We start from the raw sequence: 72,089 nt of genomic DNA, 5'->3' as shown, positions 1-72,089 counted from the left end.
TTGAGCATTATTGTAAAATATGGAACGATCACCGATAAGAAAGTTAATGAGTAACGGTGTATTATGTGTGAGAAAAAACCGAAAGCATGTTAAGGTTGACTAGAATTCTATGTTTTAAATATGATATCAAGTAAATTAGTGCAAACCTCTAATTATGTGGGAATAGGGTATAACTCGGGACCTTAACTGAGCCGGACTTGTGGTTTGTTTAGTGGTTGTGTTGTGAAAACAATTGTGATTTTAAGTGTTGCTTGGGGACAAGCAAAGGTTAAGTGTGGGGATGTGACGAGCGACCCGTAGGGAAGCAACTAAGTGAATTAAAAGATATAAATATACTTGCGGGATTAAGTTAATTCCGTGGAATTAGTTGACTACGGTTGCTCGTGTGTTTGCAGGTTTGAGGAGCTAGAGAACAATGTTACGAGAACATGGGCGAAAACGGCGAAGAAAACGAAGTTGAAACGAGAAAGATATGAAGAAAACAAGAAGCGGAAGCGAGCTCCACAGTGGCCCATGGTCCAGACCGTGGACCACGGTCCAACTGGAACAAAGACTCCAGAGTCCACCGTACCGTGGAGGCTGAAGTGCATCGTGGAGTGGACCGTGGCCCACGGTCCGGGGCGTAGGCCCACTTGCATGTCTTCTTATTCGGCCGTTTTTGGTGTCTTTTAAACTACCTTTTCACTTAGGATGGCTTAGAGGCGATTTTGGAAGACATGAGTGATATTTTGGGTGTTTGTACTCCTTTGTTTATGTTTGGGATTGATGTAAACAAGATACTTGATGCAACAATGATCTCTCGAGCCATGAGTGGCTAGTTCTATGGTATTCCTCTTGGGATGTAAGGTTAATCGCAAAACACTTTTGTTTATTGTTCTTGAACTTGGATTGATTATCTAAATGTTATGTTAGTATAGTCATGATGTTTGTGTGATTGTTTGTAGCTTGTCTTTATCGCTTATATCTAGTTTTGAACCATGCGTTCTTGGTGTCGTTGAAAACTGAGATTTAGTGGAAGGAATTAGGGATAATCGTATTGATTGATTGTTGAGTAACAACCTCGCATTCTAGGAATCTGAGTACTTAGTTCTTGATTAATCACAAACAATTGCATGTACACAAAACCGAGATATTATAGTTTATCCATTGAATGTTAACAAGAGTGTTGAGCAATAACCCGAACCCCGAGAGGAATGCCTGTTTAATTATTCGTTTACAACTTTCGTTTAGTTTATTTTAGTTCATAAATCAAATCAAAACCAACTTGGAAATTACTTTGTGTCATTTACATTTCTACTAGTTTAATCGTTAAGCTACTTATTAACACATTTTCCACAAACTCCTCGTGTTCGATACCCACTTACCGCTATCTATTTAGTTGTATTTGGTTTATTTTTGAGTGAGTCTTCGACCTCACGTCACCGCCACCGTCACCACCACCACCGCCACCGCCACTGCCACTGACCATCACCGCCGCCACCACTGTCCCTGCCTGACCACCACCACCGTCGCCGCCACCCTACCATCGCCATCACTACCAATGCTACCACCATTTGACCACTGCCACCCCACCACCATCGTCGCCACTGTCACCACCATATCTGTCACCTAAGCTAGCACCACCACCGTCGCCATTGCAGGTTTTTTTTTTTGGTAAAAAAAATATATTTTGAGGTACGAATGTTTTTATTATTTCTAATTTATTTATACAAATTTTTTTATACCAAACAACAACATAAAGTAATAATTCATTTCATTCACATATGTTAACCAAAAAAACAAAGAAATGGTAATGATCCATTTCATTCCCTTGTCCATTCCATTCCTTCTCCCATTCCATTCCCCCTTTATTCCATTAGCTCCAACCAAACTCCTTCCATTTTTAGGATTTTCATTCTTTTGGGTATGAGTATTTTTTTTTTCATTCCTTCAAGAAATGAAAAAGTCAAAAGAGTCAACAATGGTTATTACTATATAATTATTATATTTTCTATTATATTGTAATTACAATTACAACTATAATTATAATTATATTATGATTATTATTATTTTTCAATTATAATTATTATATTATTATTATATAATTATTATTATTATTTCGTATATTTTAATATAACTATTATTACATTTGAACTATTACTACACTATTAATATTATTATATTAAATTTGATGAGTTAACATTTCACAACGCACATACATGATTCAACATTGTTACCATTATTTTAATTAGGTTTAACAATCTCGTGCAGCGCGAGGGTCCTAAAAAGTTATTATGAATATTCATATTATTATTTATTTTTATTATTATTATTATTACTAATAAAATATTAATAATAATAAAAATAAAGTGATTAATCATTCCATTCCTACCTGGTAACCAAACATGACAATGGAATGGTAATGATTCATTTCATTCCTTTGTTTACCATGTCCATTCCATTCCTCCATCTATTCAATTATCCCATACCAAACATACCCTTAAAAGTGGGCCCTCCACTCTTGACAAGGTGGAAAAGAAATAATTGAATGGAAATTTGAATGCTTCTACCAATACAAATTGAAAAAATAAATAACAAAGAACAATAATTAATAAATAACAACTGAATGCATATTTCAACTTCCACAAAAATATTAAAGATGTTATAAACTCTATAAATTAACACACGCTACATACATTAAATGCTTTATTTTTATGTTTAATGTATGTTTTATTTTTATGTTTAATAATGCATATTATTTCTTAAATGCTTTATTTTTAAATTTATATTTTTTAAATGTTTTTTAAAGTTATATTTGTTAAATGTTTGATGTATCATTTAAAAATATATGAAACATAAAAACTGAATTTGTATAAAAGTAATTTAATCAAATATAAATTAATTATAGAGGTAGGTGATGATATGACGGTTTGTGAAAGTTTGTTGTTGTGGAATAATATGAAGGCTTTTAAGAGAAGTTAGAAATTTGATGTGACGCTGATATAAAAATTTGTGAATGTTTGTTGTTGTGGATGCTCTAAGGACAAGGCTTTAACTTTATGTTTAACGAGTCAAGTTGTTCCAGTTTATTAGGTTGTGTGTATTTAACTTATATTATAACGATTTTCGGTTATAACTTTTTAAATAAACTAAAATCTTGTTTATTACTAACTAGATTTTATCCTACTACGGGGGTTGTTTTGCATTATTCGTTTATAATATTTATATAGTTTTTAGATTTTAATTTTATTTATTGTAAATAAGTTAATAATATACTTAGGGTTTGATGATGAAAGGGTTTCATAAATAAATGAGATATTATAACCCGGTTTTTAAAATCTATCAGGGTTTGATGATACCCATGATCCGTTTATTATTTTATTATAAAATTGTTTCTTAATTATAAATAATGTCTTTTAAGAAATAGGATATTATTTTTTAGTATATCCCTATTTTATAAGATTTTCATATCAAATATTTGGCGAGACTAATTTTTAATATAATGAGATGTATAACCCGTTTAAGGGATATCTAGGTTTGGTGAGATCCATACCCGTGAATTCGAGTCAAATGCATGACAAGCCTCCATTTACAAATAAAGCAATCTAGTGGATTGAGAGAAAGTAGAGAGCAACCAGAAAGCTTTTAAAGATTTCGTTTATATATATTTAAGATATCTTTTTTTTTGTTAAAAAATCATATATTAATTTTTAGTATATCCCTATTTTATAGGATTTTCATATTAAATATTTGGTGAGATTAATTTGTAATACAATGAGATGTTCTAACCCGTTTAATGACTATCTGGGTTTGGTGAGACACATACCCGTAAATTCGGATCAAATATATGAGAGACCATCATTTACAAATAAAGCAATCTGGTGGCTTGAAAGAAAATAGAGAGGATTCATTTATATATATTACTAGGTTTTATCCCCCGTATTACGGGGGTTGTTTTACATTTTTTGTTTTTTAATATTTATTTTTTGGATTTTAATTTTTTTTTATTGTAAGAAAGGGTTTGATGATAAAAGGGTTTCACAAATAAATGATATGTTATAACCCGTTTAAAAGATATCTAGATGTGGTGACTCATGACCCGCTTAATTGTTTTACTATAAAATTATTTCTTAATTATAAATAATATATTTTTTTAAAAAAAATCAGATATTAATTTTTAGTATCCCTATTTTATAGGATTTTCATATCAAATATTTGGTAAGATTAATTTTATATTTAATGAGATGTTATAACCCATTTAAGAGCTATTTGTATTTGGGGAGACCCATACCCGCGAATTCTAGTCAAATGACTTTAGATTTATGGTGCAGACAGAGAGCTTTTAAATATTTCGTTTATATATATATATATATATATATACTTATCTACCTATTCTAATAAAAGAAAATAATTGTGACACATGTAATCACTATGTTTCATCTAACAATTTTTTCCCACCAAAACTTCTTTACTTTTATATCTTATAAATTAAGATATTTAATTTTAACTAATATATATTTTCTATATATAAGTTAATCATAATAGGTTATTATTTAAGTTCAAATTCAGTTATAATTAAAAGTCAACCTAAGTTTCTATATCATCTCCAAATTTAAGTCGTTTTTATTTTATATAAAATCAAATTTATTTAACTAATATAATTTATTTCAATAAACAAAAAGATTAGTTTGTTAATAGCATATACGATAATCATATTGCAATAGTAAAAAAAATGAAAACATTATATTGAAAAATATTTGATTTAAATAGTTTCATTTTAGGTTTTCATAGTGTTACTTGGAATTTAACAATATTTGTTTGATTTTATTTTCATTCTTTGACTTTGAACATGTTTTGACAAGTTTGCTTATTATTTGATTCATATGATTATTAGAGGTTTTCTGTATTTTGTTGAATTGATTCTTACTTAATTCTCATCTTGAATGTGTTTTTATCTTTAATTGAATGGTTTTATTGTTGTGTTTATGCTGTGAAGTTGGGTTATGTTTTATTCTGAATGGGTAGAATAGGTTAAGCTACATTTTTAACTAAAAGGAAACAAGTCGAAAATAATCTAAAATATGTATTTAAGTGTACAAGTACCTTTTAATGTTTTCTATGAAAAAAGGATATTACTTTGTAGTGTTATAGGTTGTGATCCTATTTAGCACATTATTTACGGGCATTATGGTATTTTCAAAATTTATTTGATAGGTTCCACTAATTTTGATTTCAATGACATAGTTGGTATTTAGTTTTAAAATTTCAGTAATAAGAAATATATATGTAATATATTTTCTTCACATACATTATGTACTTATTGATTAACTTTATTTATAGAGTTAAGTGCCATTTTAGTACATGTGTTTTGTTCAATTACGCAACTTTAGTACCATTTTTAAATTTTGTGCATATGGCTACTTCAATTTTCTAAAACTTGTCATTTTAATACTTTTTTCTAAACCCATTTGTTTTTTTTGTTAAGTCAAAGGGTAATTTGGTAACTTCATTATTAGTTTCATTAATTTTTTTTATTTCTTATAAAGTACTTCCCACTTTTATATCATGTAAATTCCTAAATCCCCAAATCTTAAATCCAAACCCCCAAAATCCCTAAATCTATCGATCACAACCCTTTCTCCTCTATTGATTTATTTCTTGGCCATATGATGCATTTACGGTTTTCATTTCAAAACAAAATTTCAATTATAATTGCATATATGCGGAGTTGATAAAGCTTAGGAGATTTTGCCTCAAACACTAGGTTAGGAGTTTGTATGAACACATGCTATGATTTAGGGGGGGGAAGGAGTTAAAATGAAAAAAAAAAAAAAAGTTACCAAATTACCCTTGACTTAACGAAAAAAATAAACGGGGTTAGAAAAAAGTATTAAAATGGCAAGTTTTTAAAAAGTGAAGTAGCCATATGCATAAAATTCAAAAACGGTACTAAAGTTACGTAATTGAACAAAACACAGATACTAAAATGGCACTTAACTCTTATTTATAATTTTATTATTTGAATAATCACGTGTAATGGACATGGTCTAAAGCTAGTTATAGATATGGATAGATAGATACTTGATATTTCATTAATTCCAATTTCCAAATATTAGTAAAATGTTATAAAAATAGTGCAACTTTTTTGGTAGTTTGTGATCCGTTAAAAAAGCAGTTTCCATACAAATTCTCGGAGTAAACCAATTCCGTTAAGCTTAAAAGGTGTGCATTATTATTATTATTATTATTTTGTGTAATATTACATACTGAGATCGTTAAAACAACTTTCAGTTCTTTTGCTTTCGATCAGAAATGGGACGTAAATTCTTCGTTGGCGGCAACTGGAAATGCGTAAGTATCCGCACACTCACGATTTTGTTAATTTTTTTAATAATCGTCCAAATTTGTTTGGTTGATTTAATTCAAAACTGTAGATATTGATTATCTGGGATTTAGTGATTATAGAATACGCAATAATCATTGTGCAAATGGGCCTAGCCGCTCGAGATCGGCTCGCTAAGAGCTTGAATCGAGCTCGAGCCGAAAATAAGCTTGTTTATTAAATGAGCCTAACGAGCTTGAGCCTGCTCGCAAGCCTATTATTTATATAATTTTATTTAATATATAAAAGATATATTTTTGTAATAATAATTTTTATATATAACTTATGATAAAAATAAGTAAATAAATATATACAAACTAGGGTGGGATCCGTTACAAATAACTAGAGTAATAATGTTATAAAAATAAAATAATGTAATTATAATTACTCTGGCTCTAAAGTTATAGTGTAATAATAATTACTCTAGCGTTAACATAATTACTCTAGTTATTTATACACTTCTCACGATAAAAGTCATTTGTATTTGATCCAAACCCTAAAAACTATAATTAAAATATATTGTTATTTACAAAAAATGAGTATAAATATAAGTAAAATAATTGATAAATAAAAAGCTGAGTCGAGCTCCAGCTTGAGCTTGAAAAACTACTCACAAGCAACTCGCGCTCAGCTCGGCTGCCTAATCATCAGTCCATTTTTCACTAATATGCTCTTCATTAGTAAGAAATAGAAACCGGATTCCCGTTCTTGATTTAGATTATTTGAATTTTTGTTGCAGAATGGAACCATAGATGAGGTTAAGAAGATTGTGTCAACACTTAATGGTGGTCAAGTGCCATCTGCAGATGTTGTAGGTTGGTCAAATGAGTCAATTTTTTTGCATCATGATCACTATGAATTTGTAAACAATTTAGTATATAGATATTGATCTTATTATTCCAAATAATTCCTCAAATTTTGCAGAGATTGTGGTGAGTCCACCGTATGTGTTCATGCCCTGTGTTAAAAGTGAACTGAAGCCACATTTTCAAGTTGCAGCCCAAAATTGTTGGGTTAAGAAAGGAGGTGCATTCACTGGTGAAATCAGGTATAAAGGAATCTTTATTTATTTTTTATTTAATAATTTTAAATTTTATATAATGATTATGTAATAATTGATATTGTTTTGTAATTGCAGTGCAGAAATGCTTGTCAACTTGGGTATCCCATGGGTCATTATTGGTCACTCTGAAAGGAGAGCTTTGTTAAACGAAACCAATGAAGTAATTTGTTTATTATATGATTGTTTCGTGTCTGTTTGTTAGTGAAGATGTTATTTATGTTTTTATTAATTTGGTAAATGGATCTTTAGTTTGTAGGAGACAAAGTTGCATACGCGCTTTCCCAAGGTTTGAAGGTTATTGCTTGTGTTGGGGAGACTCTTGAGGAACGCGAAGCGGGAACAACAATGAAAGTTGTTGCTGCACAAACTAAAGCAATTGCAGGTATATTGTTGTTTTAACAATCTTTGATTTGTATGATGTTAGCAAGTTTTATAAGAGTGGCCCGTTGTATAGTTTCAGTAAACCTGGATTGACCCGCTACATATTTTGAGTTGAACCAAATGAACCTATATGTAATCTTTGTTTTTTGAAAATCACGAAAATATCCCATTTGACCAAAGATATTAACAGAATAAACAAGAGTTTTTGAAATTACAAAAATAGCCGTTTGACTATTTTTATTTTTAGTTTCCAGTAATTTCCACCAATCACATGGCACATATCCCCAACACTAAAGGATTAATAGTATTTCTTTAAAATTAAAAGATGACGCGGAGGAAAAGTGACACAGAAGATTTTAAAATTAAAGGATTAATAGTAGTTTCTACCCTCATTTAAAATCTTCTGTCACTTTTCAATCTCATGCGTCATCTTTTAATTTTAAAGAAATACTAATTTTTAAATTCGTAGGGCCTTTGGTGCAGCAGATCACGCCATGCATAGATCTGTTGTGCCTAGGGGTGTAAATGAGCCAAACCTGAGCATAACTTGGCTCAAGGTCGGCTCGTTTTAAGTTACCAGATCTCGCGTTTATATTTATTTATTAATATACATACATTATTATTATTTATTATTATATACAGTTTTTAATTATATAACTCTAATGTATAACATAATATACATTATTGATTTATTTTTTATAATTTTCTGTATAATAAATATCATCATTTGAATATATACTTCATGTATTAAATAAAAATTGTATAAATAATAGGCTCATTTAGGCGAGCCAACTCGAACTCGCCAAGTGAAGCTTGGACTCTGGTTCGTTTATTAAACAAGCTTACTTTAAGGCTCGTCTAGTTCTCGGGTGAACCTTGTTTAAGCTTGTCACCCGTACTAATATATAAGATCCAAAATCTGAATTTTGTAAATATATTATTGCAGACAAGATCCCAAGCTGGGATAATGTAGTCCTAGCATACGAGCCCGTTTGGGCTATTGGAACCGGGAAGGTTGCGACTCCAGCTCAGGCTCAAGAAGTAAGCCGAATATAAGTTTTTACTTATTAGTGTATAATATCATGTGTGAACATATTTTCAAGAAAATAATTGTGAATAATAGGTACATGCAGAGTTAAGGAAATGGCTTGAAACAAACATCAAGGCTGATGTGGCAGCTTCAACCAGGATTATCTATGGAGGTTTGTCAATGTGTTATTAATCTTATATATTAATTTTCTATTTTATAAATTTAAAATTAAAATATAATGCGTTTGTTTGTAGGATCTGTGAGTGGTTCCAACTGCAAGGAATTAGGAGGGCAAAAAGATGTTGATGGTTTCTTAGTTGGTGGTGCTTCTCTTAAGGTAAATGAATTATTATATCATTATTGTAATATTTTTCTTAGTTTATTGTTTTTTTTTTTTAATTTAAAAGGTTGTTTATTTTGTTTATGTAGCCTGAATTCATTGATATCATCAATGCTGCTGAGGTGAAGAAATGAGTTTTATATCATTTATGATGTCAAATTTTGGGGCTTTTGATGTTAATTAGACAATATGTTTTGTCTTAATTAATAAGATTAAGAATAAGTTCCTTTTTGCGTACATGATTTGTTGCTATTGAATGTTTGGCCCGTGTGCGGGTTTTTCCTGACTACCTGGTTTTTGAGATTTAGTTCGAATGTATGATCCGAGGCTTGTGATTTTAGTAAGTGTGCTTGGACTGTACAAATGAATTTCTAGTTTATTAAAAAAAGGTTTCTATAATAAAGATATTAATCCTCATGGTATCTCCAAAAGGGAATCACACGTTTATATTAACGTTTGTGTGACCATATAGTAAATCATTTAGCACCCAAAAAAATTTCATATAAGATTGATTAAGAAGTCATTGTTTATGGCGTTATTCACTTTTAAAATTGGCGAGTGGTGTAGAGCTGCACAAAACTGGATTTCTAAAAAACCTTATTAGTTTGAAAAATGCGTGAATCGAACCATAACGAGATAGAAATAAGTTTATAAGTGAAAAAAAAATCCAAATCAGTACAAACAAGATCAGATCAATTTGACACCAATTTTACAAAACCGGTTTGGTAACTTGCGGGATTTTAAACTTAGTTTTTTGTTTTATTAATTATTTCCTTGGTTAAATATAATTTTTGTTTTATTAATTATTTCCTTGGTTAAATATAATTTTTGTTTTATTAATTATTTATAACATGAACTGAATAACTAAAAAAGAAGTTTAGCAAATATAAAGTATAAAGTAAACGTAATAAAGTTGCAATACATCATAATCGAATATATGCATCCTCATCTTTATTCGTACTTTAGTCGTTGTCAACGTCGTCTTCTAGTACTTATTCGTAAATCGTAAGAGAGCACTTGCACGGTAAGTGAGACAGACATCTCCACTATTTTTCCCTGGTGTATTTTCGTTCGACCATCATAATTTCACCTTCCAAATACAACAAACAACGTTGTATCCATTCCTCCCGTCCGTTTCACTTACACCAGTCTCAAATTGCGTTTGGTTCGTGAATCGAATTTCATGTTTAATCCAGACTGAAGGTGCACAAACCGGTTTCAAACCTTAAACCGGTTCGGTCAACTAAATTTAAAACCAGTGCCAAAGCTGGTTTCTTGAATGGTTTACTATCGGGTTTTGACCGATTCTTGGCCGGTTTCGGTTTGGTCAACCGGTTTCCATCACTATAATTACAAACCGGTTCCGAACCAATAGTTTCAATCGGTTTCAAGCTGGTCTGGTTTCAATTTGTTTTTCAGATCAGTTCGATTAACTAGTTCTTTTGCCCTACTCTACTTTAGACAAGAGAATAGGTTCAATAACAACATCTTAAAAACAAGTCAACAACTAAAAAACATTCATCACATGTAAGAAACCAAAAACATTTACCAAAGTCAATGAAGGAAATTATAACATTTTATAATATTCGTGTTAAAAAACGTGGCGTTGATATTGAATGTTGAGGTGCCCGATCCATTCCCCATAAACAAAAGCTGATCGAATCTCCAAATTAAGAATCATAATCTTCATCTGCGCTAATTGGAACGTACCGCGAATCGCTTCCTCATTTCGATTTCAACCCGAATATCCCTTTATTTATTGTGGATGGACAATTTGCAACCCACTTGTCACGAATCATTAGTTGTTTTTCACTCGTTTGCGTTTCATCCCTGTAAATACCAACATGGTGTAACCTTTCTAATGCAGAGTTGTTTTGGGGTTTGTTACAAATTGGATCTGTTACGGCTCAGGTAATCTTTCTATCTTAATTTAATTGATTCTCATATTCTGTGTTTCTGTACTTGCTTAATTTCAGAAACTTATTATAATCCTGTTTGTCCTGATTAGCAAAAGTTTTTATGCCTCTCTTGCTAAATATTGGATGCCACGTGTGACTTTCATTGAAGTCTATATTTCGGTTTCTCTTCTTAAACAATAATAGGGTCTTTTTTTAGTTTGGTAAATAATATGGTTATACCATAAATCATATTCTTAAAACTTTTATAAAACGTTTTTGAGAAATATACGATATGATATTTAAAATAAATATTTTTAAGAAACATTTATTTAACATGTGTACTACCCAGGTTTTAACCTAGTCGTGAAGTTAAATCGAATTCTGTCGATTTTTTGTTTAATTTAATAACTTTTAGCCCTAGAATTAGTTTGTAATTTGTAAGTTTCAAAATCGTTTTCTTTTATATTAATCAGAATTTTTAATTTTTAAAAGAATTTCCGTGTATTTAATGTGTGATTTGACTTAGGCAAACAGTGTTATTCCAGAAAGTCAAAGTTTGACTTTTGGAAGTCAAATATTATAGAAATTTCTGTCAACTTTTAAAGACTAGTTTCTCTAGGAATGTTATGTTGTTTATTTGTGCCTGTTAAGAACTATTCATCAAGTCCGAACTTGAAAAGTTGAAAATCAATTTTGTCCCTAAAAGTCAAAGTTTGACCTTTTCTCATTTGTACATATAAATCATTAAAGTTGTATTACATAATTCATGTCATTTCTGAGGTTAGGAAACATTTATGTTGTCTTCCCGGTTTTAGATAATCTCAGCTCGTCAAATAACGGGATTTTTCCATTATATGCAGGATATTGATAATTCTTGTTTGTTTTTATTAATCAAGTTTCATAAGGTTATTACAACACCCAAAAAGACATAAAATATGGGCTTCATGGGGAATGTAAGTATCCTGCTTCACTTTCAATCTTTGTTTGATTATTTTGCGTGTTTATTTGTTCTTGTTTATCATAATGTCTCTTTTGTTTTTTATCATAGGATCATGACGATGGTTTGTGAAGAAACACTAAGTGACCCCGGGCAGATTACGGATAATCTGGGGGTTAAATAAATGTTTCCCACGAGGGTTAGGTCCGGCAAGATGGTTGTTCTTCTGCTGTCCTGCAAAACAGACACTGTGAGCTCGTCACTGAGAAGGGGGGTTTCCTCCTTGTGACCACCCTCCGGCGTGAGAATCAGACTAGATTGCTCTGAATATAAGTGTATATTGAGAGAAATAGCTAGATGATATATGATGGTATAAGATAAGATGATAATACCATTCCAAGGTGTTGGAGTATTTATAGCCGAAGGTAGGTTTCCAAGCAGGTACAGCCAGCTGTATAATATTCCTTTTCCACCAACTGTGGGCTACGTGCGTGCCATGCTGGTTGGTGGGTAGGCAGCGGCTGATAGTGACATGGCCGGCTGTGTACTATTCCTTTTCCACTAACTACAGGCTATGTACGTGCCACTATGAGGGTTGGTGGGTAGGCAGCGGCTGATAGTGACATTTTGTACTAGAGCATGCTCCTCCTCGTACTGTTGTCGGTGAGCTGTCACCCTGTGATTGGTTCATGGGCTGCTTTGGTCAGATCTTGTCTATTTTGTCCATACCTTGGCAGGTATAGTACAAAAGACCTTCCAGAAGCGTACGGACTGGCTCATTTGGGCGGGAGTATTCCCGCCTTGCTCATTCCTTCAGGTGACATTACTGAATTATTGAGAGTTAGTGCCTTGTGCGTGTAGCCTTGCTATTAGTGCGGGTAGCCTTCCCTGATGGCTTGTATCCGCAACTGCGGGAACAGGCGGGGTACTTCACCATTGGGAGGCTTTTCCTGCGGGAACAGCTGGCGTACTGCGCGTAAGGTCTTCATCTCTGAGCATGGTGGGTCATGCGGAACCAGTTGGTCCTTGCGCAGACTTCCCTCTTCAAGGTGAGTGTTGCGGGTCCAACTGGGCTCTGCTGGGACTTACCTCTTCAAGTCCCCCCAGTCCAATGTTCTTCTCATGAATTGTTAATAAGTGAGGTGAACTTTTGGACTTAAGCAAGGGGTTTTGAAAAGGGTTTTTAGTTTTAAGGTTTTCCGTGGGGATTCTTCCCGCGGTTTTCCTAATGTCACGCAGAAATTCCCGACTTTTCTGCTTGATCTTTGGGTATGATGCGGGTAGGTGTGTAACCTCCTCGCAAGTCAGGAGCTTTGAGTTTCACTTGTGTAGATTCTCCACGAGGTTTTGGTAGTTTTAGACATAGTAATCAATTATGTTAAACAATCAATTCCATCTTGGAGCCTCAGACAATCTAGTCCTCAACGTTCCCGCTATGCGGGGATGTTATTTCCCTTTCCGCAAGCATGGCCTAGAAGATCCTTCTTGGTTTCACTTCCCTGCAAGTGCTAAGTATGTGAAGGGTTTCGCCTTGACACTGTACCCGCACTCGTCTTATAGTTTCTTTACTCCCAAGGTATTCTTGGCTTCAATTCCCTGCAGGTGCTAGGTATGTGAAGGGTTTCGCCTTGACACTGTACCCGCACTTGTCTTACGGTTTCTTGGGTACCAAGGTAAGGGGGTATATTCCCTCTTATTTTTGAATCTTTTTGAATCTTTTTGAAATTCGAAGAGTTGGTGAAAGGATAAGAACAGTCCAAACTGTTGAAGGGACGTTAGTGTCGTCCGACGGTTTCTTCTGACAGTTTCAGGACGTGCAGGAAGTTATGGCGACGTGACAGTATATGGTCATTCCAGACGCTTTTTCAGGCGCGTGGGCGCGAGTTTTCGGGCGCGTGGGTGCGAAGTTTACAGCCCGCGTCCTGTCAACAGCTGTTGCCAGCTTGCTTTTTCCACGTGTCACAGTTTCATTGCACCTGCGCTTTTCTCTCTCCTCCGCATTAAATTCATCGCATTCATTGCGATGAGTATATAAAGGGGGAGAGGGTGCATCTTAATCCACACTTTCACTTCTCTCTTCTTCTTGTAAACGATTTCCGGCGAATACTCTAACTTTTCCGTCGAGCATTCTCCTGAAATCGTTCTTTACATCCAAAACATGTCTTCTACTCATGATCCTGAGGTTGTTGCCGAAGAGTCCGACGTGTACACAGAGAACCCGACGTCCGCGTCCGACAAAGACGACAAGAGTACTGCTGGCGAGTGCCAGTGTGCTCTCTCTGTCGATCTTTATCAGTACATCGTCAGGAAGTTCATGCTCGAGCCTTTCGAGCCTGAGTTTCCTGAGCCTCACCAGACGGTGTACGATGCCCCCAAGGGCAAGATAGGGGTGTATGCTGCCTTCTTCGTCTATGGGAATCTCAGGTTCCCATTGACGAAGTTTGTGTACCGTGTTTTGGAGAGACACGGTGTACACTTAACGGAGGTGCACCCGATGGCGATCGCGAAGGTTCGCCACTTCGAATGGGTGTGCCACATTCTGGGTGTTGAGCCCCACGTCGACCGCCTGATGACCTTCTACTCCTGGAGGTGCATCCAGGGCTGGTATACCTTGGTCAATCGGATCAAGGGTTTGAAGATCTGCGCTACCGAGCGCAGTTTTCGTTCCTGGAAGCGGGAGTTCTTCTACATCTCTGCCTGTGTCGTCCCCATAGCGATGACATTTAAGAACGGGAGAGCACTCCCGAACCTTCACGCCTCCAACTATCAGGAGGCGGAATGGTTTTCCAAGATCTCCCGGATCCAGACTCCGGTTTACCGCTTTGCGGAGTCTGGGATGGTGATGCTTGGGATGAGCCGGGTGTGGAAAGATGCTGGGGTAGAGGCGCCACAAATTCCCATCGTCCTCGAATACGGTTTGAACTCTATCCCTTACGGTATGCTTCATATTATTTGCTAATTTAGGGTTTTTCTCCTAACTGTTTCTTTCTTTTTATTTTCAGAGGGAAACAACTTGCAGTCTCTTCTGCAGCCGCGGGAGAGCGGTGGTCCCGCTCGGTTGGGTACTCGTGATCTTGACGAGAACGAGTTGCCCATCCTGGAGCAGACGGCGGATCGGTTTGTGGAGGTCTACCCGCCGGGCCACGAGATCCTGAGCGCCAGGCGGCCAGGTAAGGGACTTTTTAACCCTCGCCCTCTCAATGCTCAAACCTCTGCTGGAATTCCTCTAATTTTGTCATCTTCTGATGAGGAATCCGCAGATGGTCCTTTCTTCGCGAGGAAGAAGAAAGCTGCTGGCGGGAAGGGCAAGGCGAAGGTTGCCTCCACGGCCGATCAGGGGAACCGGTCTGACTCAGAGACCGAGAGCGAAGAGGCGGCGGGGAACCCTGGTGGTGGTGAGACCACTGTTCCGGAGGTTGTGACAGCTGTCACCTCCGAGCAGCCCAGGACAACGACGGTGACCGGCGTGAAGAGACCGGCTCCATCGGGTTCGTCCCCGCCTGTCCGAACCTTCAAGCTCAAGAGAACTCGTAAGTATAAATTTCATTTACTTCAACTGCATATCTTTCCGCCATTATATTTAAATATGTTGTCTTCATGCAGGCGTGGATGCGACCGCATTCCAGAGTGGAGCGGGGAGGAGTAGCTCTGGACCCATGACGGTAGGTTTGGTCAACCTACCCGAGGCGATGACCCAGGCGGCTACGCCTGTCTGCAGTATTGGTTCAGTTGCTCATCCTGTTGAGGCAACTGTTCCAACTGTAACATCATCCCCGCCGGCTGTCAGTGCCATCTTCACGGAATCCTTCACTGAGCCGGCGGTGGTTTTTTGTGTGGGTTCTTCCGTAGCGACAGCCACGGTTGTGAGTTCACCTCCAGTGAGTTCACCTCCGTTGGTTTCTACCGCAGGGGCCTCTACAATGCCTCCTCCGGCGCCGGCGACTACGGCCGGTCCTTCAGGTATGTTCAAGGTTGGGGCTTCTGGCCAATCTTTGCCTCCTTCCCGTCTCCTTGACCTTTTGGATGGATATCCCTTAGGTTCAGGTGATGGGTTTGGTGGCTATCGGCCTGTTGTCAACCCTACAGGTGTGTGGGGTTATCTTGGCCTTATATCCCTTTTATCATTGCAGTTCGGACTGTTTTTTGCTAAACAGTTTTTTTGTTTTATTGCAGTTCGTGACTCCAACGAGGTGTATGCTCCTCGGTGGAGTATCCGCCGGGGAATGACCCTTTGGACTGCTGAGGATTGTGTCGAGTGGGCACGCCACGCCGCCCCCGCTGGTGCGCTGGGGGAAGCCATGTCCAGCTACCAGGAGGGTAGGCTGTCGAATGAACTGCGGATTCTCCTTGCCCGGATGCAGCCGCGCGTCGAGTTGCTTTGTCGTGAAAACGACAAGTTAAAGACGGCGCGTAGCCTAGAAGTGGCTCAGGCGCGGGCTATCCGGGAGGAGAATAAGAGGCTTGCCGCCGTTGCTGCGGAAAAAAAGAAGGCCTTCAAGGCCCTCGAGGTTGAAGTTCAGGCCCGGCTCGAGGCCCGTTCCAAGGCTACCCAAGCTGTTAACGAACAGCTTCGGTTGGCTAAGGAAACTGCACGGAACGCAACTGAGAGGGCCGCCAAGGCTGAAGCTGTTGCTGAGCCTCTACGCACTGAGAATGAGGAGCTTAAAGCCAAACTAGAGAGGCTCCAGCAGGCTCATGATGCCTTGGCCATGGAAGACGCCAAGAAGCTCCAAGAGATCTTGGACCAGAGGGGCATGCTTGACCATACTGAGCGTAAGCTGAAGGGCGTCGAAGAGGCTGCAGCTAAAGATGTGTTGCTTGCCAACCTTAACAAAAATGAAGCCGAACGCGCCCGTGACCAAGCTCAAGCTGCCCTCCAGGAAGCTCTGGTTACCAAGGAATGGCTTCCACGAGAAGCGTTGTCGCAGGTATGCGTAGTTTCATAATTTCTTTACGCTTTTCCCTACACTTAGAAGAGTTTTTGATATATTTCTGTTTTGTAGGTTGTGCATCGGATCATCACGGACACGTCTTATGACGATGCCATGAGCACAGCCCTCAACGCTTCTCATGAGGATGGGGAAAAGGCTGGCTTCCTGCTTGGTCTAGGGTTTGTTGAGAAGGGCATCCCGCCTTCCAACTTCCCTCTATATGACGTGGATACTGAAGCTGCTTACTACCAAGCAGTGAACCAGTATGCTGCCTTCCCGCATCCAGTGGTGGAGAAGGTAAACGAAGTTGCCGCTGCTGATGATGGGCTAACTATTCTCAAGACTTTCCTTGAACCGCCACAGCCAACTGATGGTGCGGGTACAAGTGGGTTTGGAGGGAGTGGTCCTGAAGTTTGAACCTTGAGATCCCTTCCCACCGTTAGGATAGATTTATACTCTTGTATGCGGGTATGTGCCCAGCAATTCTTGTAATATTTGAATTTTGATGGAATATATATTATTCGTTAATGCCTTGCCTTGTAAACCTTATATGTTTTGTTTCACGCATATTTTGGTTTAACTTAGGAATTTTTTGAGTACTTTGGATAAGTTAACTTCTCAACGTGGCAGATAATAGGTTAAAGTTTTGCTTCCTCTTTCGTGATTGTGCGGGTAAGACCGTCACTTTCACTTAGTAGGATGGCTAAATTTTACCTAAATCTGACCTGCGTGGAGATTTTCCTCATCTTTTCCTTAGAAATTTTCTAAGTGTTTTAAATAAGTTAACCTTTCGACGCGCGGTTGTCAATAGGTTGATGTTCAGTTTCCTCTATCATGATTGTGCGGGTAGGACCGTCACTTTCATTTAGTGGGATGACCAAACTTCACCTATAACTGACCTGCGTGAAGGTTTTCCTCGTCTTTTTCTTAGAAATTTTTTCCGTTTTTTGTGTTTATGCGGGTTTTGCCGCCTTCCACACGCAACGACTTACTTCTTTTCACACTTATTTATGCGGTGAATACCGGCATATCACTGTGGAAAGTTCATAAGTATAAAGGTAAGGCTATCAACACAATGTGATAAAGGAGAATCATTTCCATTAGAAGTGGCTCTAGGCCTTTTCTTTACAAATTTGGAATTGATCTACATGTAACATTTGCGTAATTGAGCTCCATTCCATGTTCTTGGGATGGGGGTGCCATCGAGCCTTTCAAGCCGGTATGCGCCCTTTCCCAAAACTTCTTTGATAATGTACGGTCCTTCCTAGACCGGGGCCAGCTTTCCTGGGCGCTCTTGGTTCGAAGCCTCGTTGTTACGCAATATGTAGTCTCCTACATTGAAGTTGCAGAGTTTTACCCGCGTGTTGTAGTACTTTTGCATTTGTCGCTTGTAGTTCTCTTCACGCGCTGCGGCTAAGTCTCTGCGTTCTTCGGTCAGCATAAGGTCTAACCGTCTTTCCGCATCATTGTCTTCTGGCTGAATCAAGACCCTTGGTGAGGGTAAACCAATTTCGACCGGGACCATGGCTTCAGTGCCATAAGTGAGGCTGAACGGGGTTTCTCCCGTACTGGCCTTTTTCAGCGTTCTGTTTGCCCAAAGGACGTGTGGAACTTCGTCCACCCAGCCGGATCTGTGTTCCAAGAGTCTTTTCTTTATGCCGTCGACGATGCTCTTATTTGCTCTTTCCACCTCACCATTACCCTGCGGGTGTGCCACTGAGGTAAAGGTGTGGGTGATTTGAAGTTCTTCCAGCCACTTTTGTAACTTCTTGTCAGCAAAGTTGGTGCCGTTATCGCTCACCAAATTCTGTGGAAGTCCAAACGACAAATAATAAATTCCCAAATAAATTTTTTGATATGTTCCGCGGTTGTTTGGGCTAAGGGTTTTGCTTCTATCCACTTGGTGAAGTAGTCGATGGCTACCACTAGAAACTGAACGTTTCCTGCTGCTGTGGGATATGGGCCTGTCACATCGATGGCCCACTTCTGAAATGGCCATGAAGAGGTGACTGGAACAAGTTCATTCTTCGGGCGATTCGTGTTGGGTGCGTAGAGTTGGCAAGACCTACACTTTCTGATGTATGCCAGTGCATCCGTATGCATCCCCGGCCAAAAGTATCCCGCGTTGTTTAGCTTAGCTACAACCACGCGTGGACCTACGTGTATCCCACAGATGCCTTCGTGTACTTCCCTTAGGAGGTAGTCGGCATCTTGGTTGTCAACGCATCTGAGGAGTGGGCCAAGAAAGTTACGTCTGTAAAGGATGTCATCGATGAGTTGATAGTTCAGTGCTTTACAGCGTAGTTTTCTTGCCTGTGTTTTTGACTCTGGTAGTATACCCGCCGCAAGGTAGTTTATTATTGGTGTCATCCACGTTTCTGTGCCGGTTTGGATGACACAGATTTCCTTGTGCGGGACTGATGGTGCCCCAAGGAGTTCAATGCGGATGTCTTTTCCCAAGTGGGTGAAGGCTAATGATGCAAGCTTGCTTAACGCATCCGCAGATTTGTTTTCGCTACGCTTGACGTGTATGACCTTACAATCGTTAAAATCGCGCATGAGGGTTTTTGCTTATGCGAGGTACAGGGCCATTGTGTCGTTCACGGCCGTGTACGTCCCGTTTATTTGGTTGGCTACTAACATGGAATCCACGTGGGCTTCCAAGTTTTTCACTCCCATCTTACGCGCAATTCTCAGTCCGGCCAAGAATGCTTCATACTCCGCTTCGTTATTCGTACTTGGAAAATCCAGTCGAATAGCGTAAGTGTATTCTTGGCCTGCTGGGTTGGTGAGTTTCAACCCTGCGCCTGAACCCTCGTTGCTGGCTGCTCCATCAGTGTAGAGTCGCCAGACATCATCGATGTCCTGTGCTGGAGAGGGTTGAGCCTCTTCCTGGCACTCTTTTTCCCGTGATGCGGGGACTTCCGCAATAAAGTCGGCCAAAACCTGGCCTTTTATGGCTGGTCTTGGCTTGTACTTTATCGCGTATTCCCCCAACTCAATTGCCCATTTGGCTAGGCGTCACGATAACTCGGGTTTGCCTAGAACGTTTGCGAGTTTGAAGTTGGTGAGAATGGTGATTGGGTGACCTTGGAAATATCGTCTTAGCCTGCGTGAAGCCTGTACAAGTGCTAAGACTAATTTTTCCAGGGTAGAGTACCGGGTTTCTACGTCTGTTAGGATACGGCTGACATAATAGATTGGCATCTGGATGCCTTTCCGTTCTACTAGCAGGACCGCCCCGGTTGCTCTATCTGTGGCGGAAAGGTATAGGATTAATTCCTCCCCCGCTTCTGGTGCTGTGAGCGTTGGGAGTTCGATCAAGCGTGACCGAATTTCCTGAAAAGTTGCTTCCGCTTCTGGTGTCCAGCGGAAGTGCGTTTTCTTTAAATTGTTTCTCAATGTTGACACGAATGGGAACGACCTATCCGCATGATTTGCCAAAAAGCGGTTAAGTGCGACTAGTCGTCCATTCAGTGTCTGGGCTTGCTTGATGGTAGTAGGTGATTCCATTTTGATAATGGCTTCGACCTTTTCAGGGTTCACTCTGAAGCCATCTTTAGTAACGATGACTCCTAAGAACTTCCCTTCTTCCATCCCAAAGGAACACTTGCTCGGATTGAGCTTCATGTTTATCTTTCTGAGCGTGTTGAAAGTTTCTTCGATGTCTTTCAACATCGCTTCTGGGTCAGGGCTTTTGATGACCAAGTCATCCATGTAGACTTCCAAGTTCCTCCCGATTTGGGCGTGAAACTCTTTGTCCATCAGGCGTTGGTATGTGGACCCAGCATTCTTAAGTCCGAATGGCATCATTTGATAACAAAATGTGCCATCGGGCGTCCGAAATGCGGTTTTGTCCTGATTGTCAACGGCCATATGGATTTGATGGTACCCTTTATACGCATCAAGGAAGCATTTAAGGCGAAACGGTGCTAACGAATCTACCTTAAGATCAATTTCGGGTAACGGGTAACAATCTTTGGGGCATGCTTTGTTCAAGTCTTTGAATCTATGCACATGCACCATTGTTTGTTAGACTTCGGTACCATGACGGGATTTGCAACCCATGTTTGATATCTGCTAACGCGTACGATGCTTGCGTCAAGGAGTTCCTTGACTTGGGTTCTACACGCGTTAGCTTGTTCCGCCCCCATTACTCTGCGCTTTTGTATGACTGGCGTAAAAGCCGGGTCACACTTGAGCTTATGCTCTGCTTTACTTCGAGGTACACCAGTCATGTCAGCTGGTGTCCACACGAAGATGTCAGCGTTTTTCTGTAGTAAGCGTTTGAGTAAGGTGCGCGTAGGATCAGTGATTGTTGGGCCAATGGTAACAGCCTGGTCATGGTATTTGCCATTGAAGGCCCATTCTTCTGGTTCGGTGATGGTTGGTTTAGCCATCTTTGGTTTGGGTTTAGATGAGACAGAGGCGATGCATACCTGGGGAATACCGGTGATCATCGCTACACCCTCAGCTGTTGGCCATCCCATCATGCCGTGGACTGAAGATACCACTGCATTGAATCTTGTCATCCCGTCTCTTCCGAAGAGAATGTCGTATGTGTGGTGTGGCTTCCTCATTACGACAAAGTCCACGTCTTCTATGCGGGAGTGTTTCCCGTCCTTGAGAGTGACGGGGAAAGATAGGATACCCAGGGGGTGTTTGCGCTGCCGTCGAACCCTTCCATCGAGGCGTAGACCGTTTCCAGGCGTTCTTTGTCTTCGTCGTCTAGCTTGTCGAAGAACTGCCTGTACATAACCGTTGACGAGGCGCCGTTGTCAGCAAGAGTGCGGGAAGTGATGTAGTGCCCCAGCTGGCTTTTGATGACGATAGGGCCTTCTTTGCTGGGTCCTCCTGGCACTCGCGGGAAGCGCACCTCAGCTTCCTTCCACGTGCATGGTTCTGTCGTTCGCCTTTTTCTTCCTCTGAAGTTACTATGAACCATGTGGATGCTGATGTCAACGGGCTTTCGTCCGTTGCCTTTGTATCGGTTATCATTCCTTCCTCCCTTCTTGATTGATGCCACAAGGTGTGTAAGTTTTCCATCCCTGACGAATGTTTCAACAATATCCTTAAAGGATGTACACTCCTCCGTGGTGTGACCCTTTGTCCCGTGGAAGTCAAAGGATTTGCTCTGATCTGCGTTATGTCGCTGCCGGATCATTGGAGCTTTTGGCCATGGGAGTTTTTCGGTGGCAAATATCTCCGTGACGCTTTTGGTGAGTGGCGTCCACCGGTGTTTTCGGCTTGATGGGTGCATGTTATCCCTTCCGCCTACTAGAGGGCGAGAGCTGGATGAGGTGTCAAAGTTTACCCTTGACTGCCAAATACCTAGCTTCCTCTTTTTGTTTTGCCGGGCAATCCGGACGTTGTTTTCTCTAGTCCTCTGCGTGTAGAGGTTTGTACTCTGGGGAAGATCCCTACCCAGTTGCTTCTCCGTTTCGGCAAAGCGCTTGGCCGCCGTCATGATGGCATCCCATGTGGATGGCATGCCGTCTTTACCCGTCAACGTGCGGATAAGCTCTGGGTATTCGGCGCCCTGGATGAAAGCGGCTTGAACAAGATCTTCGCTTATGTTGCCCAGACTGAGCTTTTTCGAGTTAAAGCGAGTGATGAAGTCTAGTAAAGATTCATCCTCCTCTCTAACGCAGTTGAGGATCGTCCACTGCTCTTCAGTATATTTCCTCTGTTGACTGAAGTGCTGGCTGAACTTGTGTTGGAAGTCCGCCCAATCATAGATGTGGTGGACCGGTAAACGATCAAACCACGCCCTGGCCGCTCCAACCAACGTCATCTGGAACATATAACACCACGTGGGTTCCGTCCAGTTGCTGACGGTTGCCCCCGCTATGAATCTGTTCAAGTGATCCTCTGGGTCGGATATACCATCATAAGTGCCGATGTTGGACATCTGTTTGGCACTCTTCGGGGCGATTGCTTCCGCAATGTCCCTTGTAAACTTGGACGTTCCCGCATTTGCAACAGTTGGTCTAAAGGTTTTGGAGAAGTCACGTGGGTTTCCCCCCGCGTTCCTTGGTTTGAAGGTTTCTCCAAAATTCCTTCTCGGTTGGAAGTCCGTTTCCTTACGCTTCCCTTTCGCCCTATGGCGAGGGTTTGCGTCGGTGTCGGATTTCTCCCGATCATCGTCCGAGTACTCGCACTCACTGCTCATGTTGAGCTGTTGTCGAGTGCTTCCAAATTCGTCAGCCTGTTGGATGGAACGTAGGCGTTCGTCCAACTCAGCTTGGAATTCCTTCTGACGTGCTTCCGCCCACGCTTTAACTTGTTCAAGTGTCTGGCGGGGGAGCCTCGTCTGTTGTCTTTCCACCTGGGTATCGATGAATCCCAGTGGAGGATTGTTTACTGCACTTGCCCCGGCTTGGCTAACCGGGGTAGTGTTCGTAAAAATTGTGTATTCGCCGGTGTTCCCCCCAGTAGCTGGGGTTGTGGTTACCGGCGTTTCTTGGTCACTCGCTGGCCTTGGCACCGGAGTAACCTTAACCATCTTTCCAGAAGTTAAAAAAAACTGAAAAAGAATTAGTTCTAGCTTTTATGCACGGATGGCGCCAATGAAAAAACACTAAGTGACCCCGGGCAGATTACGGATAATCTGGGGGTTAAATAGATGTATCCCACGAGGGTTAGGTCCGGCAAGATGGTTGTTCTTCTGCTGTCCTGCAAAACAGACACCGTGAGCTCGTCACTGAGAAGGGGGGTTTCCTCCTTGTGACCACCCTCCGGCGTGAGAATCAGACTAGATTGCTCTGAATATAAGTGTATATTGAGAGAAATAGCTAGATGATATATGATGGTATAAGATAAGATGATAATACCGTTCCAAGGTGTTGGAGTATTTATAGCCGAAGGTAGGTTTCCAAGCAGGTACAGCCAGCTGTATAATATTCCTTTTCCACCAACTGTGGGCTACGTGCGTGCCATGCTGGTTGGTGGGTAGGCAGCGGCTGATAGTGACATGGCCGGCTGTGTACTATTCCTTTTCCACCAACTACAGGCTATGTACGTGCCACTATGAGGGTTGGTGGGTAGGCAGCGGCTGATAGTGACATTTTGTACTAGAGCATGCTCCTCCTCGTACTGTTGTCGGTGAGCTGTCACCCTGTGATTGGTTCATGGGCTGCTTTGGTCAGATCTTGTCTATTTTGTCCATACCTTGGCAGGTATAGTACAAAAGACCTTCCAGAAGCGTACGGACTGGCTCATTTGGGCGGGAGTATTCCCGCCTTGCTCATTCCTTCAGGTGACATTACTGAATTATTGAGAGTTAGTGCCTTGTGCGTGTAGCCTTGCTATTAGTGCGGGTAGCCTTCCCTGATGGCTTGTATCCGCAACTGCGGGAACAGGCGGGGTACTTCACCATTGGGAGGCTTTTCCTGCGGGAACAGCTGGCGTACTGCGCGTAAGGTCTTCATCTCTGAGCATGGTGGGTCCTGCGGAACCAGTTGGTCCTTGCGCAGACTTCCCTCTTCAAGGTGAGTGTTGCGGGTCCAACTGGGCTCTGCTGGGACTTACCTCTTCAGTTTGCAACAATCACAAATTGGTAAGCTTAGTTATTTATAAATTAACATTTGTTTCTTCATTAGGACATATATTATTAATTATCATAGCTAAATTTTGTCTCTTATTTGCCAGTGTTACGTGATGGAAGAGAAGTCTTGCTTCAGGTAACTATGGGTTATAAACTTGTCCTTTACAATTTACAAACAACAATGTTTAAAACCGAACCAATTTCATAAATGTTCATATTTAGTTTTGAGTGTGAAGTACCTTATGAGAATTTAATAAATAGTGTAACCCAAATATTTTAGGCCTAAATGTATAATAATCACTAGTTAGTTAATAAGTATTTAACAAAAAGTTTTAGGCCCAAATTCATTATTTTGGGCCAATTTTTTTATGGCCCGAAAATTTCAAGCTCAGGTGTTAAAATCGAAAAGAACCAAAACCAAACTGTTTAGAAAAAAAAAAAAAACTAAAAACCAAGTAATGATACAAAATATGTAACTTTTCAGGCTTTCAATTGGGAGTCACATAAACATGATTGGTGGAGAAATTTGGAGAGAAAAGTACCCGATATGGCAAAATCCGGGATTACATCAGCTTGGTTACCACCTGCAACTCATTCGTTTTCGAGCGAAGGTTTAAAACTAAACTCTAACAAAAAAAATATGTAAACCAGTATACTATTATTTTCTAATATATTTCATCCATTTCACAGGCTACCTTCCACAAAACCTGTATTCTCTTAACTCGTCATACGGGTCCGAATCTTTGCTTAAAACATTATTATATAAAATGATGCAGCATAACATTCGACCAATGGCTGACATCGTCATCAATCACCATGTGGGGACCACCCAAGGTCTTGGCGGAAAGTATAACCGTTACGATGGGGTACCGTTAGCATGGGATGAACGTGCTGTTACATCATGTACAGGTGGACGGGTATGCACTAAATATAAAACATTATTTTTTACCATATATATTTACCATATTATTAATTTTAATCATTTCCCAGTTGCTTACTTATTTTTATTATGCAGGGTAACCGCAGCACTGGGGACAATTTTCATGGGGTCCCGAATATTGATCATACGCAAGATTTTGTTAGAAAAGATATTATTGGTTGGTTGAAATGGCTAAGAAATAATGTTGGCTTTCAAGATTTTCGTTTTGATTTCGCAAGAGGGTATTGCATATAACCTTCTTTTTTGTTTACATATTGTTTTGTTTGAAACTCTTGGTTTTTAATCGGCTATTTACTAATGCTACTTGTAGTTATTCTGCAAAATATGTTAAAGAATATATTGAAGGCGCGAAGCCAATATTTTGCGTTGGAGAATATTGGGACTCGTGCAATTATAACGGAACTTATTTGGACTACAATCAAGGTTTATTATTTTCCTTATTTTGATATGTTATTTAAATTTTGAACCGCTGGTGACGCATTTTTAATTTTGTTATTGTTGATTAATTTTACTTGCAGATAGTCATAGGCCGCGTATTATTAATTGGATTGATGCCACCGGGCAGCTTTCTACAGCATTTGACTTCACAACAAAAGTGATTCTTCAGGTAAATATTTACTTCAAATTATTAATAAAGTTTTTATTTAAACTTTTAATTTAATGTTAATATATCTTTTTGCTGCAGGAAGCTGTTAAGGGGCAACTTTGGCGGTTGCGTGATGCACAAGGAAAGCCGCCTGGTGTAATAGGATGGTGGCCTTCGAGAGCTGTGACGTTTCTTGATAATCATGACACAGGATCCACTCAGGTATCGTGTTAATGTTCATGAAGGGAAAATATGTCATCAATATATGTTTTGAAGGATTATTAAAACATATGGTTGTTGTTTCGCGTTGCAGGGTCATTGGCCGTTTCCATCGTCTCATGTTATGGAGGTATAGGATTTATATTATTGTTGATGGTCAACGTTTGACTTTTGAAGAATAGTCAAAATAATATTGTTTTAATTTCTAATTTGATGATGCTTTTCAGGGCTACGCTTATATTCTTACGCATCCGGGGACACCTTCAATCTTCTATGACCATTTCTATGATTGGGGAAGCGTCATGCATGACCAAATTGCGAAATTGGTACGTATTACTACAAAATGATCGAAATGGGCTGGATTGACCTGTTGACCAATTGGACATATTTGGATGACCTTTGACCCGTTAAGTCGTTGACGACCCATTTGACCCAAATGATCTAAACAGGTCGGGTCGGGTTGCATAGCACGGCCTGAACCATTTGGATGACTTATTGACCTGTTGACCCATTGACCCGTATCCTTCTTTAACAAACATTTTAGATTTTAACCATTTTGAGATAAAATGTAACCAAATAAACTGGTTCTCACATATTTTATATAATTTAATATGCAGATCCAAATTCGCAAGCAACAAGGCATAAACAGCAGATCTTCCATTAGAATCATTGAGGCACAAGCCAATCTTTATGCAGCTATAATTGGAGAGAAAGTGTGCATGAAAATTGGTAGCGGTTCATGGTGTCCCATTGGGCCCGAATGGAAACTTGCAGCCCATGGCCACCAATATGCAGTTTGGCACAAGTAATATCAACAAGGATCAACGTTCTCGTTTCCTTCTACGAGATGAAATAATATGAGATTCTAAATAAACGAGCATTCGTGTTACTGAATAAAGTAATTGATTGGACATTGTGTTTTTTTAATATTTTTTGCGATTCAGTTATATTGGTTGCACATTGTGACAACTTCTACATTGACCTATGTATGTTTTTTTTATTCAATATGTCAACAACATTTATAACTAGTTTTCTTGTTTTTTAACGGGCTTCGGTTTACCTCAACCATTGCCAACTATCGCTCATACTCTAATGTATATGGCTACTAAACGGGAATAAATATTGTATCGAATTGTTGGACTTAATGGTTTTAAAATCAGAAATCCAACGATCTGGGTCAATGCCATCTATCTAGAGGAGGATGAAACACGACGACTAATCGAAATAGTATCAACAGTATCGTGCAGAATTCGTTCACTTGATTTGCAATATTTGAAGCTAGTGAATTTTCATAAATATTAGATAACGCATTGATCCACACATCAAGTCACCCCACCAACTATCCAGTCTCGGGATAATTGGATTGAGGGTGGAGACTGGCTCCTATGCCATTGCGAATAAAAGCCCTTAATGAGTTATGCATGACTAATGGTAAGGAAAAAAAAAAGATAATGTATTGATTAATCCATATATATTCTTTTAGTTGATGTTGCATGCAATGTAATATGTTAAAGATAACCTACGATATCACATGGGTTTAGTGAATTTTTATCGAGTAATAAGCACTTGATCCCCCTCTAGTAGAGGTCTAAAGTTCTAGTTTTGTTTCCACTTATTTCCTATCATAACTTCGTAGATGCATGTTTCCACCAAAATTGCGAGGGGATTGAATCTTGCATTGTGTAGGTTGGTGGTGTTAGTAGGATAGATTAGGTGCCCATAAAATAAAATAAAATTAAATACCTAATCTTACTAATTGAACAAGGTCCATGAGGTATCTTGTAACGATTTTTCTTGTCCAAAAGAATGCCACTACACTTAGGTTACCTTCGGTTTTCTTCTAATTTACTAACAGGCAAAATAGAAGTAACTTTTGAAAATCATGTACTTATTAATTTACTAACATGCAAAATAGAAGTAACTTTTGAAAATCATCACTAAAGTACATGCACGTGGCCCATTTCATCGTATCCACTCAAATTTCTTCAAGCAAAATAAAAGTTACTTTTGAAAATCATCACTAAAGTAGACATGCACAAACCGGGTTATATCCCAAACCGGTTCAGCTTACAAACCAGCCAAATCAGTCCGGATTGGTCAAGGCAAGGTCAAAACCAATTTGAAAGAAATTGGATCGGATTTAAACCGGTTCGTGACATAAAAAACGTTTTATTATTATTATTATTTTGTGTTCAAACTGGTTTGAGGGAATCAGATTACGAACTGGTCATGAACCGGCGAGTTGGGTCATGGATCCGGTTTAGGCTGCAACCACCATAGGGTTTGAAACTGGTCCGTCAGGGCCAAACGGTTTTTTTTTTTTTTTTGTACATGTCTAGTTGGTAGGATCGGAATACGGTTTTTGCATCACAAATTTCCAAAGATTTTTGTGACATTGTTAATATAAATTGGCCAAATTCTACATGCATTAGGCACTAAACAATGCATTAAAAAGTTAATAATACACGATGATTATATATTTATAGTATGAGCCTTGTAAGTCAAAATTCCAAAAAACACAACTAGCAGAATTAATGCTATGGTAGTTTGATTGCTTATGGCAGGGTGGGTATTTATGAGAGACGGTTGGAGGTAGATTTCTAGCATTCAATTTACTACTACCTATGTTTTCACATTATATGTGTTCATGATTTAAATACTAATTTACGAATATTTGTGTTTTGCAAACTTAATAATCAAGTAAGATGTCACATTGTCCTCTTCTCTAACAAAATAAAATATGTTTAACTAGACATGAGAGGATCTATTTTGAGAAAAAGAACATTCGTCCAAAGGATGCAAAGGTGGGTCCTCTGACCCTCTTTTTATACATTTCTAGTTTTTCTCTCACTTTTTATTTAACTTATTTTTTTTAACGTAATGATATATCTCGTTAAATTTAAAACGAGCAGGTAATTTTATATATCTCTAATGGTTTTAAATTATAAAATATTAGTATTAGTAAACTTTATAAGTTTACATGGTGTTTAATTATTTAGTATTTTAAACTTAAAGTTACATGCTTAGTATGTGAACATGATATTCTTTTATCAAGTTTTAATTAATGTAAATATATATTAGTGTAAAAGTTGAAACTCAATTAAAAATGTAAGTAAACTGACGAAGACATATTGTTTGTTTAGGTTTGCCTTTAGTATTAAAGAAAAATTAAAAACTTATGTAACATTAGGTTGCGGTGTTATCTAACTCCCTAAAACAAAGTTATAATTTGTTAAAAAAAAATAATTCATATAATATTTTATTTTTTGTTTTTGTTTCCATGCATTAATGTTTTCATTGTAAGCAAACGAGGAAGAGGGTAATAAATGAAAGCAGGTGGAGTTGGCAGCATCTCATCATCCATCACAGCGACGTATCAGTCGACAAAATGCAACTTTGGTCTTCCAATTACCTTTTTCACACTTCAATTTCTTAATAACAAACAACTCTTTCCACAATCATGCATGAAAATACGTACACCAGTCTGTACATAAGCAAGAAACAATTACACTTGTCACTAAATGATAAAAATCCTTGAAAATGTAATTTACATCATAAAGAAGAAGACACAACAAAATTTGAAAACATTGTTTACACTTAAAGAAGACTGAATCATTGTGACGTGTTGGAAATTGTGGCTAAGCCCGGATGACAAATCATTTTTGATAACAAAGTATTTAGTACTTTAAGATTGTTAAAGACGTTAAGGCGCGGATTCGTTTTTGTGGATGAAGAATAGGACCACATTGCATAGTTTAGTTTGGTCTAGTTGGTGTAGATTTAATGTTAAAAATCTACTGATGTAAGTTGCATGTAAGTTGTAACTATTTTGGCTGATTATTAAGTTCTTGCTAATTGTTTGGTTTGTGTTTTAATAGAGTGTCGTCGTTTAAGAAAAAGACCGAATAAAAAAAGGGCAATTTACAATATCAATCATCACCATAGAGACTCGCTCACAAGCGTTACCACCTAGGAGGAACTGATAAGTTAGCTAATAAGCTAGGGTATGTTTGGGGTTGCTTATTTTGACCTCTTTATAACTTATTAAATTTTCTGAATAGTTAATAAGTTGACAAGTTGTATGGATATGTCAAAGGACTTTTTATTTTAACTTTTAAAATAGCGTTAATAGGTTGATTTGGATACGTTAGTGATACGTGACTTATTAACTTATTATTACTAATTACCCTGTACACCCATCAAACCTCAAAACCAAAACAACTTTCTAAAAAAATAATCTTTCTGGTCATTTAGTTTGCCTCATCATATAAGCTAATTCATACAGTTTTTTTATAATTCATTTTAGGAAAGTCATAAGTTAATAAGTTATTTTGACAAAAAGTCCTTTTAAACTTAAATAAGCAAACCTAAACACACCCTAAACCTCTTATAGAAAAACCACTAAAAATATTTTAGTACTAAAATGTCTAAAATAAACATGATTCTTGATAATGTTAAAGGTGATAAGGATGCTTTTAAGGTAAAGTGAGTGCCATGGGTAGAGATTTGATTGTCCCGTTTGAGTAACTGGTATTGAGGGATCAATCAACTACCATAACGAATTGAATCGTGCTAGTATTAAAAATATAATTAGGATTACATGTGTTTGAAGCTAGTATTAAAAATATAACTAGGATTAAGCTTTGTCGAGGAGCATTCGGGAATTACTTGCTGAGTACTTGGTCTAGGCGGGGAATACTTGGGATTACTCATCGAGTACTCGATTGCCTAGACTAGTTTTCACAATGTTGGATGTCACGCACATCTGTATTGCCACAAAACGAATTCTCAATATTATATAAATCGCGTGTCGTGACGTTTTCTTTAACCATCCAAAGAATATTATTTTTATTATGCTATGAATCCACATTTTGACTACTTATTCATTCATTTTCAAAACATGATCGGAGATCAAATCTCTTAAAGAGGTTGGATAAAGGTTATAGACTTTCAAAAGAGTGAATAGATTCATGTAAATCTGCTATGGGACCCTAATTTTTGCATACGTACATGCAACTTCTTCATATACTTTCATAGCATGATATATGCTTTGATGTTGGCGATGGCGTGCCAATTAGTATATAAAACTTTGAAATTACATATTTTCACAAACCATGTTTAAAGAGCATTGTACATTTTGCATTAAAAACTTGTATTTTGGAGAAATATGTAATTTCAAAGGCTAGGAAGGGGAAATATTGAAAAATCTCATAAAACTAAAGAAAAAAAACCCCAAATATTATAGAATAACTAGCTTCGATCATTTTCGATCGGCCCCTTCAATCACAAGCTAAATATACATATCCAACTTTGTCGATTGTGAAATTAGAGATGGAGTAACAAAAATAAGAAAGAACACAACGATCAAAACTGTTCATCAAAGTTGATTTATTGGTTGATTACATATTGTTATTGTGTTGCTCAACATTACTTGTTTTTACAAGTAAACATTAGACATGTCAACCTGAAATACGACATAGACCTGACCCGACTCATGTACACAAACACATATAAATATACGGGTCAAGGGAATGCTCACATATTTAACCTACCAAACAAATATATTTTGTGTTGGGATAAAAAAACATTGGCAATAGAAACGTACAAATAACTAAATAATCATGATAATACTAGAGCAGTTGAATCAACTAATTGACACGAGTAACAACATTTTCGTCCCTTTTCATATCTTCAAATCCAAAATTACAATAAAAAATACTATATTTTCTCTATCCTTTTTAATTAAGTAATACTCTTTTACTGTTATCATTACATATTTTTTTTCTTAACTCACAACCACCATGTTAAAAAAATATTAAATAATTATAGATAGTGAACAATAAATTTTCAAATGCACAAAAAATAATACATTTTCTATCTCCTTTAAACCACCTCTAGTAAGGCGCTTCCCACCCCCATGTCGTCCCATAGTGTCAAGAACACCGTCCTTTGGGACGCTATTTTTTTTTGTAAATAAATGATAATAATAATAATAAGATAATAATAAGTTAAGACTCCACCCATTACACCCATTATATATATACTAAAAGGCAAAGTGGGCTATACTCGCAAAATACTACTATTTATAAAAGTTACAAGTAATTGAGCTTGGTGTATAAATTCTTACAACATCACATGGGATTTATTACATGTGTGGAACAAGAGTTTGTCATTTACTTTTTTGACTTTGGCAGTTTAGTGAGTAGTTTTTCTAAGAACTAAAAATACATCTTTGTTTTTTTATTAATGTTATTTACTTATTTAAATAGTTAATATAATACTACAGAATTAAATTTTGGCGATATCAATTTTTTTAGTTCAGCTACGGTAATACATTCAACCGAAGCTAACAAATTCGTGTCAATTCACTAACGCAATGTCCGTGACCGACAGCGTTCGGGTTTTACTGACTCGACACTGCAATGTCCGGGATCGACAACGCTCAGGGTTGGTGACTTTTTTGTTTTAGTCTGCTACCATAACAAATGTACCGAAACCGACAGACATATATGTATATTTATGTTATTTTCTTTCTTTATACTAAAACATTTTCACATATAGTTTTTTAAACAAAAGGCATAACTAAATTTAGAATCAACTAAAAAACGTAAAATAAAAGCGTGTTTAATTTCAAATAATTAAAAAAACTATAAGCGTATTTGTATCTTAGTCCAAATAGTTTGATTATTGGTCATTTTTTTATTTCTCTTTAAAAACAATTTTATGTATAAAGGCCCACTTCTTTTACTCATACATGGCCCTTATGGTTCTATGCATTCTCAGAGATGGCCCTGCATAAACAAATCCCAACTTCCCGGCGCAACGCGCCAAGTAAAGCGCTAGTTTTAGCTATAAAGCCCATATGATGACGTGACGTTACATGACGCATAACGTTCCAACAGGGGCTTCATCCACCACAAATGGTCTTACTCACAACCTCTTAAACCACTTCCAAATTATAAAAAGGACGCTCACATTATTTGATGGATAGGATGTGAAATCCAGCTCCTTACCTCACCTTTTCATGAACTATTTTGTCACATGAAACGGATTCTATCTTTCAATATTTGTATTTTGAGTGATTGGATTCCAGTTTTCACACTTTATAATTTTCAGATGGGATTCATGTCACTTTTACACACCCTACGCTCAATCTATGTGGCAGATAGAATCTTTAGGGTGATTGATTTATGCAAAGAAGAAAAGACCCATGATTTCTTTCTTTCTTCGTTATCATAATCGTCACATAGACCTTGTGGTTGAATAATTATGGCTAACACCTTTCTCCAACCCCTAAATACTCACATATCCAATTCTCCATGCGTTGTGTACAACTCACTCTCCTTTGAAAACAAGAACCGTACACTGTTTTCAAGATTGCCATGATACCATCCACCCTCTTTAATATTTGCCATCTAGTTTAACTGTCCTGTACTCTCACTCTCTCTCTCTAGACGACTCTCTGTATCCCATCATTATCATCTTGAATAAATAACACCCATCTGTCTTCTTTATATGCTCACCATAGTTTGTAATAAGTTGTGTTTTTTAACATTAGGGTTTCATAAATTCTTTCATGAAGGTTTAATAAAGAGTTTTCATCAGATTTCTTTGGCATTCTGTCCACCTCCTGGTTTATTAATCATGTATGCAAAAAGAAAAAGAAAAAGAAAAAAGAAAAACTGTTTTGTAATCAGGGTTTCTTGAACAAAAAACAATCTTATGCAAGATATTTTTTTTTTCTTTGTGTGTGTGAAATATGTGTGTGTAGTTAGAGTGTGGAGGTGGACATACTGTCAATGGAGCTCTGTTGGTATCTCTTTGTAAAACCATCTTGAATCTTTCATGTATATATATGATCATCATCCTTCAACACTGCTGTCAACCTTTTTCAAGAAAAGGACAATGTACTTACCTTGTTTCTCATTATTACAGCTTGTCTAGTGTATGTTTTTCTATGTTTTGGCTTGTTGGATAGAGTTGTAACTTGTAAGCATTATGTTTTTGCAGTACTGGTGTGGTGATCCACACCAAAAGGTAATGTTTGTGTAAATGATCATCATCAAAAGTAAAGCACTTGCCTTTTTCCGTAAGTCATCCCTTTGACCCCTCAAACTTCAAAGTAAAAAATCTAGTTTTGTATTTTTAAATGCACACATAAATGTATTTATATTTTTATTTCTTTTCAGTTTGTATAATCCTTGTGGGTGACAACTGTGGAAATATCAATTGAAAGGTCCAAAAAAGATCTATAGTTCTCAATGTACTTGATCTTCTGTCTGTTTATTCTCTAAAAGCGAGTAGGGTTTCGTTAAAGGTTAATGTTTGATAGGTAATTTACTTGTATAAATTGCTATTATATTTATTACAAAAACTATTTTCAACTGCTTGTAACAGTTTGAATCATATGGAACTTGTTCTTTGTTATCTCACATGTTTGTAGATTGCAGATTACATTTAGGATAATTTGAGTGTGCTTAGATCTATAAAACCTTGTAAGCTCATAATTGCTAATTTTTTTTAATCCTTTTTAAATAATATGTTTGGTGTTTTAATTTCTTGGTTTATCTGTTTATGGTCATTGAGATGTTTGATTTCACACACTAAAAAGCAGCGGCAACTAATATGACTGTGTAGTAACTAACGTTGGATATAGTTTAAAGCTTCTTGGGATAGGATTGATTAAGAATTAAGAATTAATACTTCTGGTATATTTTCATTAAAAATTAATTTTAATATATAATTGTGTTAACTTTTATTAAATAATATGTTTGTTATATAATCCACAAATCCTTGAAAAAACTCCTTTACAACATGTTGAGGTTTATATGTTTGGAGTGGCGTTTGATTTGTTAAAACAATTTGATTTGTTACAACAATATATCAGTGGTAATATATCAGTGGTAATTAAGGTGAGAGTTGTATGCTTGGCAACGCATTCGTTTGTGTTGAAGCGCAATTACAACTTTCAATTTTGGTTACAAATAATAATCTTAGTCTAACAAATTTTATCAAGACTGATTATTTATGATGACATGACGTATAATTAGGGGTGCCAAACCCGTGTACCCGAACCACCAAACCTGTTTAACATAACCGGATTAGAAAACGTGTTCTAGTCCGGTTCTGTATCCTCCCAAAATCTTGAATGTTGACTGTTACAATAAAATTCAAATATTGATTTAAAAATTCATCGATAACATGCAGCTTGTATTGTATATATGACTAACTTGTTAAATCTCTAGTACTAAAACTTATATATGACAAGTTGTTAAATCTCTAGTACTAAAACCCTATAAACTGTATCTTTGTTACTGATTATAGTCTCAATTGCCATCCTTAATAGGTGTTTCTATTTGCAAATGTGCTTATTGTTGGTGTGTTATAACATGTTATCACACAGAAACATTTTTGTTGACTTGGGGAAACCGTTTGAAGCGTAACATGCTAGGAGCATGCTGTTTTGAATATGATCTATGAGTCATGCAAGTGCAAACCGGTTTCATGGGAAGCCCTCCTAACCGGTTCTGGTCTGGGTCGGTCCGTTCGTGCCCGTCGGCCATCACACACCCCTACATATGATGTGACAGTTGCGCATCAATGCCTTGGATTTTTCAAATTTATTCAGGTTTAAATTTTTCTTAAGGAAATACAAGGCCTGTGTGTTTATACATAAACGATGATATAGGTGCAAACACATGAAATTTGTGTTGCCTCGTTCCATAACATTTGTGATGTATCGTTTTCGATAATTTTTTCCCTTTCTTTCCTTGAAACACAGGGAGTACTATAACCTACATAAATGAAGATGGCACACCAATTATGTCAGGGGATTCATGATCTTTCAATTGTATTTGTATTTGCAGCTGTATTATTTTCAAATGGCACGTATAAACTCGTTAGTTTTTAATTTGAATAAAATATCTGGCTCTTACCAAAATAAATTATAATCTATTTAGTTATTGGTACTATACAAATAATATGTCTTGTAATTGTGAAAATATAAAGTGGGGGTCGATAGTTTTAATAAAAGGTTAGTGTCCTCAACTCCTCATTTTACTAAAACACTAAGGGGGTGTTTGGTACAGAGAATGGAATTGTAGAGAAATGAAATTGCAGAGAAAGGGAATTGGTCTGGAGAATGAGAATTGACTGTTCTGTTTGGTAGTACAGAGATTTCAGTAGAGAAATATAGCTGAGAATCATTTCTCTTGTTTGGTACATAGACAAATATGCAGCTCAGACGTCAAATAGGGAGTCAACAAGTATACAAATATATTAAAAAAATTAAGGTTAAGTGAATTGCCAATATAATTACACACTATACCTCTCCTGCTTCAGATGATTTTCGTTTCGTACAGCGCACGTGATGTGATTCATCAACAATCAATACAGCCCACTTTTGCTTTAAAATGCTCTTCTTCAAATGATGCAGCATTGTATAAGATATGACAACGACTTTTGGAGACCTTGCTAAGTTTTCAGGATTATTTACATGACCAAAAACTGGAAGACAATGCAATTACAGAAACAAAGCATCAGCTATTATAAGTTGCTCAAAAAGATATAGTTCTTACATTTACTAATTGTAATTTATGCCAATGATACTATTTGAAACAAGCTGAGATGACAAATAAAATGTGTATTTGCATCAGGTAAAACATGCACATGTTGAAGAGATAGTACTACCCTAAACTCCTAAAGAACAGACACTTACATTAAGACAAGAAAAACCAACCAACAAAATCATCATCAATATACAATCCAAAAACTAGTTATATACCCTATTTCCATATATTATTTGTCACTTTCTTAGATCATCAAGACTCGGGTACTATTATACATAGTGTAAGGAGGAGCAAGTACACTTCGAACCAGTTGCGCCTCTCATGATGCATTCCTCGATACCGAACATCACGGTTAACTTTAAAAAAAAACAGCTCACAGTCGAATTTAAAATTTTTCATCATCTGTATGCTAGTTTCAACTGCAACGCTATTAATTAAAATAAAATAACAGGATAACCCCTAGTTGAGAAAGATACCTAGATGAATATCAGAAGGCAAACAAGATGGAAGCCAATGCTCCAACTCTTCTGCCCATGTATATCTCAAAATAGCCGGGCACACGACTAGAATTGGGCCTTCATTCATGAAACAGCTTGCAATTGCAATGGCCTAAAATCAAGCAAACAACTAAGTCAATGTATACTAGTTATCATCTGATTACAATTATTATTACCTGAAGTGTTTTTCCGAGGCCCATTTCATCAGCAATGAGACACCTACCGCCCCTACGCAATCCAAACTTGACACCTTCAATTTGGAAGGGAAGCATCACCTCCAAGAGAGACTTTGAAAGTCCTCCCATTAACTCGTCTACTTTCTGTTCGGACAAGTGTTCAGGCCTGCAGGGCTCCCATCTTCCCTCAACATAAGCACGTGATAATACGCTTACAGCTCTGCGCGTCACGTAAGGGATATATTCATACTCAATGCGCTCAGTCTTTAACGCTTTGACAACAGCGTCATAATCTTTCAAATGGAACACGCATGCCTCTCCACCGACATGAGTTTGTGTGTAATGCGATGGAACCACTTGGTGAATTAGGGCAATAATAATCAATAGAATAGAATGTAAGGAGGATTAATTAATAAATAATAAAACATACAATAGGGAGGCAGTGGGTTAACTTCTGGAAGCAATCGGCTTCACCGGGAAACGAGTAGCCGTCGACGGGCAATGGCTTGACGGAGAAGGAGTCCGGCGAGGAAATCTCGAGGCGGACGATGAATTTGTGAGTGGGTTTTTGGCACTTGGTTAGGTTCCAGGGTTCTTCGTGGTGTCCTGGTGACTTGCGCTTAAGAGGACGTGAGGCTGAGAAATGAAATCAGAGAAATCCAATTCTCAGCTTTTTTTAGAGAAACAAAATCAGAGAAATGGAAATGGTTTATTTCCATTTCTCACCTCTTTCTTTCATAAACAAACAAGAGAATTCTTTCCAATTCCATTTCTCACCCCTCAATTCCCTCTACCAAACACCCCCTAACAGCTTAAGCTATGGGAAATGGTTAATGTCTTTTAAAAGGTATTTTTCGTCACATCAACATCACTTCTTTTTATTATAAAGCAAGTGTAATGGATAATGTTTCTTAATGCCTTTCAATTGCTGCCACTTCTAGACATGTGTTTTAGTGTTTTAATGTTTTATTGTTAAAAATGTTCACGTCTTATTGTAACGCCCGATAATGCCTCTGGGAATGGCGCAGGTTTTTTTTTGTCTACCTATATAGGGCCCATTATGTTTGACCTAAACCACATTTAGTTCGCATTAGTTGATTCCTTACCCGGTTAGCGAAACATAAATATACATTTATTGTAGCCATGCTCATAAATATGTTTATTTTTCTTTTGTTTTTGAGTTTTAGTGTAATATACTAATCCACTAACTCCTAGCTTTTTGGATGATAAAATTATATAACAATAATAATAAGAAATATATTTACAAAATTTAAGCAGGTACTTTATATCAAACTACGTCATACGGGTGTATGTGGTTACCCAAAATATGACATGTAATTATCTCATAGATGGTTTTAATATCGGGTAAGAGATTTTAGATGATCAATAATCGTCCAAATTATTTGTTAAAAACAGAGTGGCACGCAAGGGAAATAAGTAACGCACTTGCACAGACAAATATCACATAGTAGCAGAGAATATAAACATAAAGGAAACAAGAACTTTAACGTGGTGGTCCTAGCATGTCACCTGTTGGTAATTAATTAACCGAGTCAGGCTTATTGGGTACGGGCCTAACTGCCTAAGTATCTCATTAAGTTGTATGGGGTTAAGAGGCTTTAGGGTTTAATTAAGATGACTTGTTAGCCCAGTTAGGTTAACATAATAAATACATCAACCAAGTTAGGATTGTGTATTATGAAAATTATTGTAATCAGGTTTTTTGAGTTATATTTTGCTGGTTATAATAAAAGTCAGAATATTCTATATTGTTCGTTAATTATCGTTTATCAATCTTGAATTGGTATCAGAGCCCGGTTCAAGATCACGATAATTAACGATTCAGTTAACGAAGAAGGTGTTTCGATCCAAGCTGCCGCCACCAGCCGACTTGCGATCATCGACCGAGCATCCGGGTCGATCATGAGCCCGTCACCGCCAAGAAGGATAGAAACCGAGTTGTTGCTGCGTACGAACGAACGAGTTAGGTTCGATCTTAGTTTTGCCGCTATTATTGGTACGTCAATTTGCAAGAAGTTATTTTGCTTGCTGTTGATTGGTGGAACAAGGAAACAAATTGGGTAGGTTGACTTTTGGAGTTAGTTTACGTGTGTGGTGTTACAAAATAACAATATTGATATATAAATATATCAAGTTTGGTTTTTTTTTGCATTATATCGATTGAAACAGTGGGGTTTTCGATTGGTTGTTTTTCAAACAAGTTTGGTTTGATCAACCATGAGTGACTCGACTACACCGCCTCCAAAGGGAAATGAGAACGGGCCGTCTTTCGTTCAGTGTCTGATGCTAACTTCAACAAACTATACCGTGTGGGCTATGAGGATGAAAGTAGTCCTAAGAGTTCACAGAGTTTGGGACACCATCGACCCGGGTGTCTCCGATGAAGAAAAAAACGACATAGCTACGGCCTTGTTGTTTCAATCCGTACCCGAAACTTTGATTATGCAAATTGAAGAACAACAAACTGCTAAAGCCATGTGGGATTCGATTAAAAACCGACACTTAGGCGCCGATCAGGTTAGGGAAGCACGTCTCCAAACCTTGTCGATGGAATTTGATAATATGAAGATGAACGAGTCGAATTCCATAGATAACTTTGCGGGCAAGTTATCGAGTGTTGCCTCGAAATCCGCAGCTCTTGGCGAAGTATAGATGAAGCGAGGTTGGTAAAGAAGTTTATCAAAAGTCTCCCGAGGTCGAAGTATATTCAGATGGTTGCTTCGCTTGAGCAAGTGTTGGATCTCAATAAGACGGGATTTGAAGATGTTGTAGGCGAATCCGAGAAAAAGATATTCAAGGGGGTGACCAAGGTAAACTGTTATTCGGTAATTATGATTCATCTAAACATAGGAATTTTAAATCTAATAGGGGGCGAGGACGAGGAGGTCGAGGCCGAACTAATGGCCAAGACCGAACCCCTAGTACCAAACAAGGGTCATCAAGTCGGGAAAAAGAAAAGGTGAAAAAAGATCGGTCAAAGATTCTATGTTACCGCTGTGACAACTTGGGTCACTTTGCATCTAGTTGCCCGGATCGAGTTCGTAAGATTCAAGAAGCAAACAAAACCGAAGTCCGTGAAAATAATGATGATGCAGCATATATGCATCAAGTTATGTTCTTAAATGAACAAAACCTAATACCGAAGAAATATGAGACTGAACCGGTTGAAGATAATGTATGGTATTTGGATAATGGGGCGAGTAATCATATGACGGGAAACCGGTCATATTTTTTGGAATTGAACGAGAACATAACCGGGAGGGTTAAGTTCGGAGATGGGTCGTATGTTAAAATCAAGGGAAAAGGGTCGATTCTTTTCCAAGGAAAATCGGGCGAACAAGATTTGCTAACCGAGATTTATTACATTCCAGAGTTAAAAAATAATATAATGAGTCTCGGTCAAGCAACAGAGTCCAGATGTGACATTCGGATGAAACATGATCTTTTGACCATGCACGATGAGAATGGGAGGTTACTCATGAAGGTCACGAGATCCGCAAACCGGCTTTATAAGATAAGAATGAAGATTGGAGCTCCCGTGTGTTTGCAATTAAAGATCGAAGATGACGCATGGCGTTGGCATGCAAGACTTGGGCACAGCAATTTCGAGTTAATGAAATCGATGGCTAAGAAGGATCTAGTACGAGGTTTACCACATGTGGAACACGAAAATCAGTTGTGTGAATCGTGTTTGGTGGGTAAACAAACGAGGCGTTCATTTCCGGCCACAGCCTCGTTTAGAGCATCCCGACCTTTAGAATTGGTTCATGGCGATTTGTGCGGTCCAATAATCCCATCCACTATCTCTGGCAATAGGTATGTCTTTGTTATTATAGATGATTACTCACGATATATGTGGACATTTTTATTGTAGGAGAAAGGTGAAGTGTTTGAAAGTTTTAAGAGGTTTAAAGCCCTAATCGAGACGGAGGCGGGTTTACCAATGAAAACTCTCCGAACCAATAGGGGAGGAGAATTCACTTCATATGATTTTAATCGGTTCTGCGATGAAAGTGAAATTATTCGGCATTTAACCGCTCCGTACACGCCACAACAAAATGGTGTGGTAGAAAGACGAAACCGAACTTTAATGGGGATGGTGCGGAGTATTCTAAAGGCGATGCAGGTTCCGAATTATATGTGGGGAGAAGCGGTCTGACATTCGACATTTTTAATTAATCGGGTCCCAACTTGAGCCCTAGTCGATCAAACGCCATATGAAAGTTTCAAGAAAAAGAAACCGATTATTGAGCATGTTCGAGTATTTGGGTGTGTGGCGTATGCTAAGGTTGATAGTGTACACCTAAAGAAATTTGATGACAGGTAGAGACTGCTCGTTTATCTCGGGTCGGAGACGGGTTCAAAAGCTTACCGTCTTTACAACCCGAACACCCGGAAAATTGTTGTTAGCCGGGACGACGTGTTTGATGAAAATATAGGGTGGAATTGGGTAAAGAAAGTCGAGACGAATGACTACAAGCCGGGTATGTTTACTACGGTTTGGGGGGGTGCGATTGACAATGGAACTGGTCAAATCGAACCCACTTTTGAAGACACGTTTGGAAGCAACCCGAATAGCCCAAGCTTCGAAACTCCATCATCGGTTCAACCCGAGTCCAGCGGTTCAGTTGAGCCGAGTCATAACGAGGCTACTTCCTCTGCCAACTCGCAAGTTCAGTCGATGAGTAATGGGTCGCAAGTCCATTTGGGTGAAACCGAGGCCCAAACGGGTCTAAGACGTTCAACCCGAGTTTCGGTTTTACCAAGAAGGTTGCAAGAAGATTACGTACTACAGGTTAGTTCTGATTATGAGCAATTACTCTTAGCAGCAAGTGGTGAACCGAGTAACTATTTTGAGGCTAAGTCGAACCAAGAATGAGTTCGTGCCATGAATGCCGAGATTGATTCGATAAATAAAACAAGACGTGGAAGTTAGTTGAACTTCCAAGGGGTGCTAAATGTATCGGGTTGAAGTGGGTATTCAAAATTAAAAGAAATGCGAATGGAACGATAAACAAGTACAAAGCTCGGTTGGTTGCAAAGGGTTACGTGCAACAACCCGGGATCGATTTTGATGATGTTTTCGCTCCGGTAGCCCGAATCGAGACTGTTCGGCTACTAATCGCATTAGCCGCATCTAACGAGTGGGAAATCCACCATCTTGATGTGAAAACGGCTTTTCTGCATGGTGAATTGAAAGAAGTTGTGTTAACTTCGCAACCCAAAGGATACGAAAAGAAGGCGAGGAGGTAAAAGTTTACAAGTTGTCAAAGGCCTTGTACGGGTTGAGGCAAGCTCCTCGAGCTTGGAACACAAAGCTCGATAACATCCTTAGAGATATGAAGTTTAAAAAATGTTCCAAGGAACAGTCGGTTTTCCGAAAGTCGGGCGGGAAACATTTTTTAATTATAGCCGTTTATGTTGATGATTTATTTGTGACAGGTACAAGCTCGAGTATTATTTCCGAGTTCACGAAGGGTATGTCGACCAAGTTTGAAATGTCGGATCTCGGGAAGTTAACCTACTATCTTGGAATCGAAGTATTCCAACGAGAGGATGGGATAGTAACTTCACAAGAAGGATACGCCAAACGAATTTTGAAAGAGACCGGCATGCAAAACTGTAATCCGGCTCATGTCCCGATGGATCATGGTGTGAAATATTTGAAAGCCGAGAATGAAGTCGAGCTCGATGCAACCGAATATCGAAAGATGGTGGGTTGCTTACGGTATTTATTACACACTCGTTCGGATATGGCGTACTCTGTGGGTATTGTTAGTCGATACATGCAAAGTCCACATGAATCTCATGGTATGGCAATACGACACCTTTTGAGATATTTGAAGAAAACGACAAGTTATGGGATCAAGTATGGGAAGAACGAGCCAAGACGACTTGTCGGGTATAGTGATAGTAGTCACAACATAGATGAGGATGATAGTAGAAGCACCACCGGGCACGTGTTCTGTTATGGGCAATCTCCAATTACATGGTGCTCGCAAAAGCAAGCAACAGTTGCACTTTCATCGTGTGAAGCCGAGTACATGGCGGCTTCGGCAGCCGCTTGTCAAGCTGTATGGCTCCGAGAGTTGTTGAGCGAGTTGACTAGAGAAGAATTGCATAAAGTTGTATTGAAGATCGATAACACGTCCGCAATTGCCCTTGTGAAAAATCCGGTTTTTCACAATCGAACAAAGCATATAAAATCCCGTTTTCATTTTATTCGAGATTGCTACAACGATGGCGAGGTTGATGTTGAGCACATTAGCGGGAAAGAGCAATGAGCAGATATCCTCACTAAAGCACTCGCAAGAATCAAGTTCACGGAGATGCGCGAGTTACTTGGAGTTGAAGACCTCCCGAAATCCGACTCAGAAATTAGGGGGGTGAATGTTGGTAATTAATTAACCGAGTTGGGCCTATTGGGTCCGGGCCTAATTATCTCATTAAGTTGTATGGGGTTAAGGCGCTTTAGGGTTTAATTAAGATGACTTGTTAGCCAAGTTGGGTTTACACTATAAATACATCAACCAAGTTAGGGTTATGTATTATGAAAGTTATTGTAATCAGGTTTTTTGAGTTATATTTTCCTGGTTATGATAAAAGTCAGATTATTCTATATTGTTCATTAATTATCGTTTATCAATCTTGATCACCTACATACACGCCACGAATTGCAACTAGGATTTTTCTAATTAGCACAGATTACAATTGCAATAGGGGCATGTATAAATCAATATGTAGGGCTAATTACTTGATAAACAAGAAACCAGGAGGTGCACAAAAAACCTGAACCCGAAACTAGAGGAAAAAATAACCCGGAACCTGGTTTTTTAATATCCGAACTTGTACCTGAACCTACTTGTAGGGTACGAACAAGGTATGCATTTCAGTACCAAAACCCGTACCCGATTTGTACCTGAGAATACCTGAAAACCGGAACTGATTGCATACCCGGAACCGGATTTTTCAAATACCCGATCTATACCCGAAAAATACCCCTAAGCAGTGCAACCTCTTAAAAAAATCCAATCTATACCCAAAAAAAACCCTAAAAACCTGAAAATAGGTTTATTCAATACCCAAAAATAGGGTATTCATATTCAAATATCCGGTTTACAATACCCGGTTTTATACCCGACCTGAACCCGATACATAGGCTATAGTTTTTAGAGACAGTACCTGGACCCGAACCCGACCCGGATATTGCCAACCTCGATTTTTCAATACCCGGTCATACCAGAACCTGGTTCCATACCCGGAACCAGGTATTTGAAAAACCCGATTTGTGCACCTCTAAAGAAACCTATTTAGGCCCCTTGACTATTAGTTAAAACTGGCCCATTCATTTTGCTTCCTTCAAGCCCATAATGCCTTCATAATCCTAATTCCTAAAACTGTTAATTACCGCCGATAGCAAGGTTCTACTAAGTTTAATATTTTTTTCTCTAAAAACGATGGATTTTATTGCCTATTTCTATAGGCCGTAACAAGGTGGGTGGGTGATGGTGGTGGTGGTGGTGGTGGTGGTCTGGTGGACATGGTGGTAAAGCTCTATTTTTAGATTATGGGAGGGATTTTAGGCTTATAAGATGTGGGCTTGGGCTGAGCTATTGGGCTTGGTATGAGTGGGTTTTTATTTAATTTTATAATAGATGCATTTATTAAGGCTAATTCATTTAGGTGAGTTCAATGAGTTGTTTATTAATTTTGTAATAAGTTTTAAATATTATAATAAAATTTTTATTTTAAATTTAGGGCTAACCAAAAAATTTCATGGTGTCACTGTAAAAGGTACATACGATATCACTTGGGGTTCGGTTATATATATCAGAGCAGGGCCTGAGTTGGATCAAGTAACCCAAATACCCAACCCGGGACCAAACCAATTAAACATATTTGGTTAGGTGCTCGTTCTTAGATTGGGTGAATTCGGGTCAAGTCCGATCTAGGAAATAGATCAATGAAACATCTTTAACAAAATAAAGTTCAAAAGGTTCATATTCGATTTTGGCCCAACCTGTTATCTACCTAACACGAAAAGACCGAGACCGGCCAACCATATATTGATTCTGTCTTCGAATTTGATTCAGAAAATTTGGGTTTGGTCCAGTCCGGTTTAAACGAGATGCACACCTACTACATATGATATATAGTTAAGAGGCGAATGGAATACAACCTTATTATCTACTCAGGCACTCTGCACTCAGCTATAAAACATTAAACTGAGCTAGCCTGACTCATATTATTACCGAATCAAGCTCGAGTTGTTACTTGCTCCGCTCAAATAACTTGATGAGTATAATCTACACTTATACATGATCTGATTTAAAAGATGACATAATCCTAGCAACATTGATGAACTATGACTCATGTAGTCATGTTTACCTACCATGAATATGTTACATTATATTACCAACTTTTACCATAGTTGAAAGAAAGAAGAAAAATTCTACAAGTACATATTATACAACTAGTTAAATGTTAATCTTTCTAAAGCCTCTTCCATTGTATCGTTGTTACTCGTTGCGCTATACGAAAGCCGCCTCTTACCGCGCTCTCTAATTGTCAAAGGTGAAGGACTCAAATCTGGTGGTGCCACCATGGAAGACCATGAACTGCCACGGACCTTTGGCCTTTGAAGCCGGGCACTAGCGGAAACACCAGCTGTCGCCATGGCTCGTTTCTTGGTGGCATCGTCGACATAAAGAAGATCATCAATCCTTGCCATTAAATTGAAAGCTAAACTTTCGATCACCCTTGAGTAGCTCTCGAGTATAGCTTGTCCTACATCCTGCAACAAAATAAAGCTCGTTTTTATATGCTTGATTCGGTTTAGGTTATGTTTTATATAACAACATAAAATTAGGTAAAACGAAAACATGATATACATTAGAGCTGACAATTTATGACAAGATCATTAATATGACATGACTCAACACGAAGTTAACAAGTTGACACGTTTATGACATGAGTAAAAACGTGTCTAAACGAGTTTAATTCTCCTAATACGTTTATGACACTGAGAACACATTTAACTAATCATGTTAAATGGGTTAGCTAGCCGACACGACACGTTTAAGACCCATTTATATAAATAACATACTTAGATTTATTATTTTATAAATTTTTTAAATACATCACATTTAAATTCCATCCCCTAACAGGATAAACTAGTTGGTTAAGAATTTTATGAATTGTAACTTTTACTTATCGTGTTAATTATGTTGTATTATTTATCAACCGTGTGAAGTGGGTCGTGTCAAAACGATTCGTGTCGTGTTATTATGTCCAGATCCTTATCAACAACTTGGTACAAAGAACAAACCTTATTCGATTGAATCTTATCAAGATCCAATCTTGTTCTTGGAAGACCCGGGAACTGGAGTTTTAAGTTCTTCAAAAGAGTACTTGCCCGACCCGAAAGAAGTTTACTTTTTTCTTTATCGCCACCTAGCCCCCTCACATTTCCCTTCCACGGTAGCTTCCCAGTTACATGAGTCTTTGAGCATTTTCTTGACCAAATATGCATGGCTGCTTCAATCCTGTTGGCTATTTGAAGAGTGGTGCATTCTGATGACATTTCCAAGTAATCCAAAAGAGACTCGGGTGAAAACTGTGCGGTAGTTATGTAACGATGGAGTGTTTCGCCTAAACAAACTTTCGCGCTCTAAAACAAACAAAAAATACATTAATTTTTGGTTTTGTATACGCAAAGGTATACGAAAAAGAAAGTAAACTATGTTTTGTATGTTAAACTCCATAAATTTGCATAAAATACAATACATGAACTTATTTTTTCTTTCAAAGTGACTTGTTAACTAGTAAGTGACATATAACATTTTTTGCAAAAAGACACCATTTTATTTTGATCAATTCAAAAGTTAGCAAGTCATTATTAAAAATTTTGAAAAAAAGAACAAATAAGTGCAATTTTTAGACAAGTCTAGAGAGTTTCATAGTTCAATATACATAAATTAGTTAGTGAGGTTTTCCAGTATTTTTAGATCATGTAAAAATACAGGAAAACCTCACTAACTAATTTATGTATATTGAACTATGAAACTCTCTAGATTTGTCTAAAAATTGCACGTATTTGTTTCTTTTTTTCAAAATTTTTAATAATGACTTGTACATTACATGTTGTGGGACTTTAATACCAACATTAGATTGAGTGACTTTTTAACAAAATAATAAAATAAATAAAGTTGGTCACATTTCATACCTTAGGTAAGGTCTCTAAATAAATATCAGGAACTTCCATTTGTGACAACACATTGCTATTAATCGAAGCAGCCGCTTTAAATATCTGATTACTGCATTCCCTGCATTGTTTCAACCTCCTACCTGTATTATCCGACAACCCGTTACTTGGAACCTTCGGAAAAGGCAGCCACCACTTCTCTTCATACTGAACCAACGGACTATCCGATTGTGACCCGTTCGAATGTCCCTCAACCGTTGACCGGTCAACATAACAGAACTCTGAGTCATGGAACCCATCAAGCATGGTTACTAGCATCATGTCTAGCTTTTTGAGAGACGGGAGGTTTAGATACAAGTCAGACCGCGGTCTAGTCACCATGACCTCAAAAGTCCCACCATCCGGGAATTCTTGAAAAGATGGCGTGAGTTCGACTATGGAGTCGCTTACGGATAGAAGCCATTCCATTTCTTTTCTCCATATGGACTTGCTTTGGTGACTTAGTGGTTCAAGTTTCCATAGGTCACCAAATACAGTAGCTGTAATTAAAGAACAGTTTCCCCATTAGGGTTATTTAAAATGCTCGCGGCTTGCATGAAAAAAGATTGTTTGTAAATGAGCCGAGCCTAAGCTAGAGTTGGCTCGGCTCGTGGCTTGTTCGATTGGCTCGTTTAAATTAAACCTCAAATTTTATTATATATAGTTATGATATAGCATATGAAAATACTGAAAAAGCAAAAAACTAATACATATAATGTTATAAATTTTGTATTATGTGTTAAAAAAACATTTTTTTTGTCTTTTGTACATCTAAAAAGTAAATTAAATTAAGAGCTGGCTCAAGCTTTTTACGAGCCAAGCTCGAGCTGGAATTCTAGGCTCGTTTAAGTTCGATAATCATCATATTATGTTTTTGAATTTTGGAAGTCAAATTCAGATTTTTTTTAACGCTGAAGTTTAATGTATTTTGTGTAATTGACTCTATCTGTGTTAAGTTTTCTTATCAATAAGAGTCATGTTAATTGTGAAGTTGAAAAACTAGTTTGACTTTGAATTTTGGGAGTCAACCATTTTTTTTATAAAACTAAATTTTGATAAAATTTCTTCACTCATTCACCCAAATCTTTCTGATTGTAACACATACTAGCATAGTGACAATTATCAGATTGGAAAACAACTTCTTTGACTTTTTGAAGTCAAGTATTGTATATATTAAACTACATAGTACCATAATTCATTCTTGTTATTAACTATTTTACAACAGCTAACACGATCTTTGACTGTTATGAGCAAAATGAAAAGGAAACAAACCAGAAAGATGTGTAATCGCATTCGATATAGCTAGAGCAGTACAAACTCCATTTCCTCTTCCAGTCATATCTTCTCCGAGCAATAGCTTCGAAAACCGATCTTTCATCAACTGAATCTCTGTAAACAACATCATAATCCAAATATTACAAAAACACAAATCTTCAACATTACATATTCAACTTTCCCATCTCAAAATCATCAAAAATTTTAAATAAATAGCCCAACTTTACTTGACTCGAAAAAAAAAAATTTATTTTTAAAAACAGACCAATTATTAACAATTAGCTCAATTTCACTTCTTTTTAGGTCAAATTCAACTTCCTCATCTCAAAATCATTAAAATTTCTAAAGAATTAGCCCAATTATCATGCTTTTTAAGTCAAATCTATGACCATCAACTTCCATTTGACTTAATTCAAATTAAATAAAAAAAAAACAGAGAAATTATTAACAATTAGCTCAATTTTCTTTCTTTTTAGGTCAAAATTCAACTTTACCATTTTGAAATCAATAAAAATTAAAATTCTATAAAATTTGCCAAATCCCCTTCTTTCTAGGTCAAATCTATGACCATCAACTTCCAATTTGACTTAATTGAAAGAAAAAAAACAGAGCAATTATTAACAAATTATTAACAATTAGCTCAATTTTCTTATTTTTAGGTCAAATTCAAATTTCCCATATCAAAATCATTAAAAATTAAAAAAAATCAGCCCAATTATAATTTTTTTTGATCAAATCCATGACTATCAACATTCAACTTCACTCAATATTTTTTTAAAAAAAGAACAATTATTCACAAAACAGAGAAAATATTAAAATTGGGCCAATTTCCCTTGTTTTTTGATAAAATCTATGACCATCAACTTTTAATTTAACTTAATTAAAATCAAAACAATAATTTAAAAAAAAAAAACGGAACAATTATTAATAAAAACAGGGCAATTATAAAAATGGGCCAATTTCCCTTGTTTTTAGGTTAAATCTATGACCATCAACATTTAATTTAACTTAATTAAAATCAAAATAATAATTTAAATAAAAATAAAAAAAAAACAGAGCAATTGTTAACAAAAACAGAGTAACATTGAATCTCCAACCATAACCCCCAAATTCCCACATTACCAGTCACATTCTCACTCTCAGCTTTCCCATTACACTTCCCTCCATCCACGGGCATATACTTCTGCCCGATCAGCGTCGGGGTGCTGCGAGAAGTGGAGGCGACGGGCGAATCGAAAGAGGAAGCCCCACAGCTCTCGGATTCACTGACGTCAGCACTGACACTGTAATCCTCAAAACGGTGGTGATCAGATTCGTCGCCTGATGATGAGTAGTTGTCCATTATTATTCGAATTGCGACAATGATTTGGTGATAAGAATTAGAAATAGAAATGGTGGTGATGGTGAATGTGAAAAAAGTAAAAGTGTTAAAGGTGTTGTGTTGGGTGTGTTTGTTCTTTACAGTTATGTGTGTAGTATGTATGGTAACGTCAACATGGTGTTGGACGGGTGGCCCATCATGCCGGAGGAGATTTTTTTATTATTATTATTATTATTTGCTTTTGGTTTTGTTTTATTCTTCTTCAATTCAATGGCGACGGTGGAAGTGGGACAGTCTACTTGTTGATTTATGTTTTATGAACGGAATATTAAAGTCATAATCAGTTTCACATGTTCTATTTTTTTGTTCCTTAAATCAGACCGTGTTCGTATTTATTTCTAAACATGTATACAATTGAGATTATAGGTATGTTTGTTTACGAGCCGACCCGAATTGAGCGAAAGCTTGCTTGTTGTTTGGCTTGTTTACAACCGAACCGAATTGAACGACTAAAATTCGAACCGAGCTAAAAACGAAACGAGCCAAAATCGAACCGAACATTTTTCGATCGAACATTGAGTGATTTCGAGTATTTTTTTATTTCCTTTTCACTTTAAAATTTTTAATAGCAAACAAGTTTAAAGGCTATTTAGTAAACAAATTAGTAATTTTGGGACAAACGTATAATAAGGGTGAGCAGAAAACCGAATTAACCGAAAAACCGCACCGAAAAAACCGAACCGAAGCATTAACCGACGGTTATTTATTTATTTATTGATTTTGAAAAACCAAATTTTTGGTTTCGATTCGGTTATCCATTTTTTAAAAAACAGAAAAAACTGAACCAAACCAATTGATGATGATAAAGATTATCAAGATGATAAGGAATTGACGAAACTTTTAAGATAAATAAATAAGATGATAAAAACCAAAAATAACCGAATCGAAACCGAAAAACAAAAACCTAAAAAACCGGAAAACCGAAACTGAACGGTTTGCATATTCAAATAACCGATTACTTCGGTTTCGTTTGGGTTTTGCCTAATAACCGAACTGAACCGTGCTCAGCCCTAACGTATAATATGTTTTAAATTTTTGGGAGAAAGAAGCTTGAAGTGAGATACAATGAACTAGAGGTGCACAAAAAACCCGAACCCGAAAACAAACCCGAAACCGGTTTTTTTTTAACCTGGGGTTTTAATACCCGAACCCAAACCCGACCCTACCCGTAGGGTACAGATAGGGTATGACTTTGAATGCTGAAACCCGAACCCGATATAAACCCGATAAAGCCAGAAACCCGGTTATAGTTATACCCGAAACCCGATACCCGGTTCTAGTTATACCCGAAACTTGGGTTTTTTGCATACCCGAACTAGATTTTTTTGTATACCCGGATATTGGTGTTTATGCACATGTGACACTTGGCAGTGGTTGTGTGGCCACCTACTGATCTATAGCCGTTCTCCAAGGGATCTTTTTTTAAGTTCATATTTGATATAAATTCTTATTTAGAGCAGCTCCTTTTTATATACCAAACAATAATTTAAAACACATAAAATATGTGTTTTTTTATATCATTGTTTACTAGTTTGAATATGTTTGAATGAACTTTGAAGTTTGTATGCGAAAAATGGAGTTAGAATAAAAAAAGGAAGCAGGCCCACACCCACTAACAGAAGAACGCTGCAGAAAAGTGGTTTTTTTAATACCTGGAAAAGGGTATTCAAATACCCGGAAAACGAGTTTTTTCAATATCCGGAAATAGGGTATTCAAATACCCGGGTATTGAAGACCCGGTTCAATACCTGACCCAGACCCCATACATAGGGTATGGTTTTTCAAGCCAATACTCGGACCCGACCCGGGTATTACTAATACCCTATTCTCCAATAACCGATCATGCCCGAATCCAGTTCCATGCCCGAACCAGGGTTTTCTTAGTACCCAATTTGTGCACCTCTACAATGAACATGTAAACAAACTTTTAGTATGTGAATCGAACAAATAAAACTATAAAATTGACGGAATAGTAAAAATTTAAAAGAGTTTAAGAAATTGTATACTTATATTTTATGTGTGTTGTCTATATATTTATATATTTGTTCATATATAATTATATATAAAATAAATTAAAAATACTCGAACCGAACCGAACCGAGCAAATCTTTGCTTGGCTCGTTTACAAACTGAACCGAGCAGAGCGGCTCGTTTACAATTGAGCTAAAAAAACAAGCTAGCATTTTTCGAGCAAATTTTGAGCAAGCGACGAGCAAGTTCGAGCGGTTTTGACGGCCCTAATTATAGGAGCTACTATACGTACGTGAAAAAAAGGCTTAATGTATGATGGAAAGTAACCTTGTATTAAAATTTAAACAAAAAGTTTGTAATTAAACTTGGATAGGTAAAGGATAAATGTTTAAAATTATGTGACAAACTCTAAAGACCTAAATTATAAATATTGAATTTTAAAGAAGACTGCCTTTTGTAATTTATTAGTCATTTAGACTTTATATTATTAAATATTAATATTAATATTTATATAGTCTCTTACATTTTTAATTTTGAGCTATGTATACGTTTAACTTCGGTATTTTTTTTATAAAATAATTAGTTTATAACTGGTTATTTGTGTGATTTTATTAAATTAAAAATCTGTATTGCTTGCCAAGTGTGATTTACCTTACCACCGACACCATCATCTTCAACCACCATCTATCACAACCCAACGTTGTCACCCACAAGTCACTACCACCACCTTCTTTACCAACCACCAATCACTGTTAAACTGTAAATGCCCAACCACCTGAACTTACAAAAGTGAATCAAATGCCCACATGGGGGTCATCAAGACTCAAAGGGAAACAGATTTGTTTCATTCTAAAGGGATTTGAGTTAGTAATTAGTTAGGATAAAACATGTAACTATCTATAATATATATAAACGAAAACCCTAAAATTCTACGTGTCGTGATGTGGTCGCTCCCCTCTTTTATGGAAGCCACCATATTGCTTAATTTTTAAATGAAGCCTCTCATTGATTTAACCTAAATTCATATGTATGGGTCTTACCAAAACCAAATAGCTCTTAAACGGATTATAACATCTCATTAAATTAAAAATTAATCTTACCAATTATTTGATATGAAAATCCTATAAAATAGAGATATACTAAAAATTAATATCCTATTTTATTTAAAAAAAAGATATTATTTATAATTAAAAAACAATGTTATAATAAAGAAAATAAATGGGTAATGAGTATCACCAAACCCAGATAACTTTTAAACCGGATTATAACATATTATTTATTTGCGAAATCATTTTATCATAAAACCTCAAGTATATTAATTATTAACTTTCTTACAGTAAATAAAATTAAAATCCAAATATACATATATAAATATTAAAAACGAATAATGTAAAACAGCCCCCGTAATATGGGGTAAAATCTAGTGTTTAGATAAACGGGTTGTGTTTAGGTCATATTAATCTAACAGGTTTGTTGGTTGATCCGTTTAAATCGTTTTAATTTTGTACTTGTTTTCTCATATGGATTTCTTGTTATGACAATGATAAGATATTTTAAACCAAAGATTAAAATATAAAAGGGAAACTAACATTAATTTTTATAGATTAAAAAGTTAACTAATTTTATATATATATATATAGGGTAGGTTAAAATAAAAACCCATTTGAGTTGTGAAAACCCACGAAAACCCTATGTAACATCGTTTTTTTTTTGTTACATCTAACTAATATATTAAAGTAACACAATTTTGTCCGCATGTCCTTCACCTAGGTTGTCCACATAGGCTTCCATGTCATTAACCTTCCATAAATCTAATTTCCACATATTCACAATAAAATTTTAATCAATGATATTGACTTTTATATTTTTGTAACTTATTAATATAATTATGATATTAATTATTCTAATTATTGCTAGAATTAGAAAAAACTTATTAAATTTATTAGGCTTAAATTGTTTATCGTTTTTTCTTTAAAAGACACATGCTTCGTTCAAAAATCATAACGCTCCACATCGTTTGTAACCAGGTTCTTCGCCTCATCTATAACCGGTTCTTCATGATTTGTCGGTTTCATAATCCAAACAACATCAAATATGTTCATCGTTTGCAATTATCAGGTATGATTTATATTTTAGTGTTTAATCAATTTTTGTGAAGAACAACATCAAATTGATTCACTGTTATTGGATTTAGGGTTTAACTGCATGATTTTTTTTTATACTAGCGGTTAATAGAGTTGATATTTAATCTATTCCTATTAATCGATTTATGCCTTTTGTGTTCATGTTATAAGTTATAAAGATATTTTAACTTTTTATTTATCTTTGTTAGTATTTGTATGGTTTTGTATTTGAATTAAAGTAACAATTTAGTGTCTCGTAATTTATGTAAACGTATCCTTTTTATATGAATATGACATTTGCATTTTACTAGATTTATAATATACACATATATATTACGTTTTAAATATGTTCTACCCGTGTGTAACACGGGCACTATCCTATGTAATATATGTTGTAACATTTAATACAAAACATCGAAACATCAAAAAAAAATGTTTTGCTATTTTTTAACATTTTTTTACTAATTTTTATATATGTTTTCAGGAGAGAGAAAAAGTTATATTTATATTTACATTTTTTATTCACTTTAATTGTGGACCACAAGATTTAAACATTAATTAAAAACATGTGGTTGAGAAGATTTATAGAGTTTTCACAACTCAAGTGGGTTTTCATTTTATACTTAGCCTATATATATATATATATATATATATATATATATATATATATATATATATATATATATATATATATATATATATATATATATTTCTTAAATTTGTTACTCTAGAGCACTAATATCTAATAAAATAAAATTCGGGTTAGTTAAATGAAACATGTTAATTACAAGCCATGAAAATTTATGTCGTGTTTGGGTCTATATGTCTTATATGATTTTCGTACGGATTCTTGTTAGGTTTGACTATTTCATTAGCGAGCACTACCAATTTATATGTCTGAGTACCCGAACGAGCCCGAGTTTTATAAAACGCATCACAATGTTTAACACTGGCAGCTTTAGTTTTGTATTATCTATAAGTTGTAAAAATACCGTATATATCTGCCACTATTTTGTTTTTATTTTAAACATAAACTTATTTTGACAAATTATCTGTTTCATATGAAACTATATATTTACACTTATTTCTAAACAAACGTTTTGATTCATTTTGGTACGACACCTAATGAGGCTATACGATATTGATTGGAATTAAAATTAAGTAGGTCCTGTTGAATTTTTAATTTCACTTATAACCATTTACGAGATATTAGTTGGGTTGGTGGAACATATATGTTTATCATATTTAGTCAAACATGCTGTTAAGTGTAAACTTTATTGATCGGTTGTTAATGGGTAATAACTATACGTAATAATCGGTTGTTCAATCAAGCTGTAATAATCAAGTGAAAAAACCATACGTCCTGTCTAATAAAAACGATCAATCAATTTGTTTAATTTTCATAAATGTGATGGCAAGTTGTAATAAGTGGATTGAACGAGTTATGAGTTCAACTGTTTAATCAAATGTGACGAGTCACCCGTTTGATTTTCATAACAATTTTGGCAAGTTGTAACGCATATGTTAAAAGGGTTGATGCATTGACTTATTTAGTTGAACATGTTGACAGATTAACATGCTAGCATGAAAGTGACATGTTTATTAAATGGTTATATATGACTCTTAAATTTGATTATTTTTCTATCATGTTTTGGATGATATTAACTAGGTTGTTACACGGCGCGTTGCGTCTAGGCGCGCTGGGCAGTTATGTGTTGGTTACACCCAGGCGTTGTTTCCGTAAGTTGACATGAATTCGGTTGGTATCGGCAACGTTCTTTACGGTATCAAAACTAAACCAAAAAAATAATTCCTCAAACTAACGAATTTAAAACAAATTAAAAACCAAAACACCACACCACCTTACATTTTCATTTTTTGATTAAGTATGAAATATATAAATACAAAAATCTATTTCGATTTTAAAAAAAACACAAAAAAAAATTGCCTCAAGAAGGCTCGAACTCGGGACTTGCAAGTTGCAACAACAAAACATTTTTGTTACTATTATTATTACTTTCAAATAAAGACAAACAAAAACAAAAACAAAAAAAAAAAAGAAAAACAAAGCCTCAAAAGAGGCTTGAACTCGCGACCTTAAAGTTGCAACAACACAATAAAATCACCCCACCAGCTTCCATTTTGGTTACTTTTTTAAGTTTCAAATCAATAAATTCTCAAACAGATTTCAAAAATAATAAAAAAAAATAGAAAATTAGTGGCAACCACTAATAAGACCACTAAAATATACTGTAGCTAAGGGTTTCCGTTTATATATAAAATAATATTTGCCATCCGTTTAAAACTAGCCTTCCCGCTTTTATATTTATGAATATCTAAATGATGAATTTATGGGTTAAAAGTAGGTAAATAGATTGTTTGGTACAAGTTAACTATATTTAGGTCAAAATTTGTTATGGGTAAAAAATGAAAATTTTGAGTATTTTTAAAATTTTGAGAATACAAATAGATTTATCGTCAAATTTGTTATGGGTTCAAAGTGTTGACTTGAAAATGTCAAAAGGATGAAAGTTAGAAATTCAAACATGATTTGGGTTTAAAATTTATTTTTAAGGACATTTTTTGTAATAATCAAAAGGTTCGAGATTTGTCAAATTGACTATTTTTCCCTCGAATATTAAAATTTAAGAAAAGATGACGAACACTTTCGATATGCCACCCCCATGCCTATCAATACTTCTAACTTTTATCAAATTTGAAATATTTATGTTAGCATTAATTTTTCCTTCAATGGTGATCAAAACATTATATGAGAAGCATGTCATGCAAAACCATGCTCGAATGAAACAAAATATTCACAAAATTGAATGGGTTAACATGTTGTTTTTTATGTTGTCATTATGACAAAGTGGAGAAGCCCTCTGAAACTTATCAAAATCTTTTTCATGATGTAGCACAGAAAAACATAGTTCTTGAAGAATATCCGTCGTTACAATTTAATGTTTTCATTTCCTTTTATGGGTGATAAATTGATAAATATATCAATAAAGATAACGAGGGACCATTGAGAGCCAACTTTTTTAAATTTGGGACCACTGGTGGGAATAAACAAAGTTGGGATTATTATTGATCAGTAACAGAAAGTTGGGATTATTAAAATCCAATTTTCCAATTATAAGTATATTCTTAAAAGTCGATCCATTTTTAAAAATCAATTAATTTATCTATTATTATTATTATTGTTGTAATTGTCATATAAATCAATAAATTACAAATATATGCTTTAAATCTATCCATTTATTTTTTGGTTAATTTAGTAAACGATATATATATAGGATCAGGATCATGTGAGAACTTTTTAGGAATTAAGAACTATGAGAACCATTTTGGACAAAAAAAAACCCAAAAATAAAAAAAAAAATCATAAAACAAAAAAAAAAAAACACAAAAATAAAAAAAGTAAAAAAACCAAAGTTCTTATTTATCATCCCGGTTTCTAAAAAAGACGTAAAAAAAAATTTTTTCTCGGTTTAGCTAAATTATACATATATGTATAATATGTACATATATGTACACACATGTTTTTTTTCCTATACACATATGTATAATTTAAGGTAAATGATAATGTACATATGTGTACATTACGTAACTAGAGATTAAATGAAAGTATACATATATGTATAGGTATAACACGAATTAAAAAGAAAAAAAAATCGTTTTTTTTAAATGAAACCGCAATGAAATATAAGAATTTTGGTTTTTTTACATTTTTAAAATTTTTGTTTTATAATTTTTTTAAATATTTTTTTAGAGGTTTTTTTTTGTGGTCCAAAATGGTTCTCAAAGTTCTCAATTTGCCATTGGTTCTCTTAGGATCCTTACCCTATATATATATATATATAATTGTTTCGGGTTTTTGTGAAACTTAAATTTGATTTTTATTTGTCAAATTTGTTGGTAAATATATTATTTGATACAAGTTAACTACATTTATATCAAAGTTTGTTGCAGGTCAAAAATGGGAAATATGAGTATTTTTTATAGTTTGAAAATGCAAATAGATTTATCATCAAATTTGTTACGGGTTCAAAGTGTTGGCTTAAAAATGTCAAACGGATGAAAGTTAGAATTTTAGACATGATTCGGGTTTCAAAATTATTTTCAAGAGCATTTTTGGAAATAATCAAAAGGTTCGGGATTTGACAAATTGACTATTTTTCCCTCAACTATTCAAATTTAAGAAAAGATTGCAAACACTTTCAACATGCCACCCTAGACCTATCAATGCTTCTAACTTTTATCAAATTTGAAATATTTGTGTAAGCATTAAGTTTTCCTTTAATGATGATCAGAACGTTATATGGAAAGCATGTCATGCAAAACTATGCTCAAATGAAGCAAAATATTCACAAAATTGAATAGGTTAACATGTTATTTTTTATGCTGTCATTATGGCAAAGTTGAGAAGCCCCATGAAACTTATCAAAATCTTTTTAATCGTTTAGCTCTATGAAAAAGATAGTTCTTGAAGAACATCCGTTGTTATAATTTAATGTTCTTTTTTCCTTCTATGGGTGGTAAATTGATAAATGCATCAATAAAGGTAACACTAATTACGTATTTAGACTCAGTGGTTAGAACTATTATTGTATGAGAAGTCTTATTTCCGCAATTGGTTAGTAACCAAAATTCTTTCAATTACACACATATAACACTGAGAATGAAATTTTCAATTGAAAGAGCGTTCTTGGGCACATTTCTGCATGTGCATTTTTTTATTAAGTTCATTTAAAAAAATCATTTTGTGATATAAATAAAACTAATTTATGTATACATAGTATAGATGCACACATAGATGTAATACAAATTTTCATATATGTTATGCAATTATTTGTTTTACTTGTAATTTTATAATTTCGATCAACCCGTGTGTGACACGGGCTCTGAAACTAGTAATATAATATTTGCCATCCGTTTAAAACTAGCCTTCCCGCTTTTATATTTATGAATATCTAAATGATGATGACTGATGCAATTAATAAAAAAAAAACAAAGAACATTCATGTATCAATATTAGTTAGAAATTCATACTATAGCATGCAACTTAACATTTCACTCGTATGAACCAAAATTGTTCGGATATGTCCATCAAGCATACAACTTTGTTTTTTTCAATTCGGGATTGACTTCCTCATCCATTCAGAAATTTTCAACACTAAGGGGGTATTTAATCAGTAATTTTTATCTTATCCGTAATAAGCGCACTCAAAACACATTAAAGAACTAATACCTCTCTTATAAACAAAACAAATGAAACAAGATTTATGTAAGTGTAAGAGTGTCAATGTTTTAGATGAGATGCGTGGATGAAATCAATGTTTATAACAGGTTTGTGGGTTTAAGGTTTTAGTTAGAATTATAATGTTGATATTGATTGACCTTTGATAATTTAAAGGAATATTGGCCTCATATAATCCCAACTATGGCCCATTGGTAAATATAATGACCAACTATCGAAATGGCAAATATAATCCCAACCACGCATGTGGGTGGAAAATTAACGGGAAGTAAACATTCTGTTAGTTTTTGTGATGTGGCGGCTTAGCTGTCTCGTAACCAGCTGACGGGGCTGCTGAGCTGGCTATTAATTACAAAAAAACTTAACCATATGTTGTATATATATACTATGAACTTCCGGCAGTGTAGGTTGGAGTACCGGAGACAAAACGCCGGCGATATACAACAACACCACCGTTACCGACGTGAAAGTAACCGACGACTCGCCGTTGTTCCGAAGCTTCATGGAATCACACATCAACCAGCCGCAAGCACCAAAGCTAGAGGACTTTCTCGGCGGCCACACTACAACCCAGTCGTTCCGGTATGCTGACGTGTCACAAACGGAGACACAAGACTCGTCGTCGTTGACTCATATGTATGATGGAAACGGTTTCAGTTTACTTTACCGAGTAGCAAGATCTGAATGGTATAATCGGTGGGTTCCTTGAAGAACTCGGGGTCGGAAGTGGATGACTCGGGTACACATCTAACTGAGTTAAATTTGTGTTAAAGAAACCTCTTCTTCTAATTGTTCCATTCCCATGTTTCATCTTCATCTTGTCAATCAGAGCATGTCGAGATACACTACCGCCACCCGATCAATCAATCTCTCTTTCTCCCCTCTTTCGCCATCGCCGTCGCCTTCAAGAAAGAAATCCAGTCGATTTTGACCAAAATTGGAGCTAAATACGCTTGAAATTCATGGATCTGTAGCTCCGATTGGATCTGCTAGTTGGAAAAACAAGTTGCAGGTTTCTGTCGAGTACTGATCTAGCTCTCTAACTCTACTTTTGTTCATATCTCTTCAAATTTGACCCTTATAAGGCACCATTTAGAGGTTTATTTTGGAAATGGGGTCCGATTTGAAACTTGTGAGAGTTGGCCGGAAAAAAAAATAATGATGAAGAAGAAGATGAAGTTAGCCGGAAATGTGGTCCGATATCGCAGAGGTTTGATTTTAAGAATATTGGCCGGAAATGGGGCCCGGAAACGGGGTCCGATTATTATTATTATTTTTTGTAATTAATGACAACTCAGCGGCCACGTCAGCGGTTTAATGATAACTCAGCGTCCACGTCAGCTGGTTAATGACAAGTCGGTTGCCTCGTCACAAAAAACTAACGGAAGGTTAACTTCCCGTTAATTTTCCACCCACGTGCGTAGTTGGGATTATATTTTGCCATTTCGATAGTTGGTCCTTATATTTGCCAATGAGTCATAGTTGGGATTATATGAGGCCAATATTCCTAATTTATAATTATTTTGTGTTTATTGTTGTAAATCAGTAAATGCATCTTTTAGACCGGACAACATTGAGGTTTGTGGGGCCAAGGGAATTGAAGGACGGATGCGTTGTGGAAGAAGTCCGGCCGATGGGGGTTTGTGTCTGCAAATGAGAAGACGGGCGAGGAAGTGGGGGCCACCCTGTCTCTCTCTCTCTCTCACACACATTATATATATAATTTTATAATTTTTAATGGAGTTTGTGAATATTTGATGTTGTGAAAGAAAGTGATAGATTTAAGAAAAAATTTGAATATGATGTACCGGTTTATATAGGTTTGGCGTTATGAATGTTCTAAACGTTTGAATCGCGTCTAATAAGTTCAGCCCATTGGTCTGAATTCTGTTTGAGCGGGTTTTCATAAATATATTTAGTTTAAGGTACTTCATGTTTGATAAATGGTGAGTGTTAACTTATATTTATGATCTAATTATGATTCATTACTAAAAGGTTAAAAAAAAAATTATAACGTGACAAAATATCACTTGGTATTTCTCCAAATAGTACAATATTTAACAGTAATTTCTAGATGAAAAATAAATTACCAACATCTGTAATAAATTTCCACATGGATAAACTTTAAAAACCAAATCTCATAAAAAGTACATAATCTTCTCTTTGATAACTTGTGTCAGAAATTTTGCATTTGTCTAGATAAAAAAAAAAGTAACATATTTGGTAGGGTCTAGCCTCGAAATCATACGTCGGATGGTTTTATATAGGGTCCCGTTAGGGACACCGCCCCACCACCACCCTAGGCGTCGCGTATAGGTTTATACGCGGCGTTTTAGGGTACGATTTGATGTCCTAGCCTGGCCTGTCATAGGGTTGTTGGATCGTACGGGCTATACGCCGCGTATATCCTTATACGCGGCGTATTAACTTTTGTATATTTTTGAAGCCCGGCTCCCTCCCCTCCCTCTCTACCATTTCTTTTTTCCTTTATTTTTTTTTCTTAACCCTCACCCTCTTCATTCAACCAACACCAACAACCATATATGTTTCAGGAGTCAGACGAGGAGATGCCGAACGGGTAACGGTAAGTCGGAGTTAAAACCATGTATGTTTCCAGAGTCGGACGAGGAGATGCCGGACGGCGCTAACGGTCAGTCGGAGTTAAACCAGGTTTCGTTTTATCTTTATTTTTTACATGTTAGGACATAGTTGTAGATGTTAGGATAGAGATTTGGTGAACGGTTTACTTTAGAAATTTGTCTAGGCACCGACCGTTTGACGGTAACCCTAGTTCGTCGGTCCTCCTAAACTTAAAATAGATTTCCAGTATTGTTATCGTTAGCGCTAAAATTTTTATTATATTATTACTATTAAAATATTAATATTATTATTAAGATATTGTTGTTATGAAAATATTATTGTTAGTAAAATAAAATACTATTATTGTATTTATTAAAATAGTATTATTATTATTAAAATAATAATATTTAAATACTATTTAAATATAAATTATTATATTTTTATTATTATTAAAATAATTATAATAAAATACTATTAAAATATTAATTATTATTATATTATTATTATTTTTATTCTAAACATATAATTATTAGTATTAAAGCATTTAGTTTTCTATTATTATTAGTACTAAAATATTATTATTATTAGGTACCTGATGTACGTCAGAGAGTCAGATGTCGGGGTTAGGCGGCGACGCAAAACTTTCGGAGGTACGTTTGTATAGCGTATTGTATAATATAATATAATATAATATAATAATATTATATTATTATATTATATTATGTTATATTGTATTATGTTAGTGAGTTTTTCTAGAAAAGCCCACCAGTGTTGTCTTATTATGGTTTTTTTTCCTTTTTTTTTTATATTTTTTCTTTTCTTTTGTTATTATTAATGTTATTTATGATTATTATTAATATTAATAATATTTAATTATCAATAACATATTATTATTGGAAATTCGAGAAAGGGCGTTTAGTAGCAGGACTTATTTGGGAAAATTGACAATGCGAAACAAACTTTTAAATTATTGGCTGCTTTCGTTATGGGCATCTTCAATCAGTTACAGTGGCTTACTTGGGAAAACTGACATTTCCAAACGAACTTTCAATTTCTTGGCTGCTTTCGTTATCAACATCTCAAATCTGGCTATTCGATTTCTTCGAACTCCAACGGTCTTGACCGCCGGTCACCACTGACAACCGTAGTTGTGTTCACTCGAACACATATCAGTCGTCACTAAGCTTAAGCTAAGGCTTGTTATTAGTTTTATTTTTAGTTGGGGGTATTCTAAGTTGTTCATGTTGCATATATGAAAGAATTATCGGCTTTTATATATACGTATATATATATATATATATATAGTAGATGTGCGGTATAAGAATTCATTGCGTCGAGATAACCAGCACCAGATCGAGACGCTAGTTTGATGAGTTTGAATCTCTCGGATCCGCGGTATCCACTAACGGCAGCGAGAACGGGAGCCCCTACTTTGGACAGATAGGTGGAAATTCGGTCATTGCTCCAACATAACAAGCACCAGATTGAGATATTAGTTCGCACTTAGCTGAACCGGTTGACACGTATACAGACGTGGGTTTAGGTTCGGTGCTGACCTGAATGTTAACACGTATGTTTACAGCATTCGTTGACACGTTTGCATAATACACAATGAAAGCACAAACTCAAACAACAATCCATACAATAGCAATTGTCTTCGTTATTTTTCTCTTCTTCTTGTTTGACTGGTCGTTGAAGAGAATTGCTATTGTATGGATTGTTGTTTGAGTTTGTGCTTTCATTGTGTATTATGCAAACGTGTTAATATCAGCGCCAGCACGGAGCCTAAATCCACGTCAGCATACGTGTCAACCGGTTCAGGTAGGTCTCGGCTAATATCTCAGTCTGGTGCTCGTTGAGCTGGAGCAATGACCGAATTTCCACTTATCTGTCCAAAATATGGGCTTACGTTCTCGCTGCCGTTAACGTATACCGCGGATCCGAGAGATTGAAACTCATCAAACTAGCATCTCGATCTGGTGCTGGTTATCTCGACGCAATAAATTCTTATAACGCACATCTACTATATATGTATACGTATATATAAAAGTCGATAATTCTTTAATATACGCAACATGACCAACTTAGAATACCCATAACTAAAAATAGAACTAATAACAAGCCTAAGCTTAAGCTTAGTGACGACTGATATGTGTTTGAGTGAACACAACTACGGTTGCCGGTGGTGGCCGAAGGTCAAGAGCGTTGGAGTTTGAAGATATCGAAGAGGCGGATTTGAGGTGCCGATACCGAGAGCATCCAAGAAAGGGTTCGTTTGGCACTGTCAGTTTTTCCCAAGGTAATCACCGTAACTGATTCAAGATGTCCATAACGATAGCAGCCAATAAATTGAAGGGTCGTTTTGCAATGTCAATTTTCCCATATAAGGCCTGCTACCGAACACGCTTTGCCGAATTGTGAATAATAATATATTATTCATAATTAAAATAATATTAATAATTATTATAATAAATTAACAAAAAAAAAGAAAACAGAAAAGAAAATAAAGAAAAAAAACATAACAAGACAAGCGAGTGGGTTTTTCTATAAAAGCTCCCCTATCGGCCGCGTATAGACCTTTCCGTGGCGTCTTTTTATGACTAAGACGCCACATATAGGCCTATACGCAGCGTCTTAGTTTGATTACAACCTGCCCTACAAAAGCTGGGCTAGGTTGTCAACTCGTACCTTAGACGCCAGGTATAGACCTGCACGTGGCGTCTTGATGTTGCTGAATTATTGGAGGCCGGCTCCCCTCCTTTCCCTCCTTTCCTTTCTTTATTATAAATGTTGTTGTTGGACTATGTTTCATCGTTCAACGAAAAACAATAACACATTTGTACTATATATACCCAGAATGACTTGGTTTAACCATTTATTTCTAGAGGAGGACCCGGGTTACGCTGCTAACGATCAGCCTGGCACGTCGTGGTCACCCGACTTGAACCAGGTTTTGTAATATATTTATTTAATATGAATTTGGTAGTTTTTTTTTACTAACACATGCTGCATTACGTTTTGTTGGGAGTATGTCGGGTATGATACCCAGCCCGAACAGTTTTATGGTAACACTGGCTCGCTGGGCTTGCCAAACTTGAACCAGGTTTTGTTATACAGTCTTTTTGTAAATATACGATTATCTTGTTTTTATTTTAATATTCTTATTTATTATTAAAATATTATATTTTATATTATTATAGGTATTATTATTATTAATTATTACCACTTGCACTGTTGTTTGAATTTCTAATCTATGTATAGTAGGAGTACTTCGTGTCGGATACGGTAGACAGCTTTCGTACCTGTCATCTGTCGCCTGATCGGATTACGGAGATCAGGCTACGTCATCGTACCAGCCACCGGTAGCAAATGATTCGTTTTATGGAACCGAGTCTTCATCGCACCACAGGCGAAATGATTATGCCGGGCCAAACCCAAATAACGAAGATGGGTACGATGACAACTACATACGCAAGGTGAAGGTTTCGTATAAAACAGATGCTATAAGACACCGTGTGTTTTGTTTAAGTTAATATTATTTGTTTGTATGTTATTTAATAAACGGCATAAGAATTAGCGTAAAACTGTTTCAGATTTTTAAGAGCCGCGAGGAGTTGGAGAAATGGGTAAAAGTTAGAGGACGAGAGCATGGGTTTGTTGTTGTGGTCCAGCGGTCAAGGAAAAACGTCGTGGACCTTGCATGCAATCGTGGAGGCGAACCCAAAATAAAGGCAACGGTGAGACATACCGACAACATCAAAAAATGCTTTCCGTTTAAGATCCTGGGCAGGTACGACTCGAGGGGTGCATGTTGGAGGGTTCAAGTGGTAAACAAGACTCACAACCACGATCCCGTTAAATTCGAGGAGGGGTGTACGTCTTTTAGAAAAATGAACACCGACCAGCTGGATATGGTTGAGAGTTTACACAGGGGCGGCGTGAAGCCGCAAGAAATCGAAGCAGCCCTTCGCGAAAAGTTTCCCGGTGTGCAACCTGTATTAAAAAAAATATACAACCACACCCCAAGATTAGGAGGGATGGGCTACTAGACGACACCCCTATGAAGGTAGTTCAAAACACTTGTAGTTTTAATGTGTACTTGTCGTGCTTGTAATATTTTGCAAAGTTTTATTTCATCCAATGCAGGCGCTGGAAACTTTCTCGCAGGCAACGGTTTCACGTTCTATACCCGGGAGAGTGACACCGACGACAGGACGGAGGAAATTTTCTTCTTTCATAGTAAGTCACATAAGATGTGGTGTGCGTTCCCAGAGGTGCTGATGGTTGACACGACGTACAACACCAACATGTACGACTGGCCATTGGTTCAGTTTATCGGTGTGACCTCGACATCACAGTCGTTTTGTATCGCCGCCGCGTTTGTGATCAGGGAACGGCAGAGAAACTTCGGCTGGGCTCTGGAGAAACTTAAACAAATGCTCTACGACTGTCTGGAGCCACGCGTGATCCTGACTGATGCGGACCAGGCCCTCATGAACGCATGCGACGCGGTCTTCCCTAATGCCACCAAAAACTTATGCAGGTGGCACATATCCGAGAATATAAGGAGAAAATTTAAGGGCCTATATAGCACGGAAATGGGGACGGACTTTGCGTACTGGTGGAAGGTCCTGTATCGGTCGCCGACGATCCAGGAGTACGACCATCGTCGCCTCAACATGGAGCGTCATTTGATACGAGACGATAGAGCCGGTGAGTCATTCGTATCACCTGACAGTTTTTAATAGCCTAAACATACGTGTTAATAACGTTTCCTTTTATTTTTCAGAGGTCTGGCAATACATTCGTAAGAGCTGGCTGGATCCATACAAACACAAGTTTGTAGCCTGCTGGATCGATGAACGCCGAAACTAGGTGAAACTACGACAAACCGAGTTGAGAGCCAGCACGCAAATCTGAAAAGGTACGTCAATGGAAGCAACAACTCGCTTGACACAATTGCCAGGTAAATCCTTAAAATGGTCAACTCACAGATGAAAGAAATCGGTAAATCTTTTGAAGCCTCCTACTCGAAGGTCATGGAAGGACATCGACAACACGTCTGGTTGAAGAAGCTAATAAACAGGGTGTCGATTCACGCTCTGGGTCTACTTGTGAACGAGTATGGGTTGATACACAAGATGCGTGACGGCGTCACTTCATGCGACCACCATTTGTATTCGTCTTCGGGGCTGCTATGTGCCTGTCGGATTGAGGGATACATAGTTAACGACACGTGTATCCCAATAGAGGATGTTGACCTGTTCTGAAGGAAGCTTAATTTTGATCCAGCCTGTCCGCCGAACGAAGAGCCAGACTACGCAGCTGGTCTACGGGACATCACAGATACGCTATCGTCCATAGATGACCCTAATCAAAAGAAAAGTTTTTTCGCCAGGCTCTTGTTTGCTATTCCAGGGAGATCTAAAAAGAAGGAGCCAGAAAAAAGAGAGGATCCTCGGGGGCGTCCCAAAAAACCAGATCCCCCGAGGCACGGCGCATACACCCCCGCTCCAGATCTCCCCAGACACAGCTCCAACAACCCATCCTCATTACAAGGGCCCAGCCAAGAAAACCCCACCCCATCCTCCCTGAATCGTTCGTTGTCTCAGTCAGCGTCGCGGTTTAAAACTCCTCGTGGACGACCTACGGGAGCTCACCTCGGGTTTCCTTTGATGGTTTCGCCTGCGCAAGTACCGGCGATAGAAACGTTTAGGAGCGTCATTCCTAGCTGGGCCCAGCCGTTCGTCGCAGACATAAAAAACGTACGCCCAGACGGTAACTGCGGTTTTCGATCAATTGCAGTAGGTTTGGGGATACATGAGAAGGTTTGGCCGGATATTAGGCGGGCGATGCAGAACGAGCTGGAAACGAACGAAGGGTGCTTGAGGGCGATGTTCAACAAAGAGGATGACAGATTGTACAGCTGGGTTCATTCCAGCATTCCGTACTACAACACTGTCAAACCGGCGCCGCCGAGTCGTTGGTTCAGCTTACCCGGTCACGGGCATGTGGCTGCTCAGACATACGCGTGTGTGTTAGTCAACCTAGTTGGCAATCAGACCGAATCTTACTTCCCATTGAGAATCGGTCCTGACTTGGTTCCGGATCCACAGGTTATAGGCATCGCTAACTGGGGAGGTGATCACTGGGTATATATAAAACTGGTAGGGGATTTCCCAATGCCTAGGCCAAACCCTAATTGGGAAAGAAGCGCCATACCGGCGGCGCTCGAATGGAAAACACAGTTCGGACAACGTTTGAAGGAGTACGAAGACATACGCCTGGGTTGGCGAAGGGAATCCTCTAACGTACATCTAGACAGCTTATAGAAGAAATAGTATCAATGGACAAAAAATAAATAATAAATAATAATAAATAACAATAATTAAATAACAAACTAATATTAACATTAATAACTAAATAATATAAAAAAAATAAAAAAAATAAAAATAATAATAATAATAAATAATAAATAATAGATAATAATAACTAAATAACAAATTAATATTAATATTAATAACTAATAAATAATAAATACTAATAAATAATGACAATTAAATAAAAATAATAGGCCTAAGACGCCACGTATAGGACTATACGTGGCGTCTAGGTCCCCTTATATCAGCAGACGTCTGCTCAGCTACCAGACTTAGGCCTAAGACGCCACGTATAGGCCTATACGTGGCGTCTAGGACCCCATATTATCAGCAGACGCCTGCTCAGACGCCCACTTTCAAATTTCAAAACTCCCGCGCGAACGACCGAGCATCCACACACGAGCCTATATCGGACGGCGACCGGAATACCAAATGAGCCGACGAGATTTCGCCCGACACCGACACCGACACGATATGGAGGTAAATTTTTAATATTATATTTGTGATGATGATTAGGTTAACATGATGATTAATATGTGTTGTTGATGATGTGATGATGTTGATTATGTTGTTTGGATGTATAAAACTATCGGCCAGAGTCCGGCCGTCGGTTTACATGGACTGTCAGACGCGGCGTATAGCTCTATACGTCGCGTCTAATATAATTTTTTTTTCTTTTTATTTTTAATAATAATATTAATATTATTATAAATATTATTATTAATATTATTATAAATTTTATTATCAATATTTATTACTAGTATTTATTATTATTATTAATATTTTTATTATAGTTATTATTATTATTTGTTATAAATATTATTAATAATATTTATTATTAGTATTTATTGTTATTATTAAATATTTTTATTATAATAATTATTATAATAATAATAATTATTATTTGTTGTAAATATTATTATTAATATTTATTATTACTATTTATTGTTATTATTATAATTGTTATTGTTTTAATTATTATTATTATTATTTTTTATTATTGTAGTTTGTGGACGACGAGATTGAACACGAGCTCGAGCAGCTCGGGCAGGGTGAGGGGCGGGGCCGCGGCCGGGTTCGGGGCTGGTTCGAGGGTAACAACGTGTTGCTCACCTACCCTCATGTGCAGTTTGCTGAGGGTTCGGACGACCACACACGATACATTCGCCTATGCCAGATGCACCTGTTTCCTAGCACGATTATTTCCTAGTCGTTTTTGGAGTCCTGTGACGCGCACCAGCGGGCGGCTGAGTACATTGGACAGGATACGCCCTGGAGCCGATGCTTCAGTATGCCACTATCAGCTCACCGGGAGCTGACACTGGAGGTCTACTCCACGATATGCATTACGTAAGTTTACTCCACATTGTTATGTTTATATTATATTATATTATATTATATTATATTTATTATATTATATTATATTATATTATATTATATTATATTATATTATATTATATTATATTATTTATATTATTCCAGGCCCCGCGCGCCTGGTACGCCAGAGATTGAGATGAGGGTGCCAGGCGCCGATACGACACAGTCGGAGGTTTACTTCCGCATGTTCGGGCATGACGTCCATCTCTCGATGGAGGAGTTCGCGGTTGCTCTGGGCTTATACACCGCGCAGGATGTACGCAGCCCGATATACACGAAGCGCATCCACCAGATGCCGGAGGACGAGCTGCGGGTATGGTGGCGGGCCATCAGCGATCACGACTTCGGGGATAGGACCTTGGGCACCAGTTCCAAGGTCTCGTCTATTAGGGACCCGCTGCACAGGTACGTTCTTAAAATGTATTCTATTGTTTAGTATAACGTAATATATATAATAAAATATAATATAATATAATATAATATAATATTATTATTATTATTGTTAATAAATTATATTATCTTATATTACACAGGTACCTTCACAGGCTGATTGCGATGTCCATTGCGGGTCGCAATCAGGGCGCGGATCACTGCAGCCTACGCGGCCTGTTTTTTTAGGTGTCTGCTAACTCACAGGCACTGCAACCTCGCTAGGGGGTTTGCAGACTATTTTGTCGCCTACCAGTTCAGGCAGGGACGAGGGTCCTTGATGGGTGGCGGGTACGTCACCCAGCTTGCGATATCTTTGGGCCATGGAGACCTGGTGGACGGCCTGCGTATCACTCCAACCCCTCCCTGCCCGCTGGACCGCCAGCGTTGCGGCGGCATGCACATTGTGCGTTCGTTCCCCGGGCCCCATGGCCCGTGGGACCGACTAGTGGCCGGGGCGGGGGTACGTGCGCCTTACATCCCGGTGCCTTTAGTCGAGCCTCCTCCGATCGCGGCACCGGAGGTGGAGCTTGTACATGAGTCTGTCGACGCGGGGGAAGGGGCCGGCGGGGATCCTGACGATGGTGGTGCCAGACGTGAGGATCCAGGCGCGTCTCAGGTATGTTTTAATATATTATCGTTTTATCGTTTCTTTTAATTAGACTTCGTATTAAAAGTATGTATGTGGTTTTGTTGTTAAGGGCCGACGCAGCACGTTCCACGCACGTATCGCGCGGTGCGTCTGGGTCCCGCCACCGATGCTAGGTTGGAGGCCCCTGAGTTGAAGATGAGGCGGATGTCGTTCCAGACGGACTGGTGGATGTGCTAGATGTCGCGCCAGAACGACTGGCTTGTTGCCAGTCGGGTAGCGGAGCTGTCTGGACAGTAGTACACCGTGCCACCGCCACCACCCCCCAGTTTTGACCACGAGGCGAGCACGTCTGGCGTGAGACGCGGACGGGGCGATGACGTGGATGCCCCGGACGGTTCGGGGCCGAGGCGGAGGGAAGAGGACGATGCCGACGTTGGCTACACGTTCGGGGGGCTCGTGGGCCACGACGACGACATGGGCATGGACATGGGGGACTTCACGTAGATTTTATGTTTTATTTGTCGTATTTTCTTATATTTGTACAGATTTAACAATGATTTATATATATGTGTTAACTGTTTTCACTGAAAGGATATTAAATAATAAATAAAGAATTAAGTAATATATAATGATAATAATAATAATAATAACAAATAACAAAGAAAAAAAATAAAAAAATAACATAATAAGACAAAATTGGTTGGATTTTCTAGGAACACCGGCCTATACGCCGCGTATAGACCTATACGTGGCGTATAGGCTGGTGTTTTAGCAATTGGGCGGTGTCCCTAGAAAATCCGTTTATATAATCTGTAATTTATAAGAAGGTAGCATCATGATCATTTTAAAAGTAGTAAATTACAAAAATAAAAATAGTTTATAAGCATTAATGTAACAAGCATAAGTTGGTTCAAACATTACAATGTGAACATAAAACAAGCTCTATAAGTAATCAATGAAATACGCTAAAGACAATAAGTTTAG

General features: G+C 37.1%; 3 protein-coding genes across 3 annotated transcripts; 2 read left to right on the top strand and 1 right to left on the bottom strand.

Annotated features, from left to right (window-relative positions):
- Window positions 1-6,263: 6,263 nt before the first annotated feature.
- LOC143601158 (triosephosphate isomerase, cytosolic-like) lies at window positions 6,264-9,316 on the top strand. The gene is made up of 8 exons (XM_077078639.1): window positions 6,264-6,330; window positions 7,101-7,176; window positions 7,286-7,409; window positions 7,500-7,584; window positions 7,674-7,806; window positions 8,752-8,846; window positions 8,929-9,007; window positions 9,090-9,316. Exons 1-8 carry the CDS (start codon window positions 6,292-6,294, stop codon window positions 9,299-9,301), a joined length of 843 nt encoding a protein of 280 aa, XP_076934754.1. The 5' UTR covers window positions 6,264-6,291; the 3' UTR covers window positions 9,302-9,316.
- A 2,692-nt stretch (window positions 9,317-12,008) lies between these two features.
- Window positions 12,009-27,160, top strand: LOC143601159 (putative alpha-amylase 2). The gene is made up of 11 exons (XM_077078640.1): window positions 12,009-12,026; window positions 24,567-24,623; window positions 24,972-25,098; window positions 25,178-25,404; window positions 25,503-25,648; window positions 25,738-25,850; window positions 25,946-26,034; window positions 26,113-26,235; window positions 26,327-26,362; window positions 26,460-26,558; window positions 26,850-27,160. Exons 1-11 carry the CDS (start codon window positions 12,009-12,011, stop codon window positions 27,039-27,041), a joined length of 1,227 nt encoding a protein of 408 aa, XP_076934755.1. The 3' UTR covers window positions 27,042-27,160.
- Window positions 27,161-45,937: 18,777 nt separating this feature from the next.
- Window positions 45,938-50,354, bottom strand: LOC143601157 (rop guanine nucleotide exchange factor 1-like). Its single transcript, XM_077078638.1, has 5 exons — window positions 50,135-50,354; window positions 49,010-49,126; window positions 47,720-48,237; window positions 46,823-47,164; window positions 45,938-46,288 (listed from the first exon to the last, which is right to left on the bottom strand). The coding sequence occupies exons 1-5, from the start codon at window positions 50,352-50,354 to the stop codon at window positions 45,968-45,970; spliced, it is 1,518 nt and encodes a 505-aa protein (XP_076934753.1). The 3' UTR covers window positions 45,938-45,967.
- Between the last annotated feature and the right edge of the window lie 21,735 nt (window positions 50,355-72,089).

Source organism: Bidens hawaiensis, unplaced genomic scaffold (assembly GCF_021521415.1).
Source record: "Bidens hawaiensis isolate Kalapana, Puna unplaced genomic scaffold, B.hawaiensis_p1.1 tig00055783_1, whole genome shotgun sequence".
NCBI lineage: Eukaryota > Viridiplantae > Streptophyta > Magnoliopsida > Asterales > Asteraceae > Bidens > Bidens hawaiensis.
Note: the sequence above shows the minus strand (reverse complement) of the source record. Positions and strands in the feature narration are given on the sequence as shown.

Excerpts from the sequence above, each read along its gene's own strand:
- LOC143601158 (XM_077078639.1), top strand. The coding sequence starts at position 6,292 with ATGGGACGTAAATTCTTCGTTGGCGGCAACTGGAAATGC. Across the intron at positions 7,410-7,499 it reads GCATTCACTGGTGAAATCAG|TGCAGAAATGCTTGTCAACT; the intron begins GTATAAAGGAAT and ends TTGTAATTGCAG. Across the intron at positions 8,847-8,928 it reads CTCCAGCTCAGGCTCAAGAA|GTACATGCAGAGTTAAGGAA; the intron begins GTAAGCCGAATA and ends TGTGAATAATAG.
- LOC143601159 (XM_077078640.1), top strand. Across the intron at positions 26,035-26,112 it reads CAACAAAAGTGATTCTTCAG|GAAGCTGTTAAGGGGCAACT; the intron begins GTAAATATTTAC and ends TTTTTGCTGCAG. Across the intron at positions 26,236-26,326 it reads ATGACACAGGATCCACTCAG|GGTCATTGGCCGTTTCCATC; the intron begins GTATCGTGTTAA and ends TTCGCGTTGCAG.
- LOC143601157 (XM_077078638.1), bottom strand. The coding sequence starts at position 50,354 with ATGGACAACTACTCATCATCAGGCGACGAATCTGATCACCACCGTTTT. Across the intron at positions 47,165-47,719 it reads ATTTAGAGACCTTACCTAAG|AGCGCGAAAGTTTGTTTAGG; the intron begins GTATGAAATGTG and ends TGTTTGTTTTAG. Across the intron at positions 46,289-46,822 it reads ATAAGATTCAATCGAATAAG|GATGTAGGACAAGCTATACT; the intron begins GTTTGTTCTTTG and ends ATTTTGTTGCAG.